Source organism: Pelodiscus sinensis, chromosome 6 (genome assembly GCF_049634645.1).
Source record: "Pelodiscus sinensis isolate JC-2024 chromosome 6, ASM4963464v1, whole genome shotgun sequence".
Taxonomy (NCBI): Eukaryota; Metazoa; Chordata; order Testudines; family Trionychidae; genus Pelodiscus; species Pelodiscus sinensis.
The window spans coordinates 46,154,593-46,226,681 of record NC_134716.1 but is presented as its reverse complement, the minus strand read 5'-3'; the positions used below and the strand labels follow the sequence as shown (position 1 = coordinate 46,226,681).

Genomic DNA, 72,089 nt, shown 5'->3' with positions numbered 1-72,089 from the left:
GCCTGCCAGCACCCAGCTAGCAGACCCTGCACCTGGCACGGCTCGAGCCAGCCACCCGATGCCCCCCAGCCCTCCCCCTCTTCCCGGGACCCGGCTGGCGGCTCCTGGGAGCTTGCCCGGGACCGCAAGAGACGGGCACCCGCCTGGTCTAGTGCGGAGATCGTGGACCTCGTCCACAATCTCCGCACTAGGCACAGGAAAGTGGCCATCTAGGGCAGGAGAGCTGCCAGCCTGGCCACCCAGGAGCAGGTGTGCATGAAAATCAAGGTGGTCCACTGAGACCCCTGAGCCCTGAGCTTAGAATGGCCGTACTGGGTCAGACCAAAGGTCCATCTAGCCCAGTAGCCTGTCTGCCGACAGCAGCCAACCCTAGGGACCCTGGAGGAGATGGACCGAAGACAGTGACCAAGCCATTTGTCTCGTGCCATCCCTCTCTAGCCTTCCACAAACTTTGGGCAGGGACACCACTCCTACCCCCTGGCTAATACCACTCCATGGACCCAACCTTCATCACTTTATCTCACTTCTCTTTAAACTCTGTTCTAGTTCTAGCCTTCACAGCCTCCTGCAGCAAGGAGTTCCACAGGTTGACTCTTTGCTTTGTGAAGAACAACTTTCTGTTACTAGTTTGAAGCCTGCTACCCATTCCTTTCCTTTGGTGTCCTCTAGTCCTTCTATTATGGGAACTAATGAAGAACTTTTCTTTATGCACCCTCTCCACCCAACTCATGCTTTTATAGACCTCTATACTATCCCCCCTCAGTCTCCTCTTTTCTAAGATGAGACGTCCCAGTCTCTTTTGCCTCTCTTCATATGGGACCTGTTCCAAACCTCTGATTATTTTAGTTGCCCTCCCTCTCCCAGCCTCTCTCTTCCCCTCTCCCACCTCCTTTTCCCAGTCTCCCCGAATTTTGTTCAATAAAGAGAGATTCTATTTTTGACCACACGTTTTCTTTATTTTGTACATCAGGAAGGGGGGCTAGGGAAGGGTAAGTGGAAGGAGGTGAGGGAGGAATGGGGTATGAGCCCCCAATGGGGAGGACTGGGCTGGCTCTGTGGGCCTCTGGGGGTGGAAGCTCTCCTGCAGCCCCCCCAATTGCCCGCTTTCCCCAGATGGCAGCCTGCGGCAAGTGCAGCCGGGCTGATGGCCGAGTGCTGTGATGTGCCCAGTGTGGGTACTCCGGGCACTCCAAGCCAGGACTGCTTTGCAAGCGGGGCACCCCTGAGAACTGTCTGTCTGGGGTGGGGGTCGGGTCCCTTTAAGCACAGCCCTCGGCTAGCCTGAGACAGCAGCTCCATGCTCTAAGTCCTCATCTGATGCCCTGCTGGCACTGCTTCCGGCCATCCTTAACCCCGGTTCAGGGTCCACTTAATGTGGACATGCTAGTTCGAATTAGCAAAACGCTAATTCGAACTAGGTTTTTAGTCTGGATGCGTTAGTTCGAGTTAGCTTAGTTCAAATTAACTAATTCAAACTAAATTAGTTTGAATTAGCGCTGTAGTGTAGACATACCCCAGGAGATTGAGTCTCATTTCAGGAGATTCCAGCCAATCCTGGAGGATTATTGCTCTTAGGGTCCAAGAACTAAGGTGATTCATTCCTGAAAGGAACATACCAGATTCCTCCTCACTACACAATGGATCAGAACATTTGAGGAGAGCAGAAAGTTAGAGCGGAAAAGGACAGAATCCCACTTCTCATAGAGAAGCCTAATAATTTATACCTAAGATTACCACAACTTTTTTTAAAGCCCTAAGTCACTGTCAGAACAACGAGGGTTGATGCAGTCATAAGCCTATGTATAATAAGCACAAACAGGAGAAACTTCCATGTAAAAGGATAGCTAAGATGCTAATTGAGCACCAGGTTTTTGCTATTCCTTACTTGCACTAGGATGGGAGGGAATAAGAAACCTCATCCCTCTGGTGGCCTTTATAAGAGTCAACCAGAATAGTATTCCCCCTTTGGTAGGAATGTAGAGACTACTTCCCTTTCAGGATGAGCACCTTGCTAGAAAGGAGGCAGGGCTATGGCTTTACTCCTCCTTGCACCAGGGAGCCCTTGAGGTGGTATGTTAAACACCATAAAAAGGTGCCACAGATTGTACTTTTTCTGCTGTGCAGGGAAGTTATTCCTGGAGTCAGGCTGCATCCTCAAGTTTCCCCTTAGGGCAGGGAACTTTTTTGGGGTCTGGGGTTGCTGACCCACAGAAAAATCAGTTGGGGGCTGCATAAAAGTGAGAAGCAACCACTGCCCAATAAAAACAACTTACTGATATGGCCCCTGACTGAGAAATTGAAAGACGCTCCCCACTTTCCCCTCCCACACCAGAGCCTAGGGGGCCTGGGCTAGTAGACTTTGTGAACCCCTCTAGGCTCTAGAATGGGGCCAAAAATGAGGGGCTCAGTGTGTTGGAGGTGGCTGCCAGGAAGCAGGCTTGAGATTGGGGGGGTTGGAGGGTCTGGGAGAGTGGTAGGGTGCGGGAATGGATTGGAGGTGGGAGGGATTAGTGGGAGGTAGGGTACAGGAGCAGAGTGGGGGTGCAGCAGTGGGCTGGGAGTTGGGGTGCTGCAGGGCTGGAGTTCCAGCCCCAGCTCCCAGATGCTGTGGGAGGAAATCCTGAACCTCAGGAGCTGGATCCAGGCAAGCTGGGGACTAAATTTGGCCCCTGGGCCATAGATTCCCCACCTCTGCCTTAGGGCAATGGAACTCAATACCTCCCTCAGTACACAGCTAGTGGTGAATGCATCAATCTCTCTAACCCTAATCTGCTATACAAGTGTAGGGTATTTTTATTACAAATTGTAGTGGGGCATTGTGGCTGCCCACTGACCTCAAGGGGAAGGAGCTCCTTCCCTGAACCTTTGTAGGCAGCACCTGGCCCTAGCAACCCACCTGACTGGAAGTTGGGAGGCAAGGCCAGGGATATAAAAGGCCTGCCAGAGAGGCCAGTCAAGCCCCAGTGACTAGAGAAGCCAGAAGCCTCCTCTGAGCACCCAAGTGAGGAGCTGGACCCCGGGGATGCCGAGGACTGTCCTGGTCCACCGGGCCCACTACTGGATGACTGCCTGGAAGGTCTGTTTACCTGGCTAGAGGTTCTAGAATGACAGTGCCCAGAGGACCTGGGTCCAGTGCAGGTACAGCCCGAGGGGGAGAATGAAAATAGCCCCAGGGATAGCCGTCCCCCGCTTGGCTGAGCTAGAACCAGGTCAGCATGTTGTGGAACAGATCCCTGCTGACTCAGCAGCAGATCACTCTGCTGCTGCTAGGACTTTGGTCTGGGATGCAGTGGAATGGGTGGGTCTGCGTTCCCCCCTCCACACCACTCTTGGGTGACAGTCTGCCCCTCCCCCCCCAGCTATTCCTGATCAGCAGCCTGCATCTGCCAGACCCCCGCATGAGCAAGGGGACCCAGCTGGAGCTGTTGCGAATGGGACTTGAACTATTTGTGTGTTTGCCTGCTGCCTCACCCTGAACTAGGGACAGACCTGAGGACGGTTTGTGGGTTGTTATTGCCCTGCCCCGAATGAGGGCCAGTGTTTAAAAACTTTTATTATAGACTGTGGGTGGGGCTGTGGACTACCTTAGGGCTTGCAGACACAGCTGATGCCCCACAAAAACTAAGTAGGGTATAGTGGGTAGAGTGGCCGCTCACTAACCCCCGAGGGGGAGGAGCTTCTCCCCAAGCCCCGCATGGATGCCAAATGCACTCCAATTCATCTGCTTCAGGGAATAGCCAAGTTAGTCAGTTACAGAAAAAAACAACAAAAGGTCTGGTAGCACTTTATAGACTAACGAAGCATGTATATGGTATCATGAGCTTTTGTGGGCACAACACATGGTCATCTGAAGAAGTGGGCTGTGCCCATGAAAGCTCATGATACCATCTACATGTTTTGTTAGTCTATAAAGTGCAACCAGACCATTTGTGTTTTTTTCCAATTCATCTGTCACATTAAGCAAACACAAACCTGGGTTTTCTATTCTCTTTACGTTGCATTTAATTTGTGTGTAAGTACCATTTGTTAGAACCATTCAACCTACGTTATATAATATAATATAATATTTAATATATTGGTCTTGAATGAAAGTCATTAGAGAAAATAAACTTTTCCAAGCTGAAGCGCTGCAATACTTTTGCTGTCATTGCTCCATGGAAATTGATGCCCAGTTCAAGAAGAAATGGTCTTTTCATTGTCAGTGATGGACAATAGGGACTTCAGCTTCAATAATCTTCTGTCACCAAGTGAGAGCAATGGGATATGATGATGGCAGGAGAAAGAGCATTAGTTTCATAGCTTACAAAATTTGTGCAGGCCCACCCTTGTGTTTCTGGCATATTTTGAGAATTAAATATGTATAGCTCAGTCTAAACAATTTATTTCAAATTGTTTCCAGAATAAGGGATTCATTCCTTTATACTGAGGATATTCTTTTTTTTTTTTAAACCATAGAGCTAAGGCTTCCCCCCACCGCCTTTACCAGTAAATTGTTTGTACAGGTTGGACCTCTTTGGTCCGACAACCTCAGGATCTGGCCAGTCCCAAACCAGGGAGTTTGCTGGACCAGGGGGAGGTCAATGCTGGCCCCGTTGCTGCTGGCTTCCAGGCTCCCGCCAAGTGTCATGGCCTCTGCTCTCAAGCTCCCCTCATGGACCCTGGCCCCCTGCCACCATCCCAGCTGCACTCCCAACCCCAGCAGGGATGTTAGCCATGCTGCCACTTGTTCAGAAGGGCTTCCAGCCACCAGTCCTCCTGTTGCTGGTCTTCTGCAAGACCATGGATGTTGAGTCCCAATTTAGAGAGATGATGTCTGCAGATTTTACAATACTGGGTGTTCCTTGCTGCTGCCATAAAGATAAAAGGAGCTTTATTTGGTAGTGTAAGAACAAAAAGCTTTAAACTATTTCTGAGAGAAGATGAGACAGTTATTTAAGCACCAAATCTACAATAAGTGCTTAGGATTTAATGTTTTCTTTATTTGGTAAAACGAAGCAGTAACAGGAGCTTAGAGTTGAAATGCTCACTATTAGATTATCAAATTGCTTTGCTTTTTTGTATCGAAGAGCAATTATATGTCTTGAGCTCAAAAGCCATTAGGGAGGTAAATGTATTATTTGAAGGACGTCTGAATTCATTTATTCAGTATTTGATTTTTTCCCCAGTGAAATATATGGAGATGGTGATATTATGGGACATCTCAAGATTTAAATGTACTGCAGTGCTTATGTATTTATTAGTGGTTTTAGGCATTAACTTACTTAATTTTTTCAAGATGTCATCTTGGCATGATTACAACCATGCTTTTATCATGCAAATGCTAAAAGATAGGCAGGTGTAAACTTTTCACACGAAAAACTTTTGAAGCTTTCAGCATAAACCTGAAATTCCATGAGCATCATGAACCCAGATGGGAACACCTGAACTAATTTGGAGGCTTCCTGAAATGTTCGCTATGATCTAGGCAACCTTTCCTCACTTCCGACAGCTGTTACTTTTAACTGTCTGAGAAGCTGGGTAGTAGCCTGGCAGTCTCTCTCTCATCTTCAGAGGCCAGCTGACAGATCTGCTCCTTCCAGACACCCCATGAAATGTCCCACTGGCATGCTCATTCCTTTTTTATTCTTTTTGGACTAGCACATGGTCCCTCTGTCTTTCTACATCCAAATAGATATTCTTTCAGCACATGAAGAGAGAGTGGAACAAGTTGACTGTGGTTGTACCACTTGAGGGATAGTTAAAAAATATGCCATCTTGTAAAAGCCCCAAAAGAATATTAAACTCACCAAGGATAGCTGAAACAGGCTACAGATCTGCACAACTGTCAGTTTAATGTAGCTGTAGGGGACAAAATATCTTCAGGGGAGCTGGCAATATGTGTAGCAAGAAATAGGAATTTATACTTACTAGTAAACCTGTATTTAGAATATAAAGGGCCATAGTCTACATTCAAATAGAAAGTGTGTATCATGGCATATGCTGAAAATACCATTGCTGATCATACACGATACATGTCCAATGGATTTGTGATGCAATATTGCCAACATCATGAGCTCAGAATTTGAGTTTGTGCTAACTGTAAACTATTCATGAATTTATTAATAAAGGCCAACTTCTCAGAGTTACACTTTTTTGAAGAGATGGTTTCCTGAGTCCCAGCTACTTTAGGAATAGAATATTGCAAATAATGCAGTGTGGATTCTTCTTTTCATATACCAATGAGCTTCCATACAAAATAAAATATCTAATAAAAATGAAAATAATAAATTATTGGCTCATACAACTCAACTGTATACATAAAAAGTTTTTTAGAATAGTTATAAAAATACACAGGCCATCAGACCTTACAGTTAGCTAGTGGTCATGATTTCTGTCAGCACCAAGAAGAAATGGACTCTTTTAAATGATACTAAAAATCACTAATCAAGTTTTCTTTTATTGTTTTTAATCACTTCTTCATTCTAAAGGGATATCATATCATATAAAAAGGGTTGAAGCATTATTCCTATGATCAGATTCTGCCACCCTTATGGCTGGGTTAATTAGCAATTTACTTCAGAAATTGTCACATTACTTCAATAGGGCTAGATACAAGATTAAGTACAACTCAACATGAGTGACAATGGATCGTATTCTGTGCTCCAATAACTCATCTGGAGTCAATTTACACAGCTATAACAGAAATTAGAATTTGGTCTAAGGTCCTGCCCCCCTCCCCATCCTTTATTTACATAAGCAGATGATACAAGTGATCTTCTGAAGATATAACTTTCAATTGACATTATATTAAAATATTTACTAGGGCATGTGTTCTGGGAAGGGGATGACACACAAAAATAATTTAGAAACATGTTTTAGCTGAGAGAAAGATGAGTAGACAATGCTGTTCGCTTAAAGCAGTGAATGTTAAAGTGGGGGCATAGATGCATAATTAAAAGTATTTTCTTTGCACTGACAGTGCATGTTTTTAATTGGAACTGTTACTAATATATTTACTTGTTTTATTCACACTTTTAAATGTTTTTGGTCTACTGATCTGCTTTGCAAACTGCTTGTGCTAGCTATTGTGAGGCAATCCTAACTGGAATGCTATAAGTAGATTCTAAAGGAGGAATAAATCCCTATTGGTATTCTTCAATTCTTCTCTCACAATAATAACTAATGTACAGAATTTGCATCCTTTGTTTTTCCTTTTCCGTTTTCATGAAAGCGGCTCTATCTGTAACATCTCTGGTTTTTTTATTCCATTGGAACAAAACATTTTAAAATACTTTATACAAAAATATGTGAGATATTAAATATCATTTTATATATTTTAACTTTTTGCAAGAGATATGAAAATTGTAATTTGAGTGTATATGCGTATATTTATACAGGCAGTCCCCGGGTTACGTACAAGATAAGGACTGTAGGTTTGTTCTTAAGTTGAATTTGTATGTAAGTCGGAACTGGTACATATTGTAGGGGAAACTCTAGCCAAACATTTCTTCAGAGCTCAGGTTTATTCTCCCACACCTCACTTCCCTCAGTCCTTTATTCTCAAGCTGAGGTGTCTGCTGAGAAAAGCCGCTCCTTGTCTCCCTGGTCTGCTGGGGGGAAGCAGCTAGTGCGGGGTTACCTCACCCTGTTTGTAAGTAGGGATCCGATGTAAGTCGGATCCATGTAACCCAGGGACTGCCTATATATCCTAATTGTATATGATTTTAGTGCATGTGTGGGTTTGTTTTTCTGTAAGTGAAATTTTCTATATTACCAGGTTAAAACTTTTAACTAACTGCATTATAATATACATTAAAGGCAATAAATATAGTCTTTAATATATTTATATGTATTTATGTTTTCCCTAATGTCTTTCCCTGGTCATGGCTTTGAAGTTGTCAATTTTTGTGCCTCATGAGTTAAGATTCTGCTTAAACTGTGTTTGATAGGTTTATGCTGACCAACTTTTGCTTTCTGAGTTTCAGCTCATCTAGAGGGCATTTTTCTCGAGTCTATCATCTCCCAGTCTGATAACATCACCCATCCATCTAAGCTGAGTGTTGGTAATTATTTCTTGAAGCTGGCTGGTTTTGATCTTTCAAGGATGTTAATGTTTGACACTTTATCTTGCCAATGTGCTTTCAGGATAGAGCAAAAACAGCATATGTGAAATTTTTCAAGTTGCTTGATATGTCTGTAGTAAACTGTCTATGTTTTACACTTCTATAAAAGGGTTGCTATCATTGCTGCATTGTAGATCATCACTTATGATGACAGTTTGATGGTGTGCTTGTTGAATATCCTATGGCAAAATCTGGCTTGTCTTTTGTATTTCAGATGGTGCTACCAAGATGTGAAAAGTGATTGCTGTTCTTTAGTTTTGTTGGTGGTTGGCTCAGTGGGATTGGTTGACAGAGGACTTTGTTTTTTCCAGGTTGAGTCCAAACTATTTAGAAGAATCCAAGTATCGCGAGAATCACAGGTCTGATGATAAATACCCAAGGGAGGAAGGACAGAACCAGGTGGACAGTTTTATCAAATAAAAAATATTTATTTATGACAATGGTGAATTTATAGTATTCATTCTAAGATTTTTAATAGACCGTGTTAATAATGAATTTACAGTATTTATTATATTTATTCTATGATTTCTAGTTAAATGTGTCAGAGATATAAGGATGGGAATGGCAAGGGGAATAGTCTCAAATCTTAAAATATCCAGCTACACTAATTAAATAACAGTGCTAACTACAAACTCTATGTACTACCCAAAAACAACTACAACACTAAGCTTATACAACAAGAAAAAATCAAATCATACATACCAACTTATACAGCACATGAAACATTTCACAGATATTGGTTCGGTTGCGAAGGCCTTGGTTACGCCCGAGAGTCGGGGGAGGTGGCTGGTCGGTTGATCAGGCCGGCAGCGCTTTGAAGTATACGAGAAGGCACACGCATGGTGGTACGTGTGTTGCGAAGACCTCCTAGAGCGAACTGTGCCATGGGTATTTATCTCCAAATCTGCACATCGCTTTCCCGCGCTTGCATATTACCATATATGGCCCAATGGTCACCAAGTGGGGGGGTCTGTGTCTCAAGGGTTGGGCCGAAACTTTCAGGTTTCATGCGACCAGGTAAGCCCCACAGTTCTCATGCCAAGGTGACGGGTGGGAAAGTCTGAGGCTATTTTCCCCTTTTCACACCTTTCCTTTTTCTAAAGGCAATGGTATGCAGGAAGGGTGCGGCCGGTTTCTCTCAAGGAGTACTGCAGCCCACTATAACAAGAGCGGCCTGGCCAAACTTTTTTACTGGGGGGGCAGTTTCTTTTCTCTAACACCAAGAACCTATCAATCATAAACTGTAGGTCATTTTTACTATGATTATGTATACTGGGCCCAGGTTTGGCAAACACTTGCACGTATGCTTGATCCATAACCATGAACAGTCCAACTGAAATCAATGGAAAGGTGTATGATAGCAACCATATGCCTGTATTCAAGTTTTAGCAAGACTGAGGTCTTGCTCTGCAGATAGTCCCACTGAAACCAATGGGACTTGCCGTGTAAGACTAGGAGAATCTGTCTTGGAATAATTCTAGCTGATATCAGAAGAGGAAGTGACATGGGAGCTAAGTGTTATTAGATATAAAATTTGGGAGGGGGGGTTCCACAGCTTTGCAAACTATTTTGGATGATGCAACCCTGTTTAAGGTGATTGGATTGATGTGACTTGAAATCCCTAGGGGTTAATGTTCTGTGTCCTGCTGGGGAATTAATATTAATGGTTTACCTCTCCTGTTCATTCCTAGTGTACTGTGTTGAAAATGTTAAATGATGTTACCTTAATGCTATCCATTTTGGTGCTCTTAATGGTTTGTGAGCAAATTATCTCTAGCTCAGTATTGTACACAAAGAAAAGCCAGTCTGTGTGAACTACATCATGACAGAGACATTACTCTTTCCCTAGAGCAGCACTTGTAAGGTTATAAGTGCTTATTGCAAGTCTGAAAGGCTTGACAGCCCTTCCTAATTGAGCATTCCAAGCTCTGGACTTCAGAGTTTAATCTAAATTTCTCACACAAACTCAGTAAAGCTTGAGCTTGTCTTTTATATCCGGAGTGGCTGAGAAAGAATGGGAGGAGAAATTATATTTCATCTAGAGATACTGGAAATATGCTTTGCCAATGTCATGTGTTCCTTCTCTGAGTCTTCACAGGAGAACCACTTGGAGGGAGGCGGAAATTTTGAGTGTACACATGGACCACATGATCTGTTTATGGATGTAACCATTTTCTCACACAGTTCTTCATCAACAGGGGAAGCCCATCTCTCTTTCCATCACCTGCCCACGCTGAACCCAGGATGTTGGATCCGGAGACCTGATGTGCTTGCAAATGAGTCTGTTGGTTTCAAGCTTTAAAGAGGGTCTGAATAGTTTTGGAATAGGGGTGGGCACTTAATAGTACTTCCTGGCCTGCATTGCTCTCCAGACTGTTCATCTTGAAAAGGAACCTGAGTAACTTGTATTACAATGAGATGGGTAGTTAGTTAGGATTTAATTTTGCACCATTAAGGCACTTTGTGTCTGCAAAAGGACTTTCATCTGCCTGAATCATCAGGACCTGCACAGCCAATTCCCAATATAATAGTGTTTCTAACAGTGTCTCCTTAGAGGCCTGCAATGTGTCTGCCTGTGCACAATTTGAGTACCAGAGGTACAGGAGACAGACAATAGATAGCAGGGAGACACTTTTGTTTACTACACACTTTTCCCACTGTTTCTAATATGAGTTAGTGCGCTTGCTGCCATAGTCTTTAGTAATTAAAAAGCATTATTGATATTGATAATCATTTTAATTCTTTAATATTTTTATTGATCAGATATTTCTCTTCAAACTTTATATAAAGATTTTACTGTAGTTATTTAAGTTGTTTCCTTGAGTGTTTGAATGATTTGTGACTTTGTGGCAGCCATTGGCTTAGTGTGGCTAACCCGTTGTCTGGACACTGCCAAGCAGGTTTATTGTAATGAAAAGTTGGACACTTACCAGCAGCACTGTGAAAAGATCCCTAGCAACAAATGTTGGAACTGTTCAAAGGCTGTGAAATACCTCTCTCCTGTTCACACATCATACAGTCACTAAGCTAGCACAGAAAAGGGTATTACACTTTTCTTACACATCTCTCAAAGCCTTTTTCTGTGTCCAAAGCTAGCACTCTCTATGACCTCGTATTATAGATGTGATAGAAATGTAGCCGTGTTAGTCTGGGGTAGCTGAAGCAAAATGCAGGACAATGTAACACTTTAAAGACTAACAAGATGGTTTATTAGATGATGAGCTTTCGTGGGCCAGACCCATTTCCTCAGATTATAGGTGTGTGTCGGGGTGTGTGTGTGTGTGTGTGTGTGTAGCTATTCTTTATTGTGATGCAGATGAGTTTAGAGAGTGAGAGGAATTACAGAGGCAGAATGCAAGAGACTGTGGAGGGTTAAAATGGCTCTGTATCTGACAAACTCCATGAAATAATTCAGACATCAGTTATTGGTAAAGACCCTTCTAAATTGCTATGTGACCACCCACAGCTGATTTTTTGTAATGGATTAAATTTGTCATAAGGAGTTATACTTCTATTTGTCAAAAATTGTTGACTTCCTGCAGCTTCCTAGAGGTGAAAGTGGAGACCTAGGGTGTTATTCTGAAGCTGAACCCAATGTTTCGCTTGGAGCTTACTATATTATAGCTGTTATAATTTCTATAAATCTTAAAGGGACAGTAATTTTCTAATGATCCATAATCTTTCTCTTATCTACCAATGAACCACGTGATTTGGTACATGTCATCTGCCTCACTATTTATTTTAAGGGTTTGTAATTTCCTTAACATGATTCTGCTTTGTAATTTCCTTAACATGATTTATTTCTCTGCCACTTTTGCTCATGTTAGTTTGGTAGACTGTTCCAAAATATGCAAATTAATGGACTATATCTCAGAGTTCAATCTATAACAAGACTTTCTATAGAACAGGTATATTCCCTAAATCTCATATTTGACTGACCTTACTAATAATACACATGAGAATATTAGCAGCCAGTGCATAGTGTGATGAATATATGCTGCATATCAGTAATTCAGCAGAGGGCTGTGTAGTGAACCAGCTGTTATCTTTTCCATTCTACTCTGGGCAATGATGGGGCTTGATCACAGACATAGGAGAACCATGGAAATAGGATGTTCATGGCTCTGGGGACCCTCGTGTTAAAGACATTTGAGGGTGCTTTGGGATCTACTAGGCAGTAGGACACATAGAACCTTACTAGCTGGAGTAGCTACATCCTTGCTTGAACCATGGTAGATCTCCAGTGTGTTACTTGGGATTGTGTCAAGATAAGGCCTGGTACCAGGGGGTACCAGAGACCTGCCAAAGACCTGTGATGACAACACTCTACTACACTGATGTGCAAGATTATTGTAAAAACATATGTTTTTGTTCTGAACCTACAGTGGGTGGCAGGGTAAACTCCTGGATGTCCTCTTAATAGGACCATCTGGCTGCACTAATTGGTTTTCATCTTTAATGCCTTTACCTCATTTTGCACTCATGTAAGACCAGTCAAGGCTAAGAAAAAGTTTGTTTCTAAATAGAGAGGTAGTAACAAAGTAGATACCAGAATCCAAAAAGAAATTAAGAAACTTGCTTTTTGAGAGCTTTGTGGATATGGGCCCTTTTTTGGTTCAAATAATATCTCCTATTATAACTTTTGCCAGGTCCTGGTTCACTGAAGAATGACCCCTAGTATTGGTGGCTACATCCTTTTCTTTGTAATTGATTTTTCCTTTTCCAATCTGTTGCATTCTCTGATGGAAACTCACTGGGGTGATTGTGTGTATGCGTGCTTTTAGCCATTTGAACTTTTAGACAACTGTGGAAACCTTACAGTTATTCTCTCTCTCTCTCTCTCTCTCTTTCTCACACACACACACACACACACACACACACACACACACACACACACACACACACACACACACACAGGAGGTTATTTTCATCTTGAAAGTGTTGTACAAACATTTAAGATTTGTTTTTATAATAAAATGTAATTTAAAAACAGGATAGCACTTAGAGTTAAACTGACAAAAAGCTATGAAGATGGATCTCTGAAACTTATGTCCCTATCCAAGTGACTGAAACAAAATTAGATGTACATAGAAAAATGTGTAATGAGAACAATTTTTTGTAACTAATTGACATGATCGAGCATTTAAAACATCATGGAATGTTTGCTAGAAAGACTTTTAGGTTCTTGTGGTTATTTTTTTCAGTCCATTTGATTGTGCTTTCATTCTGCATATGATGGGGAGAGTCATGAATGCCTAATATTTTCTATCATGCAATGAGACAAGCAGATAGATTGAGAGTTCGTATTGTGTTACTCACTCACATCAGGATTCTTTATCTTTTATAAGAAACAGTGTTATGTGGCAGACATCCCTCTGCTTTAACAAAAGACATTGTTAAGGAATTTTAAACAATCTGAAATCCATAAGTTTTGGTGGAGTATTAAAACCAATTTTTTTTAGAAAACAATGGTACAGTTTGTTGCAATTTTCTGCTGTGCGCACTAATTTCCCTGCCAGTATCAGATATCCATTATCCCTTCTTATTTGTTACTAAAAATTGCTCTAGCGTAATTTTGCAGAGGTTTTATTGTTTAGATTTAATGTAGATGAAACTATATTTTTAAAAAATTTGCATCGTGATAAGGATGTGGACTCTTTCTCTGAATTTAGCATTCTGCTCACACAAGACTTCTTCCTTTAGCCAACACTATTCCTCAGTATTCTTTGTACATAAATTAACTTCCAAATTAGTCACTGTTATAGTGCCTTTCCTTCAGTTGACCTTATGACAAAGATCAACTGTAAATAGTTAAGCCTCTGAGACATAATTATACATAAATGGAGGATTATATCTTGCTCGCAGAGATAGATGACTCTATTTTCTATCTCTAAGTACAAAGGGGTAAATTTTGGCTCCATTGAAGCATATATCCAAATTCCCATTGACTTCTGTGAGGCCAAGATTTGACCTTAAGTTACTGTGACCTGTATTGCCACATAAAAAAAAAGTAGGGAATGGACACTCTTAAAAGATGACTTTAGCTTCCCTTTGAAACTCTGACTCAAGAAGTCTTGGAACTGCTTCCATGTGCCCTTTGTAGGAAATAAATAAAATAAAACAAAATCTCAATAAGCTAGTTGTGATCTGTGTTTTCTGGGCACATACATTGTTCCACACCATTGTTTCTTATACAACCCTTTCCCCCCTTAAATATTCCTCTCCGGACACTTTTGTGTGAATATTGGGTGGTCCTGGATACTTGTCCTCATTCTATTTTGAGAACCACAGAGAACTCTTAAACACAGCTGATTGACTATGCCTCCTGTTTCTGAATTTGCCAAACCACTAAACTTCTATTTAACCAGAGTAACAACATAATGATACCACTTCATACATCAAGAGGGAGAGCCTAATCTTATCAGACACCAGTAGTATTTCTTTTCCAGATCAGTCTTCTCTGCCCCCCTCCCAGTCTCTTCTCTGATTTTGCTATCCTTTCCTTAAGGTGCAATCCTTCAGATTCAACACTTACAGAGTCCTAGCTGAGCAGTGTGGGTGGAGTTTCCACCCAAGAATCCAAGTGCATTGGCATGGGATCTTTTAGTCTTCATTCAACAATATACTCCATCATCATGCGATTTTGCTTAGCATTTCTTCTCTAACATCATCTCATACCAAACTATTTCAAGTTAACATAGCCCCTCCTCCACAGGGCCACTGAGTTAACCTTGTAGAGTAGTCTCCTTATCCCCTTTTTCAGATCAGGGCACACCGTCTCAACAAGGAAGGAGGCAAGGCCATGGGCTGCTTCTCACACTGATCCACAGAATAATCAGCCACTGCGAAGAGCAGAGTGAGCCATCCTAAGGAACAGCGGTGAATACAGTTTTACTGAGCAGCTCAAGAGGGCATAATCCTTCATCTTCCTTCTGGAGCTGCATGGCTGCTTTGAGTTGCCAAAGTTTTCAGGCAAAGTTTGTAACCCATTAAGGCATGCTCTTGTAGTATTTTTAAAAATCTTCACAGCACCCAAAAATATATAATGTGCCTAACAATGCAAAGAGAAAGGCATGTTACTTTCTGGAAGACCTTGTTCTCTAGTTTTAGATGTTATATGATCAAGGCAAAGCAATAAAACATTACATGTAGCTTAAGTATAAATTGGCTGGAGGGCCGGACCTGTGCTTTTTTAAGTTGATCACTATTTCTTGAAAATAAAATTGTAGGACTGACAGAGACCTTAAAGGGTCTCATGGCAGGACTAAGTATTATCCAGACTATCCACGATAGCCATTTGTTTAGCTGCTCTTAAAAATGTGCAACTAGTTGTTTATCCAGATAATTTTATCCAGAGAATTTTGACCCTATCCTCCAAACACTTGCAACCCCTCCAAGCCTGGTATCATCCACAAATTTTGTAAGAGTGCTTTCTATGCTATTATCTATATCATTGATGAAGATACTGAGCAGAACTTGACCCAGAACTGATCTCTGCTGAACCACACTCGATATGTCCTTGCAGTTTGACTGTGAACCACTTGTAACTACAGGCAGTCCCCGGGTTACGTACAAGATAGGGACTGTAGGTTTGTTCTTAAGTTGAATCTGTATGTAAGTCGGAAACGGCGTCCAGATTCAGCTGCTGCTGAAACTGACCACCAGTTCTGACTTACGCACAGATTCAACTTAAGAACCCCAAGCGTCCCTAAGTCAGCTGCTGCTGAAACTGATCAGCGGCTGATTCCAGGAAGCCTGGGGCAGGGCAACTCTGCCTCGGGCTTCCTGTAGTCAGCGCTGGTCAGTTTCAGCAGCGGCTGACCTGGGGACCTGGGGCAGAGCAGCTGGGGTGCTGCTGGGTTGCTCCAGTAGCACCGCTCCTCGGCGCTACTGGACCAACCTAGCAGCACCCCAGCTGCTCTGCCCCAGACATCCTGATTCAGCCGCTGCTAAAACTGACCAGCAGCGGCTGAGTCAGGACGCCTGGGGCAGAGCAGCTGGGGTGCTGCCGGGTTAGTCCAGTAGTGCCCAGAGCGGTGCTGCAGGACCAACCGGCAGCACCCCAGCTGCTCTGCCCCAGGGTCCACAACAAAAGCCTGGTCCACTGGGGGTGCACACTAGCTGCATCCCCCCCCCCCCCCCAGCAGACTAGGGACACAGGGAGCAAAGCCGCAGCAGCAGCCAGAGCCAGAGCCAGAGCAAAGCCTCAGAAGCGCGGGAACCCGCCGCCGCTGCGGCTTTGCTCCCGGTGTCTCTGGTCTGCTGGGGACCGTCTCCAACAGACCAGGGACACCGGGAGCGAAGCCGCAGCCGCGGCGGGGTCCCGCGCCTCTGAGGCTTTGCCAGAGCAAAGCCTCAGAGGCGCGGGACCCCACCGCGATTGTGGCTTCGTTCCCGGTGCCCCTGGTCTGCTGGAGATGGTCTCCAGCAGACCAGGGGCACCGGGAGCAGCTTTTCTCGCCCCGGAGGTCAAGTTGGCGGATCGCTGACTGCGAGCTCTGGGGCAAGAAAGCCCCGTTCGTAAGTGCGGGTCCGGCGTAAGTCGGGGACTGCCTGTACATGTTAGAACCTCTGCCAGGCATAGTTCTCTTCTGATTAGCCTGTGCTACGCAGGGACAGCTGATGCAGATCAAAGACCCTGTACAAAGGGTATACAGGAGTGACTCTAAGAATGAGAGGGTGATCTTTCTGTGAGGGAAAGATAATATGAACTCATAACCACAGAAAAATACTATGTGGGGTTTGAAGGACCATTTACCTACCAGAATCCTTGATGGAGTTGGGGAGAACTCATGTTTTGATTGCTTTCCTTCTGCTTTCTCTGTATTATGTTTACCTACAAAATTAAAGTGTTTGCTTAGAAAGATGTGTTTATGTGTAAACGTAAGGGAGGGCAGCTATGCTGTTTATGGCCTCTGAAGAGAAGGAAAAGCAGGCCTGTGAAGTCAGACTGCCTTCTTTGGGAATTCACAAGGTAGGCAGGGAATTGTGTAGCCTGGAAATGCTCTAGTCAGGATAGGAGGGTTACTTGTCTCCATCCAAGAGAGATGATGCTTGAAGAACTGGAATCCAAAGAGTTGGTGTCCATGTTGGATCACAGAGGTGTAATATAGGTGAAGTTGCCCTGAATTGTGACATATGGTTGCCCACTATTATGTATATAGTCCTGAAGTCAGCAGCACATCAGATTTTTTTTACATCTCCTTCTTTTAGAGGTATGGATGAGGAGATACATCTTTCTTCCACATAATCAGCCAGAAAATATATGGTATGGTTAAAAGACGAGGAAGAGACATTGTCATTCCTAGCGTTCAGGTGTCAAAAAGGCTGCTGCTGTTGATTTGTTTTTTAAAAATTAATGTACCCTTTGAATGCTGGAGCATTTTGTGAAGACTGAGAAACATTAAAGGATTAGCTATGTATGTAAGTACTGTTATTGCCTAAGTCACTAAAACACTGATCAGATCCACCAACACACTCTTTTCTTAGAGTTTTTGTTTGCTTGTTTTTATTCTGGCTAGTATTTTGCAGTGATTTCTCTTTATGGAATGGACCCCTCCATCCTGATTCTTTATGTTAGAATTTCATTTAGACAAAAAAACCCAAACCTTTCAGATCTTGATACACACAAGTTTTGTACATAATGCATTTTCGGATTTAGTATAGTTGTCTTCCGTGAGTTTATTTATATTTACGTACATATACCAAGCACTAGGTTTGTTATGTTTATATGCATTAGATAAATAGCAGATGCATGTAAAATGGCTTACAGTATACCACTTTTGTTTACTTCCCCTGTTCTTGGACTGTTAGTCCATATCCCCTATTACTTTACTTATTCTAACATTGCAAACCATGAGCAGCAGAGAGGCTCCATTTTAAAAAACACATCTTTCTTTCTTTTCCCTTTTCTTTTTCCAAGAAATCTTGTATATGTACCGTATTATTATTCTAGGGTATTCTGAATATACCTTTATTTTAAAGACATCCCTATTTTAAACAATGTATTTCAGGAGATGTACATATTGTGGGTAATGTCCTAATCCTTCATTATTCTTTGTACAATTCCATAAATGTACTTAGTGTTTTAGAGGCATAAGAAGCTCTCACTTCTGTACCTAAGAACTTGTTAAAATAAAACAATCTTCAGAAACAGATATGGATCACTTCCATAGTTTGTATTATTTTATGTAAAATTTGTTTTTTTCTTTTCACAAGATCCATGATAAAAAGGCAAGTTAAAGTAATTTGGATCTATTCAGTGGGTTGATATCTAGTGGATGATCCAGTGAAAGAATGACTGTGTTAAATGAGATACAGTCTTGTATAAGTATATCTGAATCTTCAAAAGCCTTGTTTCTCGATTGATGAGTCATGTCCTCACCCTTTGAGGTATAAATGCATTATTATTCTTTCAATACACACATGCATACATACACTCACCCTCCCCCCCAAAACCAGACTTAACATCACTTCACATATCCATTCATTATTTATAGTTGGTCACTGTCTCTTCTTTTCCCTTGCAAAATACACATATTGACGGGGGGGGGGGGGGGGGGGGGAGCAGTGGGGCAGACAGGAACCCCCCTGTAACATCCATTTTTGCTTGCCTGAAGCATGCAGGGCACACAGAGCAGTAAAGGCCTTGAACAGGAGGCCCAGATATGCAGGCTCAGTGACCCTGAATGGTTGTAAACAGAGATACGCCAATTGCTGACCAAGAGGCTGCTGAGGAGTGCCCTTGACTAAAAACCATATTGATACGAACACACAGTCATCCGCGAGGGGAGGAATCCCCCGCCCAGTAAAAAAAAAATGTCCAGTACTCACAATTTAGTTCTCTCTCTTGCAAGTGTAAATTAAGTTGAAACTCCCTTGTAAGAACTGGCGTCACAAAGACAGAACAACGCAATTTGGCATTTTAGATCAGAAAGAGGATATGGGCCCTTATGGGTATAGAGATGGGTCCAGCAGCACGCTTACTCTGAGTGTCAATCTACCATCCATCTGCTGGTTGGGTTAGGTGATTGACCTGCCGAGGTTCCACGGGGACGCCCACCTCGTATTTGTCTTTCCTAGGAATTGAGGGTCTGGCCCTGGCTTGACCCGCTGGAGTCGAGAGGCACAGAAGGGGGTAAAAATTGTACCTGAATGTGGTTATTTGTCTTAAGTGTACACATAGACTTAGAGTTCTTTAAAGATTAAGCTGTCACTTGGTACCATTATTTCTATTTTCTAATTTTATTTTCTTTGAAACCATTTTTAAGATCTGTATTTGCTAGCAGTTAAGGAATAGAGCAATAGCCATTGTAACCATATGCTTTATAAGCCTTTTTAATAAACCTGTAACTGCTTAAGCTTTAACCTGACTCCTTCAGTTGCTGTAACAGAACCAAGCACAATTTAAAAGAACTTCAGCTGGTCATAAAGGACAGATATAGGAAGAGCTTGGGCGTTTGGATCGTGTCGCTTCCAGGGGACAGATTCGTAGGGGCATCTCTCAGTTTTCCCTAGGCTGCCCACTGCGAAGGGATCTTGTATCCTAGCAGTTAAAATCCGAGATGTAATAAGCTCTTCCTATAAACTCTGGGGCATCTGTCAGCCTGTTGGCTGCCCACTGCGACGGGACCCCGGTCCTAGTGGTAAAAGACACAGACATTAAACTTCTCGGGGCACCCGTCAGTCTCTCCTAGACTGCCCACTGCGACGGGGCCTTGTATCCCAGCAGTTAAAGACTGAGGTGTAACACACTCACACATACTGCCCTGACCATCGGCTGACGGGGGGGGGGGGGGGGGGGGGGGCGGAAGAAGGGGGGAAACAGCAAAGATTCCTGAGTGTTTTCTTCTCATTCTTTTCTCAGACTTTAGTTGTTCTTGCACCCAAAGTTGAAATATAGGTGGACAAATGTATCATGTTACTGAATCCATAGAGGCAGAACATCAGAACTGAGAAATACCAGGCAAGAAAGAATAAATGAGACCCTATTCTTGCTCAAGGTCTTGGGTCAAATCAAGTTTTTAATCTTCTTGACATTCCTGATATAAACCAAGAAATCCACATTTAGTTCCCCTTTAAATCAAGAACAACTAAATGATTATTAACAAGGAATGACCTTACTGATCAGGGAAGCTAGCTTACTTTAGCCCATGTTTCTTTTCATATTTTACTAATGATATCTTGTTCACTGTGTATAGGAAGATACAAAAAAGAGAATTTGACTTTAAAAAATAATGATCTTTACTTGCTAAGTTATTCCTGTCATTACTGATACAGTACTTCATGATAATAATAATGCCCTTCAATAAGATCAAAAAGATGAAGAAAGTACACTGTGATGCCAAGACAATGATGCATATTTCAAGTTTATTAATACAAGAAATAAATACTTATGTGTTAAAGAATAATGGTTTTCACTTTAGTCAAACTATAGTTTTCAAATGAGCAGGAAGGCAGCACTTGCTTTCATTCCATACATTTTCTTCCTTTTATTTTATATTGTAGTATATTAAGTCTATGGTTCTATAGAATAATAAGGAAAATAGATTTGTTATGTGAAGTACAGGTATAACCAATCTCATGTTTGGATGACATTCTGGCCTCAGATTTGCATGTTGAACTCTCTGCCCAAACACCTTAAAAACAACAATGGTCCTGTAGCACCTTAAAGACTAACAAAAATATATAAATAGCATCGTGAGATTTCATAGGAAAAACCCACCTGGTCAGATGACAAATATTGAGCAAGGGACCCAGATTTTTTTAATATAAAGCAGAGAAAGAGGGGAGAGGAGGAGAAACAAAGGAAGAAAAAGGGGGAAAAAAAGGAAAAAAAAACCTGTCAATTAAAGTGTCCATGCTAAATGAGGCTCATAGAGTGGGCTGTAAGTGCCTGATGCTTAGCTTTTGATGTCATTTTGGTGATGACTATAATGGACCATCCAGTTCATGTCTTTGTTCATGCCATATGCAATAGTATCAAATTTGCATAGAAAGGCTGATTCTGCAGATTCTCTCTCCAGTTGATTCCCAAAAGGTGGCTATTCTCTTGCAAAACAATTTCAGGAAACAGCTAGAGAATCTGTGGAACTCCGGCCCCTTGGTTGGAAGGTTTGCACTTAAACACATTTGAGTTGTAATCATAGCAACAAAGTTATTTCTTTCTGTTACATATGAAACCCTATCACAATTTGTCTGCTTCAACTACTTTTGGTGAAGTACCTGAAGCCTTTACTCCATTTGAACCGCTCAGTGATGTCAGCAAAGTTGCTCCTGCTAATACCTGGCTGGATTTGAGCTTGATTGTACAGAAACTTCACAGTTTGATTAAAACTTTCAAGACACTTAAATCCCCACTTAAGTATCTAAATATGGATTTAAATACCTAATTTTAAAAGTACGTTTTTGGAGGGTGGAGGAGATAGCTGTTTGTTTTGCAAAGAATAATGGATGGGAAATAAGATGCAGAAAACTTCTTTAGCTTAGCCAAAGCCCATTTGTCTCTCTGGGTATGTTTACACTACCCTCCTAGTTCGAACTAGGAGGGTAATGTAGGCATACCGCACTTGCAAATGAAGCCCGGGATTTGAATTTCCCGGGCTTCATTTGCATAAGCGGGGAGCCGCCATTTTTAAAACCCCGCTGGTTCAAACCCCGTGCAGCGGGGCTCGAACTAGGTAGTTCGGACTAGGCTTCCTATTCCGAACTACCGGTACACCTCGTGGAACTACCTAGTTCTAGTCCGAACTACCTAGTTCGAGCCCCGTATAGCCGCGCTGCAGGGGGTTCAAACCAGCGGGGTTTTAAAAATGGCGGCTCCCCGCTTATGCAAATGAAGCCCGGGAAATTCAAATCCCGGGCTTCATTTGCAAGTGCGGTATGCCTACATTACCCCGCTAGTTCGAACTAGCGGGGTAGTATAGACATACCCTCTAGGAGTAAAAGGACTAGTTCTGAGAAGTCATTTAAAATCTTTTGGACTGGGATCAGATATACCTCAGATTTAATAGTGTTTGTACCTTAGCAATAAAATCATCATAGAAGAACATTTTACTATGTCTTGTATTGATTATCTCTCCTAATTGTGTCTATCTTCTCAAACTAGGTTAAATATTTTGCATGAATTGTTTCTCATTTTATATGTTTGTCTGAACAAGCTAAGAAATCATGCCTATAAAGTATGTTTCCCTCTTTCCATGGCCATAGGAATATGCTGTTCTGTTCTTCTGTCAGTACTGATTGATAATAATGCTGAGATGTCTATTACCTTTGCTTGGTTATACACCTATATTGCATAGAAGTGGTGTACAGGGTTTTTTTGTTGGTTTGTTTAGATAGTTAGCTGTTCTTCAGTGAAGAAAAAAATAAAGTGAACATGTTGCTGTAAGGCAAAAAGAAATGATTGATTGGGTGGATATAAAGCAATTGAAGAGATGTGTGTCCTCATGTGTGTAATAGATTATGCCAGGAGCTGAGCTTGGGGTGGGGAGAAGCAAGGGAGGAGAATGGAAACATATTTTGTAGGTTTTCTCTGCTATTATCTTTTTTTTCGATATCAATAGGAGCTGAAAGGCCTCCCATGAATGTCTGTTGGTTTCAAAAAGTACTTTTTTGAGGTTTTTACTCAAAACACAAGATTACTTATGTGAAAAGGAAACTGCCTTAATATTAACCCAGACATGAGATTTCATTATAATGACAAACAATTGTAAATGGCTATCAGTTGTGTGGTATTAAAGCTTAGATATTGGGTATCATGCACTTTGAAGTGTACTGAACTTTCACATGGAAAACATTGTCTGCTTTTTGTAGGTACTAAAGATTTATGGCACATGTACTACATATTTAAGAGGGTTTGGCTGATGGTGTGACTGTCTTTCTGTTCATGAACTCCTCATAAAGGGTAAGAGCTAGGACTACCAAATTTGGTATACAGTTTCCTCTTAAAGCAAGGTATGGATCTGGTTGTGCCAGGAAAACGGGATGTGCTTGGAATGGGATTGCTTCCCATAAAAGCATTCAGAAAATAGAATCACCAGACAGGAGAAAGGGGCCGATCCAGAACTGCCCTAGCTTCGACGCTTGTACCTCCTGGGACCCTTTAGGGATAGTGTGTGAGTGGGACAGGGGAAGGCTAAAACTCCGCCCTTCCATTCATAAGGGAACATTGCTGGCAGTTCCCCTTCATCAGGAAGTGAGGGGAAAGTGCATAGTTTGCTGCATTTCTCACCCTAGCTCAGAAACACAGGGGCTTGATGATGCTCTCCCCTTGCTGTACTCACTGGAGCCGCAGCAGCCACAAAGAGGCACTTTTCACCTGGCTACAAGCTGTAACGGTGAGAGATTGCTGGGATAGTCCTCTCTCCCTGGGACAGCCTGCATACAGAATCCCGCATCTCCAGGCCCCATCGCAGAGCAATGATTTGAATTAAGCATGTACATTCTCATTTTATTTTAAAAAAATTAAAGGATGGGAGCCACACATCTTCTAATTTTGTATGAGTAAAGGATTGCACCAGGGTTCTTGGCCAAAATTTGCTCTCCTTTATGCCCAACTACTTTGCGAAATTCTGCAGTCTTGGCAGTCACCTTCTATCTCGGAAGTGGCAGCATTTTGGTGGTGCTCTGCATATATGGCTTGTGAACTATTTTGGGATATTTGTGGATAAAAGGTTCTGTGACGGGGAAGGCCGTCCCCGCACTCTCAGCCCCGAGGTGGAGGGCCCGCGGGGACGGAGGTGGGTGGAGATCGCGGAGCACGCCGGCCTCACGGAGGCCCGGGGGCAGGGCAAACCCGCAGCCCAGCGGGGGAACGGGGCTGAGGACACGCCCTACAGGGTGGGCGCTAGGACCGCGGAGGCCACAGGCGGCGGAGGCGGTGCGGCCGGAAGCAGCGCATCGGGCGCGCCAGTTCAAAGGAGCGCTGGGGAGCCAGGGAAAGGGGAGGAAGCGGGGGTGAGGGCTGGCGGAGTTCTCCCTCTCCCCACAGGCAGCCCCAGGCGAGCAGCAGACGGGGGATACGACCCCAAACCGGGGAGGACGGCAGGCTGACCCAGTGGGCAGTGGAACCAGGACGTTGGAGCGGGCCCAGCGGGACGGAGTGAGGCCGGCCAGACTGGACGCCCTAGGGCCGGGAAGGGCCAAGCTCGGGTGAGGGCGTTCCGAGCCCAACGGCCGGGATACTAGGGCAGGGCACAGGGGGCCCCTGAGACTCAAGGACCAGAGGAGGGAGCTACCCTCCCCCGGCGGAGGAGACTGGGGCGGGCAAGAGGTGAGAGGCGGGCTAGGGGGGGCTCGCCAAAGGTTCTTCGAAAATAATTATTAATTTCCTTACTTGTGGTATAAATTTCACTTCATATGAGCAATAATACATTTCAGGCCATCCATTTTAAGGAGATTATTGCAATTCTGCAGTTAGTAGAAGACACATGGCCTTTGGACTTATCCTTCTACCCAAAGCATGACATATCCTAGCTGTGCATACATTTGTTTTCTATCTGTGGTAGTTAGAATCAATGGTAATTAAAATAAATAATTTGGAGATGAAGATGAAGGAAATGGGAGAACAGAACAGAAACATCTGAAGGCAAGTTGACATGCACTGTATATAGATAACTTTATTTTGGTAAACTATTCAAAGCGTACAACTAAAAAAGAGCAACGTATCAACAATGGAGTGGCCTCCTGGAAAAGGGGGCATGGTTGGACATGTAGGGATCCCTGCCTTACTATGCTGGCAGAAGAAGGTCTATTCATAACATTCAAAAGTAGAACTGTGCAAATAATCAGTTTTTCAGTTCACTGGCAAACCAAACTTTTTTTAAAAGTTTGTTTTGGATCAACTCAAAGTGAAAATGTTTCAGTGTATTGGTGAAACAACAAAATTGAGAGAAGAATTTTGATTTCAGGCCTCATTAACCACTTTTTTTAAAATTAAGAGCAAAGGAAACTTGGAAACATCATTTACAAAACAGCAGGAGTAGGCAGCAGCCATTTTTTTATATCCCCGATTAAGGACTTGAATCAACATGTTTCATGTACTAAATAAATACCCTAGCCATCAGGCTGTTGACTGCTATGGGGTGAGGCTCTTTCACTGTCTTGTTGAAGTTATTTGTAGGGCCAGAGAGCATGTGTGAAAATGATTTTATAGTGACACACACACACACACACACACACACACACGACCCCCCCTTCTGAATTTAGCTTGTTTTTAGTCATAACTCTAATTTTTCAGAAAAGAAAATTATTTGCACAAAGAAACACAACCATCTCAGTTAAAGAGAACTCTAGAGAAGATCTCCACTCATCATAGTTTGAAGGCTAAGAGACATGCCTGGCCCCATAGCTAGCTAATTTGCATTCCTCATCAGCAGCAGTGCTTCTCATCAGCAGAAGCACTATCAGACAACAGGTTTTCAGTTCTCAAATTTCTCAATAAAGAATAATCTGAGAATTGATTCTTTTTGGACCAGTTGCCCACATGACTAAGTTAAAGGCATTTGTATGCCTTTGTTGACTGGCTCCCTTGTCCTTCTACATCTTTATAGAGTATATGCCGCAGCATATAAGAAATCAGGTTTGTTATAGTCACAAGTTCCAAGTTCCATGAAATTTTTGCACTGTCCCATTCTCATTTTTCTTGCTTGGCTACTTCATGTCCACATAGGACCTGTCAACTTCTGGCTATAACTGAACACTCTGAGCAGGCAGGACCCAACTATGTCTTTTTAAGTGCAATGATAAAATGGTGCCCTGCATTTTGAAACATGCGTCCACATTATTTCTTCTTTCACCAAGAACATTTGTATAAATACTTCCTTTGATGCACTGTATTATAGCATTTTGACTATACTGGCATAGTATTGTTCATAGATGATAAAATTCAAATTATTTTTGACCATTTTAAACACTCTTTGACTTTCAGCAGCGTGCTCTGAGAGGCTTATGAATATAGGACTGACTTCTTGTATCTTTTAATGTTGAAAACTACACCAGATTTTTAAAAAGGCATGTTTTTATCTTCTAGCTTTTAGTATACATGTCAATATTAAATAGGTGATTTTCCTCTTATGGGAAATTGCTCAAACATTATTTTCCAGATTCCCACATTATTTTCCTTTCCTTCAATCACTGCAAAATGGGCCTTCTTTCTGCATTTTTTTGTGCATTCAAAACTCCCAGGGTATGTCTACACTATCACCCTAGTTCGAACTAGGGTGGTAATGTAGGCAACCGGAGTTGCAAATGAAGCCCGGGATTTGAATTTCCCGGGCTTCATTTGCATCTTGCTGGGCGCTGCCTTTTTTAAATGTCTGCTAGTGCAGACTCCGTGCCGCGCGGCTACACGCGGCACGGACTAGGTAGTTCGGACTAGGCTTCCTATTCCGTACTACCATTACTCCTCGTGAAATTCAAATGCCGGGCTTCATTTGCAACTCCGGTTGCCTACATTACTACCCTAGTTCGAACTAGGGTGGTAGTGTAGACATACCCCCAGTCAGTGCTGAAGCAAGGAAAGATCAGATGCTGCATAGACTCATGTTGATTTGAGACCAAAAACATGTGACATGGTGTACTTGAACTTCAACTCCACTCTGACACATCTCTCATGTCTGTAATATGGAAGGGTGGTTTTAACAATCAAAATGTTCTAGGATGAAACTCTCAGACTGTACTGGCATAAAGGGGAATATTTCTGCGTGGTTGCCAAACTGGTAAAATATAAATTTCAGACCATTTCCTCTGTTAAAACATCTACCCATTGACTAGTTCAAATATTTATCCTACTAGAGCATCCATCCAGACTTCTTAGCCTTTCTGTTTATTTTTAATTTATTTTATGATCTCATATGCGCCTTTTTGCTGCGTCTGTAAAATTTCAATTACACTGATTCTAAGACAGTATTTTATCTGACTTGCTCAATTAGTTGGCACAATTAAAGCTTCAGAAATCCTTAAGCAATTTATTAAAAATGAGCTTTACTCATATTTTATCAAAGTAACTTTGCAAGCCAGTGGTACAAAAGCTTCCTGCACTATCAGTGTCACTAAGGTGCACTGTTATAGTCCCTTTTATTCAAGGTGAGCACTTAACAAGGAGCTATCCAGTGTAACTGAAATTCTCCAAAACAGCAAGTCATCAGAAAGTTCAATCAGCTTTAGAGATGGCTCATTTTAAGATAATTAAATATGTTGTTCTCTGCTTAATATAGGATTAATATAAAATTCAGATGGAAAATTGTGGAATTAAAGGAAAAGTTTATTCTTGTTTACATTATAGTGGGGTTCTGCTCCAGTGAGTGGGGTAGCGAGGAGAGGCGGGAGGGGGCAGTTGCCTCTGGTGCCATGCTAAAGGGGTGCCAATTCCATCCCCCTCCAGTCCCCCGTCATCCCTCAGCTTGCCTGCTCCTCCTCTGCCCACTGCTGCAGCCTGGAGCCTCCTCCCCACCCCCAAATTCACCCCTCCTCCATCTCCGCTGGCAGGTTAGTGTGTGCATGGATCCAGCCCCAAAATGGAGGGGTGGGAGAAGATTAAGTACAACCTCCCCACACTCCTCCCAGGGTCGGGCTCAGCCATGCACCAGGTTTGGGGACCTGCTGCATGGCGGCAGAGGGAGGGGACATAAATTTTGCCTTTGCCCCGGGCACATAACACTCTCACTATACCTCTGGCTGCGGTTAAGGTTGAGAAGTCTTTTCTGTTTCAAGGCTGACTCTTCTAAGTACTCTAAAATATACATATGTACTTAGTAGCATTTCTGAATTTTCATACATTCTACCAACAATTTTTGCCCAGACATGGGGTTTAGTACATGGCTCTCACTGATCTCTATGATTCAACATTTACCCAAGCTAATGAACACCACTCACATTCCATTTAGGGAAGCAATACTGAAAAAAGAGATTTAAAGCAGGGTTCAGTTTTTTGGATAGGTGCAAGTCTAATGTTCATAGACCAAATGAATTACTACATTGTACGTATGTAGAAAGATTAGCCAAGAGAGTTGCTAGGCAGCCACATTTTACATGCCCTGGTAGCTGAAGGGAATGTACTCTGGTCATCGCACATCTGCTACACTCAGGCCTTGTAATCTTGAAATCCATGCTTGACTGACATTTGAGAAATATCTGAAAGTAAATTGCTAAAATCTGCCTCTGACAGGTGGGAATTTTATTTGGGGAAATGTAATCTGATTACATCAGATAATTCAGAAGACAATCAAACTATTTTTGAAAATGAAATAAATTACATATGCAACTGGTTGCTGGGAGGTGAGGGGATTACAGATGGAAGAGTGGGTGGCAATAATGGGAAAAGGGGATGGGGGTTGCTGTGAGATAAATGAGGAATTATGAGGATCGAGATGATGAGGCACAGGAAGGGAGGGAGATCAGGATAAAAAAAGGGGAAAAGGGAGATTGGGGTAATTTCTGTTTAGAGGAGAGTAGAGGTGGGACAATGGGAGCAGGGTCATGGGGTGAGTGGCAGAGAGTTTGGGAGGGATTAGATGTGGGGTGGCTGCTCACATATGCTCCTTTCTTGTATGTATTCTTGGATGTGGAGGGAGCTGATGTCCCTCTGGGACACTTAGAATCCCACTCTTCTCTCCTCATGTGAGGAGGGGGCTGAAGTGGGTGGCTGCCCCTCTAGAGCCATGGCTGAATCCTTCTTCCTGTTTCCCCATGTGAGATGGAATGTGAGGGGGCCTTGCTGCTCTGGAGGAGTATGTGTGTCTGAGTTCTCCTCCGTGCCCTGCCATATATATGCTAGGATATGGGAATCCAGTTCCTAAATCAGTGTTTAGGACCCAGAATAAATGGATGGATTTTCAGATGTCCTGAACATACAGCAGTCCCCATGGCAGTCAACAAGAAATTGTTGGGTGCACAACATTTTTGAAAATTACCTCACTTATTTCCTTGTTGAATTGTGAACTTAGGCATCTAACTTTAGGCGTCTAGTTTAAAAACTCTTCATATAACTTTCAGGGTCTTCATATAACTTTCAGGGTCTTTAGCCACCAGGGGAAAGATATGGTTCACTAAAAATTTAATATAAATGTAATGACAAGCAAATAGGGCTATTTACATAAGAATGGCCATATTGGGTCAGGCAAAGGATCCATTTAACCTAGCATACAGTCTTCTGATAGTGGTCAATACCAGGTGCTTCAGAGTGAATGAACAGAACAGGTAATCATCAGATTCTATCCTGAGTCACTCATTCCCAACTTCTAGCAAACAAAGACCAGGGACACATCAAGTATTCCACCCCATCCTGGTTAACAGCTATTGACACACCTATCCTCCTTTAACTTATCTATCTCTTTTGAACCATTGGTCTTGGTCTTTACAACATCCTCTGGCAAAGAATTCCACAGGACTGTGCTCTGTGGCTATGTCCAAACTGCACCCCTCTGTCGGCAGAGGGATGTAAATTAGATGTGTCGAAAGTGCAAATGAAGCCGGGATTTAAATATCCTGCGTTCCATTTGCATAATGGTGGCTGCTGCTTTTTTTTGAAATGGGGCTTTTGGAAAAAATAGCAGTTTAGATGGGGCATTTTTGACAGAAATGCCCCATTTTGAAAGATCCTGTACTCCTCAAAAAATGAGGAAATGCCCCATTTAAACTGCATTTTTCTTTGAAAAGCCCCGTTTTGAAAAAAAGTGGTGGCTGCCATTATGCAAATGAAGCACGGGATATTTAAAGCACTTTCGATAAGTCTAATTTACATCCCTCTGCCAACAGAGGGGTGTAGTTTAGACATAGCCTGAGTGAAGAGATACTTCCTTTTGTTTGTTTTAAACCTTTGCCTATTAATTTCATTTGATGACACCTAGTTCTTGGGTTATGAGAAGTAGGGAAATAGCAATTCCTTATTTACTTTATTCACATAAATAGCTTTAAATTATTTCAAATGTAAAGGAATGCACATTGGGAAAAAATAATCCCAACTATACATACAATATGATGGAGACTAATTTAGCTACAAGTACTCGAGAGAGAGAGAGAGAGATCTTGGAGTCATTGTAGATAGTTCTTTGAAAATATCTAATTAGTGTGCAACGGCAGTCAAAAAAGCAAACTGAATTTTAGCAATCCTTAAAAAAAGGCATAGAGAATAAGACAGAGAATATTTTATTGCCTCTATATAAAACCATGGTACGCCCACATCATAAATATTGCCTACAGATGTGGTCGCTTCCTCTCAAAAAGATATATTGTCATTGGAAAAAGTTCAGAAAATGGCAACAAAAATGATGAGGGGTTTGGAATGGGTCCCATATAAAGAGAAATTAAAAAGACTTGGATTTTTCAGTTTAGAAAAAAGGAGACTAAGGGGGGATATGACAGAGGTCTATAAAATCATGACTGGTGTGGAAAAAGTGAAAAAGGAAAATTTATTTACTTTTTCCCATAATATAAGAGCTAGGGGTCACCAGATGAAATTAACAGGTAGCAGGTTTAAAACAAACAAAAGGAAGTTCTTCTTCACTCAGTGAAGTCAACCTGTGAACAGGGGCAGATGATCATTTTTCAGGGCACAAGGCAGCCCAATTTTGCAGGGCCCCCCTTTGCCATGGCGCATGTGCGGGGTTTCTTGAAGCGCTGGGCCCGGGGTGACCGCCCTGCTCGCCCTACCCTATATCCACCCCTGCCTGTGAAACTCCTTGCCAGAAGATATTGTGAAGACTAGAACTTTTACAGGTTTCAAAGAAGAGATAGGTAGATTCATTGAGGTGAGGTTCATCAATGGCTATTAGCTAGGATGTGTAGAAATGGTGTCCCTGGCCTCTGTTTTCTGGAAATGGATGACAGGAGAGGGATCACATGATGATAATCTGCACAGAGTATTTAAGAGGAGGATATTCCATGAATATATAGAGAGGCAATATGATATTTTCTGTTTTATTGTCTATTCCTTTCCTCATGATTCCCAATATTCCACTAACTTTTTGGACTGCTGCAGCACATTGAGAAAATGTTTTCAGAGAACTATCCACAGTGACTCTAAGGTCTTTTTCTTGAGAGATAATAGCTAATTTAGACCTCTTCATTTTAGATGTATAATTGGAATGATGATTTCCAATGTGCATTACCGGTACTTTGCATTTCTCAACATGTGCTGGAAGGAATACATACTGTTCTTCAGAAATTCTCAGACTGTGGTCTATGGGGGTCAATTATAGTCTAAAAAACAGTAGCTGGTCATCTGTGAAGTGCTGGCAGGTCACCTAGTGCTGCTTTTTTTCCTGGTGTAATAAACAGCAGAGCTGGGAGAGAGAGAAGAAATGAAGAACTCTATGGATCTCTGAATTTTTTTCCCTCCAAAAAAGGGGAAATAATGATCATTAAACAAATCTAAAATGTAGAACTACTGTCCCATATTAATTCACCATGTAAGCAATTTCTATAGTTTCCAAAGTTATGCATTTGCAGATAGGAGCCATAGGTGGTCTGAGGAAATTGTGAAAGAGAGGAGAAGTATCTGTAAAATAATATCGCTACTAAGATTTTGCACATGCTGTTTAAAAAAAAGAAAGACAGAGAAAAAAGGCACTCTTCCTTGTGTGAGCCAGGTGCCTTGGGTTTCATTTGTTTTTGCATCCTTTCTTTTCATATGATATATTGAAAAGTCATGGGTCGACTAAGAATTTTCACTTGCAAAATCAGTATTTTTAAAGTGGTAGTATCTTTTGGAATAGAGGTGGCAGATTTCTACTAGGCTACCATCATTGGCTGGAATCAGAGAGAAATCCCTCACCCTTCTTTAAAAAAGTCTTATCTGCTCAAAAATAGAATGCTGTTTTTGTATACTATAAACCAGATTAGATTTTGCAGAAATGTGAGACTATTTATAACTGAAAAGAATTTAGTGGGAAAAATCATTTCTAGTCCAACTAATACTTGGAGAGCTCACTGCTTGAGTAGTAGTAGTTAAACAAATGCCCTGGTTTTGAGAAGTTTTGTTCCAAAAAGTGTTCAGCATCTCACATAGTGATAGAAGATCTAACTTTCCAACCTGACTTTTGCTAATTACTGTAGGTCATTTATTCATTCAAAATATTGATGCATACTTTGAAAGTCTATGAGCTCCTTTACTATAAGGGCAGCCAGGAGATGAAAGGGCAATGACATATAATAAGTGTCTGAAAACCATTTAATGAGGTACTCTGCATAAAAAAAAAAGAGCGTCTGACTATGAAACCTACAACATCTAAAGTTCAGAGGCTATGGGTGGAATTGATTCTTAACCCTTCATTATACCATTCCTTAGGATAAACGATTAAAAGTGCTAAACTGAATGTCATATGAGACAGAGGATTGCCGAAGTCAAAAGGATTAACACATCCCAGGTGTACCAAGAGAGAAACACCACAGGATTAGTCTGAAAATGTAAGGAGAATGCAATTATATTTCCTTTATACTATTTTCCATCTGGATTATTTATTATAATGAGACTATGAAATGAAGAAATTAATGCCATGTAAATCTGACCTTTTTCACATTTTGATTAGCCATCTAATTTAACTTTTCCTAGCAAGTTCCTGAATCTGTAAACAAGAGAAACTAAAAATGGTCAGTGAATAAAATTATGGATCTTTGAAAAGGTCATCAGAATATTACTATTGGTTTTCACAGGAACATGTAGATTATGACTATTTAAGTACCTTGATGATCATGATATGAACAAAAATATACAAAAATATGTATGCAACATCCATGGAACAAAAAGATAAACAATTTCTACTTTAAGTTGCCTGCAATATTTTGTCCTTAAAATGTTGAATCAGGATCTACAGGCTCCTGTGACCTACATCAATTTGTAAAACTGGATATACATGTAACAAATTCAGCATTACAAAACTGCCTATGTGACTCTTCTCTTCGATACAAGACTGAAGGTTTATTAAACCTGCACACTTAACATTTACAGCTGAGCGTAATCATAGACATTAGTCTTTTGTTGTATGAAATACTACAATAAAGAGTTACATTAATACATACATTGCCAAACACCATGAAAATATTGATAAATATTAGATAGTTCCATTAGTTGACTTGACAGTAAAATTGTCCTTGCTGTTGATATTAGGAAAGAAATGTATATTTTCATGAAAGATATGAATTTGTTAGAGAAAATGTGTTGATTTTACTAAAATTATTGTTTACATTCATATTGGTTTGTTATCGTAGAAAAAGTGAAAAGACAGTACAAATAACATCATTTACAGGTTTACTTTAATAAAGATCTGTTCAAGACAGTAAATTTCTAAACTGAAAATAAACCAATATGAATTGTACAGTGTAGTGGGAAAAGGGAAAAAGTTAGTAAATTTTAAAGAGAAGGGCTTACACCTGTACACTTTTTTGGCGAATATCTTTATTTTTTTTTAAAGAGTAACATTGTTAACATTAAGTCCAGGCATTTTGCCCAGTTTTCTACTTCAAGGTGTGTGTATATTTTAATCCACAAGGGGTTCTAACCCTTTATTTTATATGCCATTTTAATGGGCAAAGCAATACTCCAGTTCCCGTTTTCCTTCATTAAGTTAATATATGTTTCATCCTGAGGATGGTACCTGAAATACCAAATATAACCTTTTAAAAGTTATTGTGATCCCATGAAATTCTGAATTAGGTAAAAGAAGATGGAAGAGGAACATATGCCACTGGGTACACTTTAAAAAGTCATCAATTAAATGTGAATCTGAGCAACTTGCTGCATCATCTCAAATGGGCATGAAGGCTAAATCATAAGTTGCCTTTGATAGGTTCTTTTTCCCTCTATGGGCAAAATTCTGTATAGTGCATTTGGTGTACAGTACTTAAGTAGCATAAATGGTTTGTACTGGAATTTCAGCATAAAGTCAACATCCTGAAAGACTCACTTGGTACCTGTTGATCTGTATGGGAATTTCTCCCCCCTCACCCCTCAGAATGATCTCCTCCCTGCCCCGTTGCTAAGGATGATGGGCCCAGTGCAAGGGAGGTCAGTAAGTCCCAATATCTACTTTCACCTCTCTATATAACTATATATTGGCAGTCGTACCTATAGGCCAAGTAGGTTAGAGTCCAGTTGTTGTGAGTTTTGAAGACATGTAAAAAATGATAGTCCCTGCCCCAAAGAGCTTAGGCTACATCTAGACTACATCCCTTTTTCGGAAAAGGGATGTAATTTAGACGTATTGCAATTGCTAATGAAGCGGGGATTTAAATCTCCTGCACTTCATTAGCATAAAAATGTCTGCTGCTTTTTTTTGGCATGGAGCATTGCCGGAGAAAAGCTCCAGTCTAGACACTGATCTTTTGAAAAATAAAGCCTTTTCTGAAAGATCCCTTATCCCTCTTGAAATAAGGGATTGCGATACGTCTAATTTACATCCCTTTTCCGAAAAAGGGATGTAGTCTAGATGTAGCCTTACTGACTAAAGGATGAGAGAACAGATGTGTCAGATAAATCATGATGGGTGGGAAAGACAAAGAAGCTACAATTTTATAGTTCCGTGCAGTTCTTATGCAATCAGGAGTAGTAATTACAACTCACTGGTTGTCTATCGTTTATGTGTTGCATCTTACTCTATGCATATGGAAATGGTGATTTTTCAGGAGAGCTTTGAAGAAAGATAAGATGGTGACACTGCAGATTTTGGCTGAGAGAGTGTTTTATAGAAATAATCCGCCTACCTTTACTGTGCACATGGATCAAAAAACCCAAATGAAAAAATTCTATGTAAAATATGCCCAATGCAGAAGGTGTAATATATGCATATATCATGTAATTATAGGATATGTTTAATGTGTATTTATGACTGAAATACATGATAATACATGTGAAATAATAGGAAGTTACTTCCTTTGTACTCTTTTCTTCATCTATCCAATATGACATGTTTGTTATAGAAAATGCATCCTTATTGCATAGGTGACATTTGTTATTACCGTTCTTTTGGCAGGCATAGAGTAAAAAAAAAAGTAAACATTTTGATAACTGAGGCCGCTGTTTAAAAAAGGAACGGGTTGATGTGGCTACTGAGACTTGGAATTAGATTATAACATAGTTGCACAATGAGGAAAAAGACCAATATTTTGGACAATATATTTATTGCTTAATCAATATACATTTATTTAGGTTTGTTTTTTGTAATATCAGTGATTTGTTTTATGTTTAATTAAAACCATTGGCTGAAATACAATTGAATTAAAACTGGCTAGTTTCTTTTGCTGTAAGTATATCTGTCCTTTACTTAAATATTGTCCAATAATTTTGCATTTGTTTTTAAGGATCTGAAGAATATGTCACATTTTCTATGGATTTTTAGCCTACATGCACTAAATGAAATTATTTAAGTTAGCGCAGAAATGACTCTTTCTTTTCTCCCAGTACAGGGCTTATTTTTTTCCCATTGCATGAAGTTGAGGTACAGTTAAAAATTCCATTTAATAAAGAGAGAGTGAGAGAGAGAGAGCCCCTATGACTGAGTAGAGAATAAGAGTATTTATCTAAGTAAATATCCAAGCATTGTTATTGCCTAGTGAAATACAGCAGTTGAGAGTTAACTGTACCAGTGAGTTTCAAGGGAAAATCAAAATGTCAACAATAAGCTTCCAGGGACTAAATTAAACTATTTTGGTAAGAAAACTAGGGGGGAAAAATCCCACCCCTGACCAAACCCTGTCTGTTAGGCATTCAGAGGTAAAAGCAATTTCTAACATGGGATAATATAATATATAACTGTTCCACAGAATGCTTAGCTTCACTAATGTTTGACAGGCACTTTGAGTTCTTCAAAGGAAAAATACTGTATTCATGAAAAGTATTATTACTGACTCCATGGTCCCCTATAGCAACCAATCTGTACTGGAAAGTAGAAACTCTGCAAGTTTTGACTCTTGGGGTTTTTTCCCTTCCTATCAATGAAGTGGTAGATATGCTGGAAGACAGCTTAAGAGTTAATATTGTACTTCTTGTTACACACAGAATTAGTGCTGACTCCTTTATATCACTTCAGGATCATTTATAATGAAGCATTTACACATCTTGCAATACTTGTCTCTCTGTGTGCCTGGCTCCTGCCTGCGTCACAGAACAAGGTGTCAAAAGTGACAGAATCCCACCGAGAGAGAGAGAGAGCGAGCGAGCGGCTATGTCTACACTAAAGAGCTTTTGCGGAAAAACAATAGTTTTTCTGTAAAAACTCGTGGAGCGTTCACGTCTCAAGGGCATTTTTGTGCAAGTAAAATCAAAAGACAAGAGGGGATTTTGCTCAATTGGTAATCCTCATTCTACAAGGAAGAACTCCTTTTTGGGCAAGAGATCTTGCGCAAAAAGGCATGTGCGGATGGGAAGAGGAGTTTTTTGCACAAGAAGAGGGAAGAGGAAAAAGCACAGGTGCCCTGATGGCCATTTTGTACATAGCAATCACTGCTTACTTGTGAGAGAGCATCCAGGCAGTCTGGATGCTCTCTTGTGCCAAAGTGCATTACTTTTTGGATGTGCTTTTGCAGTGTGGACTCTCTCTTGCGCAAAAAGTTTTTGCAGAAGATCTCTTCCGGAAAAAAAAACTTCTTGAGCAAGAAGCCTACAGTCTAGACATAGCCAGAGAGAGAAAGAGGAGAGAAAACAAAATGAGTGAAACTCTTCTTCATTCAGGAATAGATTTGATTTCTTCCCTGGATCAGCCTCCACAACAGGCTGAGGACTAATGTGAAATAGAAAGTAAGAAAATAAAATAATAAAAAAGAGAGCAAACAATTGCAGCTTTTCTTTCCCTCACAGCTTTTTTCAAAGCTTTATCTAAAGGAAGAGTCAGAAAAAAACTGGGGTGGCAGAAAAAATAATCTTTCAAAAGAGGGCTTTATTGAGAAACTGGCTGTGGGAGCAGCTGCAGGAAGAAAATAGTTCCCACAGCAAAATCAAGGGTGGGAATCATCTCCACAGGAAAAATGAGACAGAAGAAACAAGCTGGAAACAAGATAAAGGTGCAGCAGGAAAAGGAACAGAAAGAGAATTTTTAAAGGAACAGAAGTTGTAATTAGAGAAAGAAAACTAATGTTTCTTATAATCTTTTCCAGATTTGCTGATAAACTAACCCGGCTAAAAAGAATTAACCAGCTCAAGAATTTTCTTGTTGCATCAGGAATAGCAACAATAGAGAGGAGTATCAATTAAATTTCCGGATGCACAGTACAGAAGATGACATCAGTACAGATACTAATTTCAGATCGGAAGAATGTTTACAAACTGCACAAAATGTCTGATGAGCATGTCAAGAAAAAGCTTGATGAGAATATTAAAGGAGAATCAGAGTCTGAACATTTCAAGCCAGTGAAAAAAGAGGTAGATGACATCAGTAGAGGTAGATGACATCAGTACAGGTACTAATTTCAGATCGGAAGAATGTTTACAAACTGCACAAAATGTCTGATGAGTATGTCAAGAAAAAGCTTGATGAGAATATTAAAGGAGAATCAGAGTCTGAACATTTCAAGCCAGTGAAAAAAGGGTGAAAAAGAAACAAATTTAAAAAGCTCAGGTTCCTAGATGGAGGACTAGCAACAAAAAATTGCAACAAAAAGATTGTAAAGTAGAACTTTCTGGCTTGGATTTTTGTCCCACTTTGGATTTTAAATGTCCAGAGCATTGGATAGGTTGCAATCTACTTTCCTGAATTCGGGAGAAATACATTTTCTTTCCAAAGATGACACAACTTTCATTGACCTCCATTGGAGCCCTGATTTCACCTATAGTCCTCATATGAATTATGGATAAAGCTGTAATCAGAGTTCTAGTCTTCCCCTGACAAACCAGGTGCCATGTTATGATGGTCCAGATGGCTAAGGCAAGGAAGGGATATCTGCTCACATCAGCATGCTGCTCTATTCATTCTATGTCATGTCATAGAATTGCTAATAAAGCTTTTACCGTTGTTGTAATCCTACGTGTGTCTCTCTAATATTTGTTTTTCTGCACTGCAACTTCACAGAAAGAGACTAGCTTCTCCCGTAATCTATGGATCCCTCATAACCTACACAAGGCAAAAAAAAAAAAAAAAAAAAAAAAAAGGACCCTCCCAATTCCTTACAACTTTTTTTAAATCCTCTCTAGACTCTACACCTAATAATTATCCCCAGGGGAGCATCTAGTTGAGCATGGCTAGTCCCTGTCCCCACAATTGTCTCCTTCTCAGATGTTGAGCCTAAAACTTACGGTGCCTCCATGAAGGCTGTTTTTCTCCTTTCTGAACCTAACCTCCATTTTTCATGCTACAATGAAATCCTGAAAGAGACTATATCCCTTTTTAGAATGAGCCTCCAAAACCATTCATTTTGAATAATTGATAATTATATTGCGAGCTCAGCAGAGAATACAAGAGTATAGGTGCTTGGGCACAGCTAATATGCACCTGCCATGTTCTTGGATAAGTAAAACATGAGCATCACAATTTTATCTGGCACTGGAGGATGAGATACAAAATATAAATTTTATTTTGATTTGAGTTTTAACAGGAAAATAAAGGATAATTTCCCATGTTCAAGGCTGCTTATCAGTTTTGCCAGCCACATTGCCGCTGTGCATAGCTTTGCATAGAATTAAAGGGGTGTAACATGCAAATATCCATTCACAGAACAATTGGAGTATTCTTTTACATTTATTGAAAAGCTAAATCTGAAGCATACAAATGCCAAAATCATTGATGTGTAGGTGTTTGTGCTTCATTTTCTTGCACTGCAAATCCAAGCACTGTACACAAACAAAAGCAAACACCTTTTACATCTTTGAATATTGCAAAGACAATGCACTCAAAATGCACAGCAGTAAGGAGTTGAATCTAAAATGCCGATAATATAGTGGAGAGGAGGAAAATACCGTTTACTCAAGTTTGGGTAGAATCTATCCTGCAAATCTGTAATGAAAGTTTACCAACTTAGGAACAAAAATCGATTTGCTAACTCTTTACTTTATAGTGATGTTGATGAAGAAAGATCAGATGATATTTTGCTTATCCATCGAAAAAAGTTTTCTCCTGGGTGGGGATGTGGACAGGAATTTTTCAACATTAGATTAGATGTTATGTCTACATTGCATTCCTCTTTTGAGAGAGGAATGCAAATGCAGCTGAGTGAAATTGCAAATGAAGCACGGATTTGAATTTTCCTATTTCTGCTATTTTGAAATACCCTGTTTCGAAAAAAAACCCGCTGTCTAAACATGGTTATATCGAAAGCAGGTTTCCTGCTGCTGCTGCTGCTGCTCCTTCCAGGATACTTCAGCTGTATTGGCCAAAGTGACTCTGGTATCAAAATGTATATATATACTTTTTTAGACTGATTTTGTATACCGTTTGAAGTCTCTTTTCAGTTGCTAGCATATTGCATGGCAATCTTAACTCTGGTAATTCCTACTTTAGCTTTTACTAGACTATGCAGCCTTAATATTGTTCTTTTAATTTTTGGTGCATAATGTTTATGGGAGAGTTGGCATACAACTGTGTGAGGAGGGGATTCACTGCAACATGATGTCATTCCTCATTACATGATGTCTCCTGACCCTAACTTGTAGAGTTTTTCCTGTATTAAACAACTAGAAGATTTACTCAGTGTTACTTGAGTCCTTCACTCAATTTTTGTTTTTCTTTATTTGTCATTGCTCTGGAATGGGGATGAAGGGTTCAGTATGCAGGCTACGCTAGAGAGAGAGGACTATTCCAGCCCTTTTTCACCGCAGCAGTTTGGGCAGGTGAGACGTGCCTCTCCATGGCCACAGCAACTCCAGCAGGCATGGCTGAGGGAGAGGTGCATGTCTCCCAACTGGGGCACATCCAGGTTCATCTGCTCTTTGCACTCACCAAGCAGAAGAGGAAGGGAGCAATCTGTGCACTTCTCCCTTAGTCCTTGATGAAGCCAGTAATGTTCCTGTATGATTGGGGGTAAGGGGAGTTGCAGATCCCCTCCTGCTCTCCCTAAGGGACACCTGGGGGGATGGGAGGCTTGGGTCTAGGGCAATCCCAGATGGGGTGGGATATTACCAGCCGGCCCCTTTCAGCTGCCTGGTAATTCTGTGTTTTTTTCTGTATGGTTTTATGAGAAACAATCCCATTCTAGGTTTGTCCCATTTTCCTGGCACAGCCAAACACTTACCAGGCTTGATAAGAGGAAGATACATACTGAATCTGGTAGTCCTAACTCTTACCATTTAGGAGGAATTCTTGAACAGACAGACAGACTTGTTCACTCACAGACAGAAACACTCTATCAAATATATAGTAGATGACTGGCCCAGTCAGCATTGTGTGTTTACAGAGAATCCTCCATCTTAATGTTAGAAGTTTCAATTGGCTTGTCTGCATAGCAATAGGTCAGAGTGTACTATGGCACTTTTACTGCATTGTAACAGGGTCTATGTGGCCAGTTTGTGTATAGCAAGTTTGAGTACGACTTGCTGCATGCTAAGTTTTGTATAGACAAGCTCTATGCATTTGGGGGCGGTGTGTAAGTAATGGCTCCTACTGTGCTAGGAGAAAGCCATACTCTTTGGAGTTAAGCAGAGTAATATAGGGTATGTCTACACTACCCCGCTAGTGTGAACTAGCGGGGTAATGTATGCATACCGAACGTGCAAATGAAGCCCGGGATTTGAATTTCCCGGGCTTTATTTGCATAAGCCGGCCGGCGCCATTTTTAAATGCCGGCTTGTTCGAACCCCGTGCCGCGCGGCTACACGCGGCACGGGCTAGATTGTTTGGACTAGCAAACCATTCCAAACTATCTGTATACCTCGTCCCGCTGCCAGGCTCCCTGCCCTAAGCTAGGCCCCCATTACGGGCTCCCAGCTCCTTCCCAACCACTGGCCCTCTTGCTCCCATCTGCCAGACCACTAGACGCCATGGCTCTCTGGTTTGGGAGTCTCTGGTCCAGCAACATCTGTGAGAGTCCAGGACTGGAGAGGTTCAACCTGTACTACTCATTTAGAATTGCCACTAGCAATACAGATCACCCATTCCCATAACTTTTCCTTCACATTACAGAGTGACATCTAAAAGCCAATCCTTTCAATCTGACACCATATACCACTTACTGATCAGTAAAAATCTACATATTGAAATCTACACTAACTCTATCAGAACACATAAATATATACAAAATAAAGTTAAAGCTTCTTCTTGATTACCATGGGAGTGGAACTATGTGGGCTGTAGGGGGCGAGAAAGGGAGGCAGTTGAGACTGAGAAGGTGAAATTGAGAGCAGGATATAGATGGGGCAATGTCTGACTGAACTGTTTACTCTCTGATGTTTGCACTATGTGTTGGTGGGATGTGCAGTCTAGCCATCTTGATTCACATTTTGAAGATTTTTTCTATGGGATTTTTTAAATGTGCATCAACACCAATAGTTGTTTGCATGAACTGTTATAAATGTCTGTAGAACTTCCATGTTCACAGAACTAGGAAAAGAGTTTTAATATTAAATCAGTGTTTTAAAAGGATAACTGGGGTGATGAAGGAAATGATAGGCCAATTAGCCTGACATTAGTCTCAAGCAAACTCATTCAAAGGCTGATACAGTATGCAATTAGGATAAAATTTAAATATCATGTCAGTATGGCTTTATAGAAAATACATCTTTTCAGACAAACCGGATATTGTTTTTGATGATACATTTACCTGTATCAATATAATATAATATACCTTAGCCTTCTATAAAGCTTTGGACTTAGTCCCACATGCTATTCTGTAGAAAATCAGTGTAAATGGAAAATAGTGTATATGGAATAGAAATGATTGAGAGATCGCAAAATTTAATTACAAACCGCATCACCAGTTAATGGGAGTATTCATACAGGGCTCTGAGAATGTATACTATATATTTTTCTTGGCCATATGTGGCTCAAAATTTTCTCAGTGAGGAGGAAAAATCCAAATAATTGCTGCCAAAATTTGAAGATGACACCAAAAATTGATGCAGGGGTAAATCATGTTGGGGACAGGCCAATCATACAGACCAATCCAGATTGCATAGTAGAGTGGTTTTATGTGACTAACATGAGTTTAATACACTTACTTACAAGGTATCTAGGAAGAAAGAATGTAGTAAAAAAAAGGTGACTGCAACCTGGAATGCAGTGGAACGGGGAAAAAAATAGAAGTCACAGTAAATAATCAATTGGACATGAGTTCCCAGTTTGGTGCCATGGCCTAAAGGGCAAAGTTATAGACAGAAAAGGGAAGCAGGGAAGAGGTATTAGCTATATATACAACATTAGTGAGACGGTGACTGGAATGTTGTATATTGTTCTCGTCTCCACACTTTGAAAAGCACATTGAAAAATTGGAAAAGGTTCAGAAAATGATTTGAAAAACATGACTTATAGTGAAAGATTTAAAAAGCTCAGTCTATTTATTTTATCCACGTGAAGGTTAAGAGGCAACTTGGTCATTGTCTACAAGTACCTACAAGGGGAAGAAATTTGTGATAGTTGATAGCTTTTTTAGCAATAGAAAAAATGCATAATGAGACCCAAAGGGTGGAAGTTAATGCTAGATAATTCCGAGTAGAAATAAGGTGAAAATTTTTAACAGTGAGGTTAATTAACCATTGGAACAACATACTTAAGAATGTGACAAAGCTTCCCTCACTCAAAGATGTGCTATAACTTGTACAGAGATTATGGACTTTATGCACACTTTTTTTTAATGTGTTTTTTTGGCCTTTATTATATAGGATGTCAGATTAGATGTTTCTTCCAGATGTGAAAGTTATTCATTTATGTCTCTCACCAGATCCACATCTATACTTCCCTCATGGACTTTGATACAGTTGCCCTACTCACTCATGTTCCCCTGTAAAGCCCTGACCCCCCCTCCCAATTCCTGCAAAGGTGTTAGATGAGAGTAGATCCCCTTTCTTCTTTGCTCCCAGGCTCCTCACATTTAAAGCCTCATTTCTTTCCCACCTTCTCCTCGGCCTTGCTTTGTCAGCTTCCTCCTTATATGCCCATGTATTTGTGCACACCCCACTCATCCTTAGAGATCCCCTTACATTTCTACTCCTCTCCATACTACCTCCACACAGCTGCCCACTCCATATACAGAAGCAGCAAGTGAACCGACTGTGGAAAAGGAGAAGTAGCATTGTTGGGGAAGTAATTTGGAAATGTAGAAGTAGGGGGATTTGGGTGCTTGAGGACTGGTATTGTGCAGGAAGCAAGGGTGTCCAGTGCTTGTGTGCCAGGGCTTCTGCACTTAAAGAGCTCCTCTGAAGCTCCTGCCTCTGCTCCCTAGTGTACCAAGGCAGCAGTGCTATGTGGAGTATTTGAAGTACTAGCATCTCAGAAGAGAGAAGCTAGCTTCTTTGTCCCCCAGCACCTTGAGGCAATTGAATCACAGGGAGCCCTTGATATTCCAATGTGTCATCACAGAGACACTGAAATCCCCAGTACTACTGCACTTGGGAGTCAGGGGAGCCCTTTGCATGCCAATGCCTCAGTGCAGATCTGAGTCTTCTCTGCCATCTGACAGGGACCTGGATAATGCAAGAAAGAGGGAATATTAGTGGGGTGTGCTTAAATAAACAGCTGCAGGTTCTAGTCTTGCTGCATCCAATATCCTGTCACCTGAGATTTTCTGTGTCCTGGCAGATGCCACTTTTTTGTTTTGTTTTGTTTTCTTAGTTTAAGCTTTAGCTGGCTAGAGCAGTGTAAAGTGATTGGGCTGAGAACATAAATGACCCCAGTATTTACACTCTAATCAAAGGCTTTTCACTTCTTCTATATGTCCATACCACTCTGTTAGCTGAGACCTTTCCCTTTGCTCGATGTGTAGACACCTTTATATCCAGCTGCGTCAAGCCACCAGGATTCGTCTTCAATTCAACTTGCGTTGCAGTCTTATTACCATGTATATGAATGAGGGTGTGGAGGTGCACATTCCACTACCTAGAATGTATAGGTTAATGATATTGCTGACCAGCCTCCTTTTATTCAATACATTTCAACTTAGAGATATCTCATTCTCAAATTTTATTCCAGACCACAATTGATACCTAACTGATAACTTAAAAATAGGGTTGCTTTTCTTTTTCCATAGCAGAGCTCATTTTTGTGTCTGGAGTCACTGTCAAAAGCCAATTTATTTAGTTAGAAAGTACTCTTAGAGTGTGAAAAAGGGAATCTCATTCCGTTCGCTGAACGTAGGCCTCATTATTATCTAATACACCAGACTGTTGGTTTGCGTTTTCAACCCAGGATGTTTGAGTGGGTTCAAAATTAGGCAAGACAAGTTTGCCCATTCCTAATAATAAGATAGATAACAACTCTGCCGGTTGATTGTCAAGGAAGATTAAAATGGAGAATCATTTGGTAGAGTATGAAAAGGAGGCTGACAATGACACCTTGATTTGTGGGTTTTTCCATATATGTCTTGTACAATGTAATGTTATTAGGCTGATATAACACTTAGATCTGGGGAGTTAATGAGGTATATTTGGAACTTATTTGCCCTTGCTTGACTTCTTTAAAGTTTTCTTTTTCCTTTTTTTTTTACTAGACTTTTAACTAAACAACCAGGGTGTGTCTAGACTATAGGGTTTTTTCTAAAAAAGTAGCCTTTTTTCAAAAAAACTTCTCCTGCGTCTAGACTGCTTCCACATTCTTTCAAAAATAAATCAAAAGAAACGTGGCCGTTTTTTCGACGGCAGAAAACCTCATTTTAAGAGGAAGAATGTCTTTTTTTCAAAAGTGCTCTTTTGAAAAAAGGCACTATGCAATGCACACTGTCCTTTTTCGAAAGAGAGCATCCAGACTGCTTGGGTGCTCTCTTTCGAAAAAGTGGCTTGCTTTTTCAAAAGTACTGGTTGTAGTCTAGATGCTCTTTATCTAAAGAGGCTTTCTCGAAAGTATCTTTCAAGAAAGCCGCTTTTGAAAGAGGCTTGTAGTCTAGACATAGCCCCAATGAAAAAGGAAGAATATAGTATCACCCATTGGCTCTATACTTATTTGAACTGTTATCTTTTTCTGTGCACCTGCCATTTTTTAAGTTTTATATTTTAGTTTAAAAATAATGTGTTTTGTTTTCATTTTTTTGTATTTTTGAATATTCATGCAAATGCAAACTTCTGTTAAATGGCATTGCTGTGGCCAGTTTACAAGCAGTGTGAGGGAATGAAAAATGGTTTGTTCATCAAGAAGGTAATTTGTAATTACGTATGTGAAAAATTATATCCTATTTAAAAATTTCAGAGGGAAATTTAACCCAGTCTAATTTAAAATAGACTCCCATAGTCAAGCTCTCAGGATCAAATCAGATCTTCTTCCTCTCTTATTTAATGCAAAATAAGGCACATATTTCCTTTTTCTTCAGGATCAGTGAAAACAGGAAACTCAAACTCCCTTTACTCAGGTCAAGTCTACACAAGCATATCCTATCAGTGAAATTAATCCATCACGTTAGCTATGTTATTGAGAGAGAATCTCTCCTAGCAATGTAGAACCTTCTGCGCTAGGGGTTAGATTGGTATAACTAAGTTCCTCGGGGATGTGGAATTTTCACCATGTGCTTTCTTTTCTTCTTTGTAGTATAAATCTGGCTTCAGAGTTAATGTGGCCCAGGTCATGGCTTCCAGCAGCTCCCCTTGGTTGGAAACAGTGAACCGGAGACAATGGGAGCTGTAAGGCTCAATGGCTACAGACTCATTAGGTAAACAAAGCAGCATGGGCCTGCTTAGCAGCTTTCCCAAAACAAGCCCATAGAACACTTTGGCTATGTCTATACTGCTTCCTTCTTGCACAAAAGCCTATGCAAATGAAGCACAGATTAGCATATTGCAGTGCTTCATTTGCATAATGAATTAGGGGCCCTTTTTGCGCAAGAGGCCTTTGCGCAAAAAGGAGCTGTATAGACAGCTCCTTTTTGTGTAAAACCTTCCCTTGCACAAGAGCCATTCTTCCTGAAAAAATGAGGAAGAATGGCTCTTGCGCAAGAGGGGGGTTTTGTGCAAAAAGGAGCCATCTACATGGCTCCTTTTTTGTGCAAAAGTCCCTTGCACAAAAATGGCCTCTAATTAATTATGCAAATGAAGTCTGTCAATATGCTAATCTGTGCTGCATTTGCATAGGCTTTTGCACAAGAAGGAAGTAGTATAGATGTAGCCTTTGAGAAAAACTGATCTAGCCCAATATTTTGTCTTCTGACTGTACTTGAGGTTTCAGAGAGATCAAAAACAGCAGGGCAATTTATCAAGTGAACTATTGCCTGTTATCTGGTCCCAGCTTCTGGCAGGCAGAGGTTTTGGGGGACACAAAACATGGGTAGTATCTCTGACCATCTTGGTTAATAGTCACTGTTGGATTGAAGGTCCATAAACTTATCAGTTTTTCAACCTAGTTATAATTTTGTCTTTTACAACATCCCTAGGAGATGAGTTCCACAGGTTGCCTCTGTTGTGTGAAGAAGTACTTCTTTATGTTTACTTTAAACCACTGTGCAGATGGTTAGAGATGCTCATATAATCTCTATACCTGCTTCTCCTATTGTCTGGGAGGAAAGCAAGAAAAAGAGAATACAGCGGTGGAGAAAGGAACATTTGTGGGTGTCAGCCGACAGTCAGGGCAGTGAGTGGTGTGTGTGTGTGTGTGTGTGTGTGTGTGTGTGTGTGTGTGTGTGTGTGTGTGTGTGTGTGTGTGTTATATACCCGAGACTTCAACTGCTGAGACCAGGGTCCCTTGCAGCGGGCAACCTGGAGGAGGTTGACGAGCGCCCCAATAAGTTTGCAGGGAGAGCTTATTACACTTCAGATTTTAGCTGCTAGAATCTGTGATTCCTTCGCAGCGGGCAGCCTGGGGGAGGCTGAGAAGTGCCCCAACGGATCTGCCACCTTGGAGTGACACAAATCCAAATGCCCAAGCTCTCCCTATGTCTGTCCCTTAAGACCGGCTGAAGTTCTTTTAAATTGTGCCTGGTTCTGTTACAGCAACTGAAGGAGTCAGGTTATAGCTTAAACAGTTACAGGTTTATTGAGGAAGCTTATAAATCATATGGTTGCAATGGCTATTGTTCTATTTCTTAACTGCTAGCAAAATATAGATCTTAAAAATGGTTACAAAGAAGATAAAGATAGGAAAAACAGAAATAATAGTACCAAGTAACAGCTTAACCTTTAAAGAGCTCTTAGTCTGTGTACACTTAAGACAGAGGACCACATCCAGGTACAATTTTTACCCCCTTCTGTGCCTCTCGACTCCAGCGTGTCAGGCCAGGGCCGGTCCCTCAATTCCTAGGAAAGACGAAAATACGAGGTGGGCATCCCCATAGAACCTCGGGAGGTCAAACACCTAACCCGACCAGCAGGTAGAGGGTAGAATGACACTCAAAAGTGAGTGTGCTGCTGTACCCATCTTTATACCCATGGGGTCACGTATTTCTCTTTCTTATCTGTGATGCCAAATAGTGCTGGTCTGCCTTTTGTGAGACCAGTTCTTACAAGGGAGTTGTGAACTTCATTTACACTTGTAAGAGAGAGTTGAGAGGATTAAATTGGAAGTACTAGAGATTATTTTCTCAGTGGGGGATTCCTCTCCCAGGGACGGCTGTGTGTTCATATCAACATGGGTGCCAGCCGAGCACCTCTTGCAGCCTCGAGGCCAGCTTATTGCCTTAATCGTTCTCTCCTCATATCTATGTTTTCAGCTTCTCAGGATCAGATGAGCCAGCATAGTCTATGCTGATTTTATTGCTCCTTCTCTGTCCTGTAAGCTTCAGGAACCTCAGAGAGGCAAATAAGATGGATGAGATGGGGGGGGGGGGGGGGGGGGGGGGGTCTGTCTGGCTACAGTGGGTAGGAGAATTAATATTAAGAAAGATATGCCAATACCAAGAGTCTTATAGATAATACTGGCAATAGAATGACTATAGCTAATCAGATGAGGAATCTGAATGAAACCAAGGAGAAAAAAACTAAGATGTTAGTCTACCAATGGAAAGAGCCTAGGTAACTGAATGGAGTCACCAGAGCTATTGATGCAAGAAGTAAAATCAGATATTATAGGGATAACAAAAACATCGTGGAATAGTATGCATGACAGTAAATAAATTAGAAGTAATGGAATGTTTAAAACAGAGTCTAATATGGTGCTTGGGGCATGCTACAGAACCCCAGAATCCAGTGTGGACATGGACAGATGCCTGGTTAATGTTTCTAACAAAATAAATATTATAGGAAATTGTGTGATGATAGGAGACTTTAATTTCCCAGATATAGATTGGATGTTTATGAAGATACAAATTAATTGTGATGATGATGTAAATGAGATAAATGAAGCAGTTGACACTGATTAAAAAAAAACAGGCTTATATCACATAGGTGTATTTTTAAAAGACTTTATATCTTTTAAGGTTGCTATGTATTTGTTTTTTATTTTATTTTATTTTATTTTATTTAAAGTGCTATTATTTCATTTTTTACAACTTTATGTCATTGTTTCACATTTTTCTGAATTAAAATAGCAGGTAAGGTTTTTTTTGTCATTAGGCATAAGTATTTGAAGGTAAACATTTGAAGACCATGAAATCTTACTCTGCTCTTTTTTATTGTTCTACAAAAATAAGACTTTAAAATATGACCAATATTTAACCACTTGGCCAATTAATTTTGAACCTGTCAGATGCCCAACTATATCATGCACTGCTTTATGTGTACAAGCCCTTCTTGTGCATGTTTTGAGAAATCCGGTTTTTCTTTTAGCTTGAGTGGTCACATTGCTATGCTTTAAAGCCCTGAAGGTTGTAGTCTGATACTGTGCACATAATCTAGGAAGGGAGTAGTTACATCCTGGCTTATTGTTATTGTCACACAGGGTTATATTTTAAAAATTTGCCTCCATGTGTATGCTGTTATTTTTACACGGACACACTTAAGTCATTAATAGTTGCAAACACAGGTGATGGGTTTCTATGAAATTTATATACAGCTGTTACTCAGACTTTGAAGCTCAGTTGCATCTCTGAGGAATACATCCATCCCTTCAAAGTCTCATTTAGCAAAGAGGTAACCTAAAATTACAAAATTCAGGCTTTGCTGGGATAACCATCCAGAATGAGAATGTTTATCCAAAGCCTATTGGAACTTCTTTTCTGAGCAGAGTTGCTTAATTACTTATTGTGAATAATTTGTTAGGTGAATAAATTATTTATGAATACGTTGTTTTTATTAGTTGAACATTTCCACTCATGGCAGGAAATATCATTGCCTTTACTATGATGTTTCAGCAGATTGATTGTGGTATTGGCCTGAAACTGGGTGGAGGTCAATCTAAACATTTCATAATTTTTAAGTTTCTGTTTGCATGTGTTTCTTTAGAGTGGATGAATATTCTGGGATGGAGAGTTCTTATTGTTTTCTAACTATTAGGTAATTCTTAGACTTGTTAACATTGTCCAGATAACAAGTTATTATAATACGTTTCCCGGTTCTTTTTCTTTTCCAGAAAGCTTGCTTCACCAGTGAATAGCTACAACTTTCTCTGCTTCAATGAAAAGGGACAGCTCTGACCTCCATTTTGCAATAGATGAAGGTATTTCTGGCATTTGGCTTAGAAACAATCTACCCCCTTGTCACGCAAGTTAAACTAAGATTTATAAGATAATGCTGAAAAGACCTAAGCATTGTATCCTCCATAATGGAAAGTAACACTGAGAAACAAAGATACCTGTGTTCTTCCAAGGGAATAAATTCTTCTAAATTGGAAAAGTAGATGAACAAATAACCAAAATAATATGCAGATATTTGATTTGTTCTGATTACTTCTGGGATATGGAAGCTGTGAGAACAGACTTTGTTTTTTTCCCAAATGTGGAGTGCATCAGGAGCTTTGTGAGCCTTGAACACCTACTTTTATTCATGTGCTATTTTGATGGGCTTATTTCAAAGCTTTATAGGGCAGAGTAGGAATTAAAATAAATGATAAAAAGATTTAAAACTAGGTCTTAAGCAGATAATTGAATTCTGTTTTGGTGTGTTTCTTTGCAGTGAGGTTTCATTCCATATTAGAATTACTTTAAATCCTTTTAGAATGCAGAAATAAGACAATCTGATTTTCCAGATTTCCCCATTCAAAATGGAAAAGGTACAGTTAACCAGGGACTTACTGCTGATGGAGGACTCTTTATGCTGTTTGTATAAATATTGTAACTGACCCTACTAGAAAGAGTATCTCTCTGCGTATTGTGCTAAAAAGACGCCTTCTAGAACTACAGATGTTCAGCTTTAGAGGGCGCTGGAACATTGCCAATACTGCATTAGGTCCACACAGAGCTCAATTCCAGGTCTGGGGCTTTACACACCATTAGAGAATATGTAGACTATCTGGAGTTAAATTAGCCAGTTACTGAGTTGGCTTCAGTTAAATACAAATAACTGAAACTGTATCCCCTGGAATAGTCAATATAATCATGTGGTTGGGGTGATTTAAAACAAGTTCTCTGAGCTGAGAATAGGAGTCAGAGGAAACTGTCAGGAAGCAGAGGGAGAGGGAATCAAAGAAAGCACCTAGTCATAGGTTGTTGGCAGGCTCCCTGTAGCATGAGCATGGCTCCCACAAAATCACAACACTTGGGCCATAATTCTGCAATTTATTAGTTGTTGGCAGAGCTCTACTCTAGTACATGGAGTCCCATGCAAAGGTAGGCATTTGATAACATGTTGTGAGTTGTAGGATGAAGGCCTTATTAATAGAAGGGTCTGACTGACATAGCTGTGAGGGATTCCCCTTGGGGTGCCACCTGGAACAGGGGAATTACTGAGCCCTCTGACTCATTAGCTTGGGTTTTCTCTTACCTTGTGCAGCTGTGAAAGCTGAAGACATGTTCCTGGTCCAACCCTCTCACAAGCATTCACACAGGCAGGGACACACTCAGCTGTAGTTGCATGCAGGCTCTAGCCAATCATTGCATGAAACAACAACAGAGAGACTACAACTCAAATAAAGGGTGTGTCTAGACTACAGAGTTTTGTTGACAAAAGTGGACTTTTGTCGACAAAACTATACCTGCATCTACACTACCGCTGAGTTCTGTCGACATAATGTTGACAGAACTCAGCAGTTTTGTTGACACTGGTAAACCTCATTTTACGAGGCATAACGCCTTCTGTCGACAGAGTTTCTGTCGACAGAAGGTGTTATTGCATGTAAACTGTCCTTTGCGTCTACACTACCATGTCGACAAAGCAGCTTGCTTTGTCGACAGAACTGAATGTATTGTAGATGCTCTTTGTTGACAGAAGTTTTGTCGACAGTATCTGTCGACAAAACTTCTGTCGACAAAAGCCTATAGTCTAGATGTACCCAAACTCCAGCTTCCTGGCCTAAGACACTAGAGCTCTATGGTCTTACCCTAGTCAATACCTGATCACTGTGAATTTATTACTCAATCTTCCCCTCCCTCAGTATGGAGAAGAATATGCACAAGACTATGATAACTAAGACCAGGCCTACACTTGATCTGGAAGATTGGGTTAAGGACTTCAGCTACGTAAAATACATAGCTGGAATCTGCTTACTGTAAGCCGAGTTTAGCACCATCTTCACAGAAGAGGCTAATGGGAGCAAACACTCTCATTGGCTTCCCTTGCTCCTCATGACTCTGAGGAGCACTGGTGCTGACCAGAGCCATCCTCAGCATTTGATTTAGCAGTTCTTAATTAGACCCGATAAACTGAACACCAGAAGATCGGTCTCTGGCACAGCAAGTGAAGATGTGGCCCAAGCTGAGATTTTTTCCTCAGACACTTCATCATAGGCACACTAGTTTAGATAAAGCAAAAAAAAAAAAAAAAGTTTATTAACTACAGAATGATAGATCTTAAGTGATTGTGAGAGCAAACAGATCAAAACAGATTATCTAGTAAATAAAACTGCAAATGAAGCCTACTATACTAGAGAGAGATGAATAAGAAATTTCTTCACCTTGACTGATGATACAAGCAGTCCACCAGGTTTCCATACACAGATTACCAGGTTTCCTCTTAGCCTGGCACCAGCACGTCCCCTGATTCGATCTTTGTTTCTCAGATGTTTCCAGGAATCATCTATCCTTGTGTGAGGAGCGAGACCACTAGATGATGTTTCCCACCCAGAGATGCACCTTATATAGCTTTAATGTATGATGGGAACCCTTTGTTGCAAGCTCTATTTCTATCTCAGATTATGGTACTCCAAAATGGAGTTTAGTATCATGTGGTCTGGTTATATATCCTTGCTGACTCATAGCGTCCATTAATTACAGTCCAGCTCAAATGTTTTCAGGAAGGCTTTCATAGTCAATTGCCTTTGTTGATTGTGCAGCTGCTTCTTTGTTGCACCTAAAAGGATAGCTGAAGCGATTATGCAAAGAAAGCACATATGAAATACAGCTACATAGAACGTATTAATTACTTCAGATACAAAAAGGATATGTGCACTTAAATAGGAAAATCAAATTCTGAAAATATAACTTTTCCAATGACGTCTCATGACTCATCCTGTACAGACTGCATCATAATTATGTCATAATTATATGATAATCATGCTCCCCATGATGCATATAGCATGTAGTGTCACAGGAGATTTGTAGCATTTTAATTTTCATGGCTTGTCTACACATACAGTGCTGCAGTGGCTCAGTTGTGCCACTGTAGTGGTTAGTGAAGGTGCTACCTATGCCAATGGGAGAACTTCTCGTATTGGCATAGGCACTCCATCTCCCTAAAAGACAGTAGCTATGTTGACAGGAAGGCTTCTGTTGATATAGCATTGTCCACACCACGTGTTTGATTTGTATAACTGTGTCAGCTTAAGTCTGTAGTTTACACCAATCCTCAGTCTTTGATGTCTCCTCTACTGCTTCCCCCCAAAGATAAACTATAAAACTGTGTACTTTCCTTGATTATAATTTCTTAAGATTCCAGAAGCTCTATTGCTAATCTCATCTGCTCACACAAATATTATTGCTTAAAATAAATATTGGTTTTGAATATGATATTCTATCAACTTATAATCCCTTTATCTGCCCTTGTTTGTTTTGTTGGCTTATTATTTGTCTATTTCTAATATGGACATCATAATATCAGCATGCCTTAACAAATCCCAATTCTTTGTACACATATTGTTTGTGAGAGAGCATAAAATAATTATTCATATGCTGTCCTGAAAGCACCATTATTTGCACCTTCTAAAGGAGAATTTTTCAGTGCTTTTGTGAATTCAGTTGCTGCTAATGTGCATAAATTGAGACTTTTTTATGGGAAAAACATTGAAAGGACAAAATTTTATAAATAGATTTAGAGGCCTGGCTAAAGGCTCTAAAAATGTGTCCTCTTATTGAATCATAGTGTTCTCACAGCTGCAATTGTTATTGGTGTTCATTGCCTAGATGCACCAGACATCTAAGGTAGTGCAGCAGGTTGACCAACACTTGGAGGCAACTGCTAAAGGTACTACAAATGCTAGGTCCTATAGACACAACCTCCAGCCCCTAATGACTCAAGCATGTGACTAAATAATTTCATTGCATTTTACTAGAGCTGGCGAAAGGTGGAAGCTTGAAAGTAATCTGGGAAAACAATAGTAGTTCCTAATTGGGCCTTTGATGGGGCAGTCAAATAGAGAGCTAAGGTCCCTCAGGCTTAGTGCCTCATACTTTATCTCCATTCTCTGCTAGCGGTGAACAGGAGCATGGTATGTCTTATTGGCCTCCTCTGCACTGACTCTCTGCCTACTCTCCCCACTGGTTCAGCACAGACCTACCCCCAGCTATGATGCTTATTTGTCAGAATCTACTCTGCTCTAGATCCCTGACTCCTGTTGTACCTGCTGTGAATATGGTTCCCAGCAGCAGGGCCGCACAGAGGATTCAGGGGGCCTGGGGCAAAGCAGTTTCGGGGGCCCCTTCCTGGCACTCCCTGTCTCAGACCTCAGATTTCAGACATTCTCATGGGGGCCCATGTAGGGCCCGGGACCTGGGGCAAATTGCCCCACTTGCCTCTCCCCATCCCCGGGCGGCCCTGCCCAGCAGTTCCCTCTGTGTTCAGATTCCTGGTTATTCCATTTGTCATGTACTTGCCTTCATCCAGACCTCAGTTAGCCCTATAGAGTGACTCCCAATATCAAATTATTATTTCACACCATTTTCTATAGTAATGTTATGGTCTACTTTTCAATTTGTTAGTTTGGGTCTATAGTTCTGTGAGTGCAGGGAGAGTGATGACGAAGGTGAGAATGAGAAAATCAGTGAGAAATTGAACAGGTAGTAGACTTTAATTTTGTAAATCAAATGATAGCTGATTTATCAGCATACTGTTTTAGCCTTTTCCTTATTTTCTCTAGAGATTGCTGGTCCTGGCCTGAGACCGGATGTCACAAAACAGCTGAGGAGTTGAAGACCTTATATAAAATTTTAAAGGCCCTTCTAAAAATGAGTCAAGATGTGGCCAACAAGATATTTGGTGTTCAAAGTTTGTTGTTTCTTTGGGAAAAATGTCTGATCCATAGTTATATAATTAGCCTGTCAGAATCCCCCAGAAGGAGCCAGAAGGAAGCTGATTTGGGCCTGAGTGACCAACTGATTCCTTGAGGGACTCAAGATCAGCATCTTCTCTTCGTACCCTTTACCCCTGATTCCTGGAATAGGTCTGTTCCTCCTCATTTCTTGGCTGGCTGAGACTAGAAACAGAACAACATGAAGTTTCCTTCTCCCATCCAGCACAGGTGCCCTTTCCTTTAGGACTAAGGGAGAAACAGAAGATGCACGACTCCCTGTCCCTTTCCAGGGATGAGTCAAAGATATCAGCAACTCTGGCAGCCACTACATTAGATGGAAGGGAAACAGAAACCCTGGTGATAAGTTACAGACTGATACAGCTACCCCTCTGAGACAATTTAAAGAGAATTAACCACCATCCGCAAATCTATTTTTTCCTTTTTAGTCCTAATTTTTAAAGGATGTGTCCACTTAAAAAGTCACATTTTTGTCTACATAGATTTTTACCTGCTCTTGTAGCAAATACCCCATAAAACAACGTATTCTTCTGAATGTTAAATGACTACCCCACAATTACAGTATGTGCCCAAGATCAGCAACTTAAGGATAAAAACATTATAGGGATGTTGTAATGATTCCCAAACCAAATATTATTGAGATTCAGAGTAAAGGTTCTAATTAAATGAAATGCAAGTATTTTAAAGGTACATATATACACGATACCCATTAATTATTATTCATCTCTACAAGCTAATAAGTTTTTTTCTTCTGGTTTCCTGAAGAAGAACATATACCCTGTCTCTGACTGCCCTTTTTATGTTAAATATACAAAAGGGCCTTTACTTGTCAGAGGATTAACATGTGGCAGACTCCATGCCCTGAGTCATTGACAAAATCCATGTTATTAGGATCAAAGAAAAATTATGACACTTAATTGGTCACCATTAATACTTTGCCTTTAAATTGAATTAAATGCTTATCTGTGGAGACTTAGTAACAGACATAAGCATAAATTAAGTCATTGGTTGGATAGGAAGGAATATTTCCCTTAGAATATACAGGCTTGTTAGAGGGAGAATCACTTTCCACTGGGAACTAAACGGGTGTCATCTGTTCTTGTCAGGTGAAGCTATCCTCCAAAACCAATTTCCTGTAATGGTAGTTCACAGTCATTTCTATATTGTTCCACCCCCCTGTTTCTATGACTGTTTCTGCTTTCCACAGAGATAAACCGTATTTTTGAATAACAGTTATCACCATGCAAGTCTTTGTCATTAGTGTCATTGTCACTATATGCCATCTTGATTTGTGAGAGAGATGTTAATAAATCAGATGAGTTTATAGCAATCTGAATTTTAGCTCAGTTTAACAAAAGCTTAACGGGTGAACAGTTGAGAATCTCTGGAGAGACACTGTGTGTTACTTTATTTGCCAGCACAAATCTCCAGTCCATAAGTTAGTCATTTTAAAATATGACTTTAACATATTATTAATGTTAGTTATTCTGCTTTCATGCATTTATTTTTCTGCTTTGACATCCTGCCATATACTTCTAGAAGTTTATTGGCAGTTAATGAAATAACTCAGCTAGTGAACATGATTTTTTGTTGTTGAGAAAATCAACAAACTGGGGAGGTACCAGGGAAGTGAGTCATCTACAAATAATCCTCCCCTCTCAAAATTCACATTAATGCTATATGCAGATATCTAATAATCTCATTGGAAGCAGAGTTAATTTAATACCATAGAGTCAAAATCTAATCAGTGTTTTCTCTGCATTAGTGTAAAGGAAAGGTTCAAAGAACACAGTAGAATGAGGGTATTTGATTTCTAAACCACTAATTTGGGAAACTGAAAAAAAAAAAAAGCAATTTATGAATATGGTATAGTGGGAGGAAGTATTAAATTCCATTACCATGGACAAAGGCTGAAGCAGTCTAAGGATTCTGTAATTAAGACTCAGGAGAGTATAATTCTAGTAAAGAAGAAAAAAATAAGTAACGAGTAGCTTCCTATGTGTGTCAGAAACTGTTCAAAGATGTGAGCAAAAAGCAAATCTATATCAGAAGTGGAAAAGGGGCATAATCAAGGACTTGTAGGTGAAGTAAGCATTTACATATTTCTTATCTTTGTCTAAGAATTTATGGTAAATATGAGCCATCAGCGATTGGTATATCCAATATATTGATATGTGCCAGAGTCGTCCATACAAATTGAAATTAGAGCTGTGGGGCCTAACATACAGATAGGTAGCCGAGACTGTCATTTCTTCTGAAAAAGGCAGAGTGTATATTTATGTAAACTAGAGACCACATCCTAACATAGCAGGGAGCCAGCCTTACAGTGTTTGATTTGCACCCTCAATATTTGTTTGTTTTGCTACAAAAGCTGAACAATCACCAAAATAAAGCCACTTTGTTTCACCATTCTTGCTATCCATGAACAGCCTTTTAATTGACTTCTATAGGGATACATCTACTCAGCAACATTATTTTGAAATAATTATTGTTATTTCAAAATAACTTACGGTATGTCTACACTACAGCACTAATTCGAACTAACTTAATTTGAATTAGTTAATTCGAACTAAGCTAATTCGAACTAGTACATCTAGACCTAACAACTAGTTCGAATTAGCATTTTGCTAATTCAAACTAGCATGTCCACATTGAGTGGACCCTGAACCGAGGTTAAGGATGGCCGGAAGCAGTGCCGGCAGGGCATCGGATTAGGACTTAGAGCGTGGAGCTGCTGTCTCAGGCTACCCGAGGGCTGTGCTTAAAGGGACCTGACCCCCACCACGGACAGACAGTTCTCAGGGGTTCCCCGCTTGCAAAGCAGTCCTGGCTTGGAGTGCCCTGAGTGCCCACACTGGGCACATCACAGCACTCGGCCATCAGCCCGGCTGCACTTGCCGCAGGCTGCCAATCGGGGGGCTGCAGGAGATTTCAACCCCGAGAAGCCCGCAGAGCCACCCCAGTCCTTCTCATCGGGGGCTTGTACCCCATTCCTACCTCACATCCTTCCACTTACCCGTCCCTAGCCCCCCTTCCTGAGGTACAAAATAAAGGACAAGTGTGGTCAAAAATAGAAACTCTCGTTATTGAACAAAACTCGGGGAGACTGGGAAAAGGAGGTGGGAGAGGGGAAGAAAGAGGGTGGGAGAGGGGAGGGCAACTAAAATGATCACGGGTTTCGAACAAGTCCCATATGAAGATAGGCTAAAGAGACTGGGACTTTTAAGCATAGAAAAGAGGAGACTGAGGGGGTATATGATAGAGGTCTATAAAAGCATGAGTGGGATGGAGAGGGTGCATAAAGAAAAGTTCTTCATTAGTTCCCATAATAGAAGGACTAGAGGACACCAAATGAAATGACTGGGTAGCAGGCTTCAAACTAATAACAGAAAGTTCTTCTTCACAAAGCAAATAGTCAACATGTGGAACTCCTTGCTGCAGGAGGCTGTGAAGGCTAGAACTATAACAGAGTTTAAAGAGAAGTTAGATAAATTCATGGAGGTTGGGTCCATGGAGTGGTATTAGCCAGGGGGTAGAAATGGTGTCCCTGGCCTCTGTTTGTGGAAGGCTGGAGATGGATGGCATAAGACAAATGGCTTGGTCATTGTCTTCAGTCTGTAAGGCAGAACTGATATATTCATGTAAAATGTGAACAATGAGATTGAATGACTGAATTCCAATGTAAAATATCTACTGTGAGATTACCCTGTGAACATCTGTAAAGTGTTTATGCACATGTTATAGGACTGATGTCATTTATATGCATGAGATTATTTACCCATTGAAATGTATGTAGATCTAAATATATGCAAAATACTGCATCATCTCAAAATGGATTCCAAAACTCCATTTTGAAATAATGGAATTTTCTCTGGTCATCCATTTTAGAAATATAGATCTGTTAAGTCTACAGGTAGCTGTTAGAGTTTAAAAATAATAACTCACCTGCCTGTTGTAATTTGAATATAACATGAATATTCATAAGCCATGTGTCAACCAATCATTTTAAACCACGCCTGGAGAGCATTTCCTATGAGCCAATCACCTTTGAGCAGAACACTTATGAATATGTATGAACCTTGAGTATTTAAGCCTCTGCCGCGCAGCAGTTGCGGTCGCGTCGGGTTCCTGGGTTCCGTCAGGATAGGCTCTAGGCTAGATTAGAGAGAGAGAGAGAGAGAGGGTGTTTATCATTCTTGTCCTAAGTTTATGAAAGAGGTCTTGTAAAGAGATTCTTTTAAGGAAAGATGGCGCAAGGCCATGCTTCACTCTTTTAAATGTTAATTTAGCTATTTTCAGGGTTAGATCTGACGGAAGGTCAGATCTACTCACTTAGGTTAGGTAATTAGGCTAGTTAGCTTAGTATTTTAGTTAGATTAGTTCTCGTCGTCGAGTCTGTACAGCAGGTTGCGTCGGTCACCGCATGTCGGCCGTCCTCGTGCTTGTTCGTCGGGCTCATTGCGATTTAGAATAAGGTTTTATTTTTAGGTTAAGCTTAGGGTAGGTTAGGATAGAGTCTAGCTTCTGTCGCCTGATCCTGCTGCTCCAAAGCACGGAGAAGAGGTGTTGAGGACTAGAAGCTTCGCAGAAGGCGAACCGACTGTCATCGCTCTCTGTCTGCACTTTGAGGGATCTCCTTAGCTGTCCCTCTCCTGTGGCTTCCAATTAGCCAAGGGATCGTAGGTCGCTAAGCATCGGGATCTTCCGACGAGGGACACCTGGTAGTTCCTCCCTGAAGGCTTTCAATAAGCCCGAGGGTTGTAGGTCGCCAGCACCACCTCAATCGCCCTTTTTGTCGCTGCAGACTCTGTAAGTAGTTATAGGGACTTGGAGGGGCTTCCCTTCCTTGTCCATGTAGTATAAGAAGGGACTGCCCCCTTCCATGTTCATTAGAGGTATATTTGTTAAATATTACGTTAAACAATATAGTCTTGTGGTTTTCAGTAAAATCCCCGTTTTAAGTTTTTATTTCACACGCCCTATTAATCTAAGATCTGATACTCTCCGGTGATCAGATACGGTTGGGGGTCAATCACCTGACATACCATCCCTAGCGGATGAGCTCAGTCACTAGGTGACTGTCGGGAGTAGTGTCCATAAGACCTTCTCCATTCTGTTCAAAGCTAACAGGTCCATCCCCTCCAGGGTACCTAGTGTTGGCCGCTGTCAGCAGGCAGGCTACTGGGTAGATGGACCTTTGGTCTGACCCAGTACGGCCATTCTTATGTTCTTATGTTCTAAGCTTAGGGCTCAGGGTTGGGGGTCTCACTGGACCACCTTGATTTTCATGCAAACCTGCTCCTGGGTGGCCAGGCTGGCAGATATCCTGCCCTAGTGCAGAGGTGTGCCTAGTGCGGAGGTCATGGACATTGGAGGCTTCCCCCCAAACCTGGATGAGGTCCACGATCTCTGCACTAGACCAGGCAGGCACCCGCCTCTTGCGACCCGGGCAGGCTCCTGGGAGCCGCCAGCCTGGTCCCGGGAAGAGGCGGAGGGCTGGGTGGCAGCGGGTGGTTGGCTTGTGCCGTGCCAGGTGCAGGGTCTGCTGGCTGGGTGCTGGCAGGCTTGCACCTGGCACGGGCACCGTAGCCAGACCGTGCCCCTTTAAGGGCTCCGGGGCTGGGAGGGGGGCAGGCGAGTTTCCCTGGTGGTGCCCAGAGTGGCCACCAGGGAAACCTGGGGAGGGTTAGCCTCCCACTAGTTCGAATTAAGTGGCTACACAGCCCTTAATTCGAACTACTTAATTCGAACTAGGCGTTAGTCCTCGTAGAATGAGGTTTACCTAGTTCGAATTAAGCGCTCCGCTAGTTCGAATTAAGTTCGATCTAGCGGTTTGTATGTGTAGCGCCTATTAAAGTTAATTCGAACTAACGTCTGTTGGTTCGAATTAACTTTGTAGTGTAGACATACCTTTAGTCTGTGTCTACACAGTAGGCAGTTATTTCGAAATAATGTCAAAATACTGTCAAGCTGGAGGACTTCTTACTCTAACTCCTGTAACCCTCATTGTATGAGGAGTAAGGGAAGTCAGTGGAAGAGTGCTCTATTTTGAAATAAGTGCTGTATTGACACTTCCAATTTCAAAATAAGCTACACAATTGACACAACTCAATTTGCTTAGCTTATATTGAGTTAAGCTCTGCTGTGTACACACACACGAGGTGTCCTGGTGGTCTCTTGCTCACTTTGGACTTTTAAGAGGAAGCTATCTATTGTCTTTTCCATACAGATATTTTTAGTAGGAGGGTAGGCAAGATACACCTAGTTCCCTATTTCCCATATCCCCCAATATAATAATTAGAAGATTGTGCAGTTTATCTGAAAGGTGTCCCGGATGAACCGCACTATTGGTGTCCCGGATGAACCGTAACTTTGATCTCCAGCTAGCTGGGTTTTGCTTGGCTTCAGCTTTTGGTGCCAACACTCTAGATGTGTCCTTGAAAATGTGGTATGAACTTCCTCTGAAGGCTTCTACCATCAGAGGTAGGACATCTTTCAGAAGATCTGTTTCTGCCATTGTAGTAAGGAAAGAGGGAAGTAATGAGAACACAATGCAACAAAAAGCAAAGAGAAGTAAGCAAAGTCCACTAGGATCCAGTTTTATAACAGGAAATATACTGTGTGACGTATTCATCTCAGAATTCATGTGGAAGATAAAATCTCCCAACATGCTCCAACTGATATTCTTGGGGAAAAACTCCTGATCAGCTAAAAAATTGTCAGTATTATTGATTTTAATTCCATGTATCCCTGCCTTATTTCACCATTATTCATGTGGAACTAACTATTATTCTCTATTTGTTGAATGCCATATCCTTTATTGATGGTTAATTGTTTTAAATTCAATATATTCCTATCTTATCTTATTCTTGATTTTCAGCTATGGCTCCTTGGAATTCCCCATGTTCTGTTTTTATTTTCTGTGTGTCCTGACATATCTGTATACTATGATTTTGGATTCTGGTGTGGGCTGATATAATGTACATCTCTTCAGTAGCTGCAAATAACAATGACCATCATGTTGGCAAATAAAATGAAGGCATGACCCACAGGATAATACAATTATTTAGCTTTTTTTTCTTGTGTTTGGTTGTTTTCCAGTAGCAGGCATCATATCCGATAGAACTGTATTTAGTTTACATTCCAATATCTGCCTGACTTGAGCGCTTAACAATATTCTCATAAGTTTGGAACCATAACAGTCCTATAACCTTATCTAATGAGTAACATTAATTACAAATATAAAAGGTGATTTTTTAAATACTATGAAGGCATTTTTAAAAAGATTGCTTTGGCAAAAGTAATTCATGTAACCCTGTCTTGAAAATGATTTATCAGACTCGGCACACAATAAACTACAGCTTGCATCTCATACAGTTGGCCTGGATGATTACCGAAACCGATGGATTATTCCTTTTAGTGGCTATATTCCAGACCTTAATCGATGGTCCCATGATTGATGGATTAAAACACAAGCAATTCATTTGTAATATCTTTAAAATAGCTTGAAATTGCTTTGAAAGTATGCTTAATATTCATTTGTGACATGCGTGAAAGATGCTTTTCATAAAGTCACCAAAGTTCATCAAAGATGTAAAAGACAGTAAGGTTACAATAACAGAAAGCTCTTGTAGCAAGATTCTTCCTGATGTGTTTATTTTCTGCAGTGTTTGTAATCTCCAGAATCACAAATCATTGAGAATGTCAGAGGGATAATCAGGATTAACTGTATCACATTGATTTTACTGCTGCTTAGGGTAGCATCTGCTCTCGTTATGAGCAATGTTTTAAATCACTGTAAATGTGAAGAGTGATGATAAAAAAATGTTTTGTCTCTGGAATCACAATCCTCTGTCGCACTGCAGGAAGCTGACCACAATCAGATTCACACCTCTCCATGTTTAATCGGGAAAGAAATCACTGATCATCTTTCAGTAGGAGTTGGAACATAAGCAGGTATTTTGCATGAGAAAGGATTGAAAAATAAAACAAATAAGTGAAAATTAAAACTACAGTGCCTCTTAACGTTAGCTGGGCAAGTAAGTTTCTTATACTCACTCACATTACTGTGTGAAGTTACAATGCAAGTCACTACTGTCCTCTATGTAGGTATTTCATGGTAATATTAAACTCATGAAGGATGTGAGGGAAACAGTTTGTTCTTTTTATGGCTTGACTGATGATCACTTTAATTCACCAAGGGCATGGCACTGTACCACAGAACAGAAGAGCTACATGTTATATATATGAATTTTCTGCTTCTCTGTAGCAACCATTTCCACTATATGTAATATATCTATACCTATACTCATTTTAGTCTGTCTGTCTGCAAGTCTGTTTGTTTAATAGCTCCTCCTAAATGGTGATAGGACCACCAAATTTGGTATGTAGCTTCTTCTTATCCTAACTTAAAGAAAGGTCAGGGTTTTGTTGTGCCAGGAGAACTGGAAGCCCTAAGAAAGGGACAGTTTTCCATAACATATGAAGAGAGGAGCTGCTTTCAGAGACACATGATATGAGAGTTGCCACTGGGGGACAGTAAGCCTGCAGGGAAAAGCTATACTGGGGGACAGCAGCACCACCTAGGAAATGTCCAGCAGGTCTATGGCTCTGCTATCTTGCCTCCCAGCACACTGCTAAATAGCGCCTATCCCCAAACCTTCTCCCCTCACCCAGCTCTTGGGGTATGTCTACACTACAACATTAATTCGAACTAACTTAGTTCGAATTAGTTAATTCGAACTAAGCTAATTCGAACTAACGGATCCAGACTAAAAAACTAGTTTGAATTAGCGTTTTGCTAATTCGAACTAGCATGTCCACATTAAGTGGACCCTGAACCGGGCTTAAGGATGGCCGGAAACAGTGCCGGCAGGGCATCAGAGGAGGACTTAGAGCGAGGAGATGCTAGCCGAGGGCTGTGCTTAAAGGGTTCAGACCCCCACCCCGGACAGACAGTTGTCAGGGGTGCCCCGCTTGCAAAGCAGTCCTGGCTTGGATTGCCCGGAGTACCCACACTGGGCACATCACAGCACTCGGCCATCAGCCCGGCTGCACTTGCCGCAGGCTGCCATCTTGGGAGAGGGGACAATTGGGGGGGCTGCAGGAGAGCTTCCACCCCCAGAAGCCCGCAGATCCACCCCAGTCCTCCCCATCGGGGGCTCGTGCCCCATTCCTCCCTCACCTCCTTCCACTTACCCTTCCCTAGCCCCTCTTCTTGATGTATAAAATAAAGATAACGTGTCTTCCAAATTGGAATCTGTCTTTATTGAACAAAACTGGGGGAGACTGGGAAAAGGAGGTGGGAGAGGGGAAGAGAGAGGCTGGGAGAGGGGAGGGTAACTAAAATGATCAGGGGTTGGGAACAGGTCCCATATGAAGAGAAGCTAAAGAGACTGGGACTTTTCAGCTTAGAAAAGAGGAGACAGACTGGGGACAGGATAGAGGTCTCTAAAAGCAGGAGTTGGGTGGAGAGGGTGCATACAGAAAAGTTATTCATTAGTTCCCATAAAGAAGGACTAGAGGACACCAAAGGAAAGGAATGGGTAGCAGGCTTCAAATTAGTTACAGAAAGTTGTTCTTTACAAAGCAAAGAGTCAACCTGTGGAATTGCTTGCTGCAGGAGGCTGTGAAGGCTAGAACTAGAACAGAGTTTAAAGAGAAGTGAGATCAAGTCATGGAGGTTGGGTCCATGGAGTGGTATTAGCCAGGGGTAGGAGTGGTGTCCCTGCCCAAGGTTTGTGGAAGGCTGGAGAGGGATGGCACGAGACAAATGGCTTGGTCACTGTCTTTGGTCCATCCCCTCCAGGGTCCCTAGGGTTGGCAGCTGTCGGCAGACAGGCTACTGGGCTAGATGGACCTTTGGTCTGACCCAGTACGGCCATTGTAAGCTCAGGGCTCAGGGTCGGAGGTCTCAGTGGACCCCCTTGATTCTCTTGTACACCTGCTCCTGGGTGGCCAGGCTGGCAGCTCTCCTGCCCTAGCCGGCCACTTTCCTGTGCCTAGTGCGGAGATCATGGACGAGGTCCACGATGTCTGCACTAGCCCAGGTGGGTGCCTGCCTCTTGTGGTCCCAGGCAAGCTCCTGGGAGCCGCCAGCCTGGTCCCGGGAAGAGGGAGAGGGCTGGGGGGTATTGGGTGGGTGGCTCAATCTGTGCCAGGTGCAGGGTCTGCTGGCTGGGTGCTGGCAGGCTTGCACCTGGCACGGGCACCGTAGCCAGCCCGTGCCCCTTTAAGGGGTCCGGGGCTGGGAGGGGGGCAGATGAGTTTCCCTGGTGTTGGCCAGAGTGGCCACCAGGGAAACCTGGGGAGGGCTAGCCTCCCACTAGTTCAAATTAAGGGGCTAGACACCCCTTAATTCAAACTAGCTAGTTCGAACTAGGCTTAATCCTCGTAAAATGAGGTTTTCCTAGTTCGAACTAAGCGCTCCGCTAGTTCAATTTAAATAGTGCCTATTAAAGTTAATTCGAACTAACGTCTGTTAGTTCGAATTAACTTTGTAGTGTAGACATACCCTTGGTGACAGCGCTGCAGGGTGAGGAGAGAAGAGGCCCTGGCAGCTGACAACATTGGGAGGGAGCAAGCAAGCCCTGAGCAGGATGGGGAGGTAGTGGTCTGGGGGGTGAGAACAGGCCCTGGGTGTGCAGGGGGTAGTTCTGGGGGGTGAAAGATCATGTTGCTGTTCCCCAGTCTCCTGCAGGACCCAGGCAGCTCTGGATGAATCTGCTAGTGTTTGTCTGTATAGCCTGACTTGCAGACAAAAGGAATAGTTTTAGTTTACTTTTGCATTTTTATTTGAATTTGGAGACAGGAGAAGAAGCAGCGTGCCTTAGGGAGTCTCTTAAGTCCCCACAAAGGGAGAGTCGGAACTGATGTGGGATCTATGGTGTGGTCAGATATTTCCCGCCTTGCAATGACCAGTGGCTAGAAAGGCAGAGATCCAACCAGCATTGGCAACCTACTGGCAGCTAGAAGGGGATCTTGCTCCATTTTTATGAAAACACTCTGGCTGTGTCTACACTGGGCCACTTATTCTGGAAAATCAGCCGCTTTTCCAGAATAAGCTGCGAGCTGTCTACACTGGCTCTTGAATTTCCGGAAAAGCAACGATGCTCTACTGTACAAAATCAGCCGCTATTCCGGAAAAACTATTCTGCTCCCTCTCAGGCATAAGTCCTTATTCCGGAACACTGTTCCGGAAAAGGGCCAGTGTAGACAGCCCAGTAGTTTTTTCCGGAAAAAAGCCCCGATTGCGAAAATGACTATTGGTGCTCTTTTCCGGAAAAGCGCATCTACATTGGCCACAGATGCTTTTCTGGAAAAAGGGCTTTTCCAGAAAAGCAGCCTGCCAATGTAGACACTCTTTTTCCGGAAATACTTATAAAGAAAATTATTCCGTTTTAAGCATTTCCGGAAATTCATGCCAGTGTAGTCACAGCCCGTGAGAAAAGCCCTTTCATTCCCTTTAAAATGTCATACGTATGCAGAAGGGCTCTGCTTATCTTTGGATTTATTTTATGCATTCCATCCACCTGAGTAGGAGCCAGGGAAAGAGCTGGAGGGGTTGTGGAAGACCAGTCCTCTTGGGTGGAGGCACCAGTTGTTGTAACAAAGAGCTCAGGACCTAAGCCATGCACAGATGGAGGAGAAGCTACTCTAGTTAGCAAGCCGTGGGAAGTTTGAGGTATGTCTCCAGGGAGGAGTTACACATCAAAAAGATATATTTTTTAATGTTTACCAGCTGTAATTGTTAAGTTTTCTTTGTGGTCAGCTTGCTGAGTTTTGTATGTTTTGACATTTTCATACCTTTCCATTTATCATCACAAACTATGATGATTTTAGATGTTATCAGGAACTCAGACATATGAGATTCAATGTTCTGGATCACCTTGAAAGTTACCCCTCAGCCAGGCATTGCTAGGTACCATTGAAAGTACATTATTCTTGGGAGTGGTTTTGGTTTTTACAAAACTGCACTGATTAGACTTTAGTGTTATAAAACTTGAGTTTTGCATGAATTCAGATCTGTGTTCATAATTGGAGGGAAGTGCCTGGATCATTCAGGTGGGATAATAGCATTGTTCATGACTCTGGTGATGGGAAAGAGGAGTGTGTTTGGAGATGGGGAAGATGAGATGTTTTAGCTTTTATTAGGGAAAAAAAGAGTTTTAGCTACACTAGACATCTACATGTGGATGTAGACAGCTTAACATTATGTATCTATTTTTGAAAATCTAGGTCTCAGATTTTGCTACATCGAACTAAAGAAAGTAGTATAATATCCATGAGATGATATGGTCAGTGAGGAAAAAATAAACATAGCAATTGGAGGATAGAGGTAGATTTGATAATTTTTTCTTTCAGCAGTGGGTAGGTGGAATATCATGGAAATAGGAGGAGTCTTCTGGATAGTCAGTGTGGAAGGAAATAGAGGACCAAGAGCAGTCACTAAGAAATATTAACAGAGGAGGAGAAGGAAGAAGTGAAGGTATTACTGATGAAAAAGAGTATTAGGAAAGTCAGAGGTACAGTCCTACAGGAAGTAGGTGAACAGTGAACAGCAGAAAGATCTAGGTCTGGAGAAAAGACCCTTATATTTGGAAAAGAAATAGGCCATTAATGATTTTTTGATATCAACTAGTGCCAACTATGATTGAAGCTACTCTGAAAGATTTTTTTCACCCAACATGGCATAATATCATTTTCGTAAACTATCTTATTACATTTTCCAGGATTCCTTTCAATAATCACTGGGAGATTGATGCCAATTCTAGGAGACTCCAGAACAATTTTGGAGGGTTGGCAACCTAAATGGACTGAAGAGTGAAAAAGTCAGACTGTCTAGGATTGAAGATCCACAAAACTGGAGGTAAAAGAGAAGAGGAGTGATGGGCAATGGTTAGGAAGAAATTGGTTTCAAATAAAGATCTTTTATATGAAAAATAGCACCCTTGAATGCAGAAGTGAAGAAGCTCATGAGGGAAGAAGTGGGACAGAACGGTAGAGGTTGAATACGGGAAACAATTTAAAATGAGGGGGATGAGAAGGGAGGTAAGGAAGCAAGAGAAAATTTGAATCTGAAATGAGCCAGTGAATCAAACTTCATGTCCTTCTACTTGTTTTGATCATCAATAAAGCACACATAGTTCTATATGACAAAGCAATAGTGAATACGAAAGCATTTTTGTTTTCCTCAGAAAATGAATAGATCTGTTTAGATAATTAAAGAGCTTTGAAAGAAATGCCTGTAGTAAAACATGGAATTTATTAAAACTGATTTTGTAAAATTCAATTCAGGGAATAGAACCATATCGTATAACCATTTCCCAAAGCTTCTTGGAATCCTTTACAATGTCTGAGAAACCCAAAGAGGCCCACATTCCATATTTGCTCTCCAAATCTTTGTTGTTGTATTTATGCTTCTAGTTGTGGAGATGTAGTACAGGAGGGTTTCTGGGGAGCACTGCCCAGAATGTCAATTCAGGGCAACTCTTTGGAGACAGAAACAAAAAACAGGATTATGTAGCACTTTAAAGACTAACAAGATGGTTTATTAGGTGATGAGCTTTCATGGGCCAGACCCACTTCCTCAGATCAAATAGTGGAAGAAAATTGTCACAATCATATATATCAAAGGATACAATTAAAAAAAAAAGAACACATATGAAAAGGACAAATCAAATTTCAGAACAGAAGGAGGATGGGGGGAGGGAGGTAAATGTCTGTGAGCTAATGATATTGAGGTGATGATATGATAATGAGGTGATAATTGGGGAAGCTATCTTTGTAATGGGTAAAATAATTAGAGTCTTTATTCAAACTTAAGTGTAAAGTGTCGAATTTTAGCATGAATGACAGTTCAGAGGATTCTCTTTCAAGTGTATTCTTAAAAGGCCTTTGAAGCAGGGTGCAGGTAATCAAGTCATTGAGACAATGTCCTTTCTGGTTGAAATGGCAAAAAACTGTTTTTAATATGTGATCCTGTCTAAAAACTGTTTTGTGGGCATTGATCCTGAGACGTTTGTCCAATGTACATACCAGACAGACACTTTCGGCACATGATAGCATAAATTATATTTCTGTATGCTCAGGAATATGTTCTCTTGATCTTATAACTCACTTGGTTAGGTCCAATAATGGTATCAGCAGAGTGAATATGTGGACAAAGCTGGCAACAGGGTTTGTTGCAAGGGAAGGTACCAGGGTTGGTATTAGTGTGGTATGTCCTGTGGTTGTTGGTAAGAATCATCTTGAGGTTAGGTGGTTGTCTATAGGAGACTATGGGTCTGTCTCCCAGAGCCTCTCGGAGTTTAGTATCCTGTTCCAGTATAGGCTGTAGTTTATTGATAATGTGTTGGACAGGTTTAAGTTGGGGGCTGTAGGTTATGACAAGTGATGTTCTATGGTTGGTTTTCTTGGGTCTGTCTTGAAGTAGATGGTTTCTAGGTATTCGTCTGGCTCTTTCAATTTGCTTTTTTATTTCTCCGGGTGGGTAGTTGAGGTTTATAAATGCTTGGTAGAGATCCTGAAGTTTCTGGTCTCTGTCAGTGGGATTAGAGCAGATGTGATTGTATCAAAGGGCTTGGCTATAGATGATGGATCGTATGGTGTGTGCTGGATGGGAGCTGGAGGCATGTAGGTAACTGTATGAGTCGGTAGGTTGTCTGTAGAGAATGGTGTCTAATTTTCCATTGCTGATTTGTACTGTGGTGTCCAGGAAATGGATCTCTCGTGTAGAGTGGTCCAGGCTGAGATTGATGCTGGGGTGTAGGTTGTTAAAATCTCTGTGGAATGTCTCCAGTGTTTCTTGGCCATGCGTCCAGATCATAAAGATGTCATTGATGTAGCGTAAGTAAAGAAGAGGTAAAAGGGGACGGGAGTTGAGGAAACGTTGTTCTAGGTCAGCCATAAAGATATTAGCATACTGTGGGGCCGTGTTTTTTGTTTCAGCTACACCAGACTAACACGGCTTCATTTTTATCACTATTTGGAGACAGGGCTACTTATAGCCCAAGATTGGGAGTCCTTCACTGTAAGATGCACAAAACTAGTCACAAAGAGCACTTCTGTTTGCCATACTGGCCAATCAGAAGTAATACAAGCAACTCCCCTTAGACACTCCAATTTTCCTATACCACCACCCCAGTATCACTCCCTATATGGATGGTTTTCTTACATTTCCAATTTACAAAATCAAAAAAGGTTCTGATCCCAAAATACCAGCCATGTTTCCAAGTCAATTTCTAACTCAGATTCTACCCAGAGCATGCTGTTATCTACTCTTTTATAATGTAGAATCTAAAACTTTATTCATAAAAAGAAAGGCTGAGAGTTAAAGTTAAGGGAATCAAATAACATACACCAACTGCAAAGTTCTTGGTGCAGACTAGTATCAGAGATGAAATAATATGCTGTTTTAAATCAAGTCTCTGGAATGCATCCACTGTGGAATGTAAGTACCTATTTCAAGCTTCAGGTCATAGCAAAAATCCTCCAAAAAGAAAGAAACTGGGTTGAAGACAAAATGGAGGAACCTCCAAGGCCCTTTATATATTATTGAACGTGTGGAGGGCCTCCAATTGTTCTCTGTGTAAAAATATAGCTACAAAATGGAGTTTGTCACACGAGCAAATTACCTGTCCATGCCTGACTCAGTACTTTTTCAAGCATCAGCCATTGCTCCTATGCTGGTCTGAATGTCAGATGGACTTTTCTGTGAATGTGGATTGGCATCACCCAAGGCCCACTGTTAGACAAGCACTTTCTATTTACTTGATGAATACTCCTTTCATAACAGGCTGGCCAAACCTCCTCTTGATGTCTCTAAGAAGCAAACATTTGAAATACAACTACATAGCCAATATTCATAACTTGAAATACAAAAACGACACATGCATATGAATAGTATAAACAGAATTGGCGAATTATAAGCTTTCTATAGACCTCTTACTTAGCCCATTTTGTATGAGATTTGGTGCAAATATATAACAGTGGTTGCAACAATGATCTTTATGTTGATATCACAATCCAATAATGTCACAGAAGGGATGGACACAATTCTCTCCAGAGCCTGTTAGTTCTGCCCATTTATCACCCTGGGTATGTCTACACTACCCCGCTAGTTCGAACTAGTGGGGTAATGTATGCATACCGCACTTGCTAATGAAGCCCGGGATTTGAATTTCCCGGGCTTCATTACCATAAGCGGGGAGCCGCCATTTTTAAATCCCCGCTGCTTCGAACCCCGTGCAGCGCGGCTACACGGGGCTCGAACTAGGTAGTTCGGACTAGGTTCCTATTCCGAACTACCGTTACTCCTCGTGAAACGAGGTGTACCGGTAGTTCGGAATAGGCATCCTAGTCCGAACTACCTAGTTCGAGCCCCGTGTAGCCGCGCTGCACGGGGTTCGAAGCAGCGGGGATTTAAAAATGGCGGCTCCCCGCTTATGCTAATGAAGCCCGGGAAATTCAAATCCCGGGCTTCATTAGCAAGTGCGGTATGCATACATTACCCTCCTAGTTCGAACTAGGAGGGTAGTGTAGACATACCCCCTGAGTGGTTTCTTTAGACCAGTCCCAAACCAATGTTTGATCCTGTTTCCATTAACATTAGTGGAAGTTTTGTCATTGATGTCATTAGAAACAACATGGCATCCTTGGATGTTATGTTGACTCATTAGAGAATATTTAGTTAGTCCATCTCTAATGAAGAGAACTTGAAGAAATCTCTTCCAGAGCTACAGTGAAATTTGAAAAGGGACAAGGAGGATGAACCTAGTTTTTTTTAAACATATGCAAATATGATTATTTGGGGTCACATAGTGACTGGCTGCTATGAAGGTGCACAATGGATAGGAAAAGGGCATGAAGGTCTCTACTCTTGCTGCTCCTGAGCAGGAAGAACGCAGTAATCCCACTGGGGAGTATAGAGCCTACTCCCTGCTAAGTTTCATGGGTGTTTGTTGTCTTCAAGGGGACAAGGCAAGAAATGGTGAGGGTGTGACCATGAACCTATCCAATTCTCTACGGTAGGCATACTCTTTCCAAAGCTGGTAGATCTGTCACTCCAGCAAGTTCACCCTAAGTGCCCTCCCCTCAGCTGGAGTTTTGACTGAGTCCAAAAACATTTCTCTAGGGATATCAAATATAAAGTAGCATCTCTACACCTTCATCCTGTGAGCCTCCAGTTTGCCCGAGATAATGTTACTCTGCAATTTTAGTATTTGTAAGATGAAGGCTAAATGAGTTAATAGACGTGTCAATTAAATGAAGGTGAGACAAGATCATCAAACTCCAAAGAGACAAATATTTTTTCTTTTATAGCAATGTATGAAAATAATCTCATCACTTTTCAATTAGTATTTGTTCTATGTAAATAAAATGAAAAATGTTGATGTGTTCAGCACAAGCGCTTTTCCTCTACTTCTGCTAAATCATATCTGAGATAAGGTTG

General features: G+C 41.2%; 1 long non-coding RNA gene across 1 annotated transcript; it reads left to right on the top strand.

The window, feature by feature from the left end:
* Positions 1-24,022: 24,022 nt before the first annotated feature.
* LOC102450798 (uncharacterized) lies at positions 24,023-57,760 on the top strand. Its single transcript, XR_332500.4, has 3 exons — positions 24,023-24,375; positions 49,592-49,678; positions 54,467-57,760. It is a non-coding gene; the product is annotated as an uncharacterized LOC102450798 (long non-coding RNA).
* Positions 57,761-72,089: the final 14,329 nt, after the last annotated feature.